Genomic DNA, 71,537 nt, shown 5'->3' on the forward strand with positions numbered 1-71,537 from the left:
AATCTGTCACTGCTTCCACTTGTTCCCCATCTATTTGCCACGAAATGATGGGACTGGTTGCCATGATCTTAGTTGTTTCGATGCTGAGTTTCAAGCCAGCTTTTTCATTCTCCTCTTTCACCTTCATGAAGAGGCTCTTTAGTTACCTCCAGCTTTATTCTGTTGCCATCAGAGTCCTCCCAACCCCCCATCTCCAACCTGTAACGAGGACCACAGCACCTGTGCAGAGTAGACTGGCAGGGGTGTAGGAGGTTTGTTTCCAAGTCTGCCTTTTTTTTTTTTCCAGTTTTACAAAAGTGAATCATTTGTTGAGTTTTAAAGCACACCAATGGCACAAAGTTCAGAAAGTTCGAGAAAATACACAATAAACTATCTCCTCCCTCTCTGTCCTCTAGCCATTCTGTCCTAGGACAGGGCCAGCAGCAGTCTCTCTATCCTTCCAGATTCACCAGTGTGTTTACAATTAGATATATGTACTGTATTTCATACAAATGCAGTCATACTATATATACTGTGCTGAACTCTCCTTTCTTCTTCAGTAACTAGGTTTATGTCCTAACTCATTCCGTATCAATGCATGCAGAGCTGCTTGGTTCTTCTCAATAGCTACAGAGTGTTCCTGGAGTGGAAGGGTCATTTATTTAACCAGTCTCCATGCTGGACATTTAGGGTTGTTTCCTATGTTTTGTTATTACAAGTTTCACAGTAAATAATCTTAAAAATTTTTTTTAATCATTTATTTTGTTGTGGCTCATGGGCTTCTCTAGTTAGTGGCACACAGGTACCAGTTCCCTGACCAGGGATCGAACCTACATCCCCTGCACTGCAAGGCAGATTCGTAACCACTGGACCACCAGGGAAGTCTCCTCTTTTATTAAAACTTTTTTTTTTTTTTTGGCACTCCATGTAGCATGTGAGATCTTAGTTCTCTGACTAGAGATGGAACCCGTGCCCTCTGCACAAAGTCATAATCACTGGATCACCAAGGAAGTCCAATAAACCTTTCTACATACTTCATTTTGCACATGTGCAAATTACACTTGTAGAATACTTAATTGTAGAACAGTTGGATCAAAGGAGACGGCCTTTCGTATTTTGATAGATGCTTTCTTAAATGCTGCCTTTGGCTGGTTTTTTGGGCTTCCTTGGTAGCTCAGATGGTAAAGTGTCTGCCTGCAATGTGGGAGACCTGGGTTCAATCCCTGGGTCAGGAAGATCCCTGAGTCAGGAAGATCCCTGAGTCAGGAAGATCCCTGAGTCAGGAAGATCCTCTGAAGGAACTGGCAACCGACTCCAGTATTCTTGCCTGGAAAATCGCACAGACGGAAGAGCCTGGTGGGTTACAGTCAATGGGGTCGCAAAGAGCTGGACACAACTGAGTGACTAACACTTTCACTTTCACTTTGGCTGGGTTTTTTTGGTGGCAGTTCCACCTGAGAGTGATCCCACCTGTCCTGGCTGGCTGGGGTTATCTGCTGGCCCAGACCACTATACCCCTTGGTAGAGGAGGGACTGGGTAGGGAGAGGTGGGAGGCTACCATAACCCCTAGAGGCATCACTCTAGTTCTTTTCCCTGAATTTTCACACTGGAGGCTTTGACCAGCTTCTGACACCAGCCCAGAGCCCCAGAGGTACTTGAGTAGCTGTGGGCCGCCTCTTCTGCTTGTGGCCTGGCACAGCCGCACTGCCGTGGCCTGGCCAGCTCCCAGTACCCACTGCCTCTGTCTGCCCTGAGGCTCCCACTCTGGGCACCCGTGGGCAGTTCTGGACCCTTCTGACCCACCCAACCACAATGGGCTTCATGTGAATGTGAGGGTCTCCCAGGCCCCTGGAGGAAGTCTGCTGATTTTCAGAAGGGTTAATGCCAGTTCCCAGTTCCTGGCCTCCAGGAGCCAAAGGCCTCCATTAGGCTCCAAACATCAAAGAAAAATCACATCAGATATTTACCTATTTTAAAATATTTATCTGGCTGCTTTAGCTGTGGCACACGGGATCTTCCTTGCATCATGTGGGCTCTAGAGCACTTGGGATTAGTTGTCCCACAGCATATGGGGTCTTAGTTCCCCAAACAGGGATCAAACCCCCATCTTCTGCATTGCATGGCATATTCTTCACCACTGGATCACCACAAAAGTCCACATCAGGTATTTAAAGCAGAAGGAGTTTGGGAATTCCCTGGCAGTCTAGTGATTAGGACTACGCTTTAACTGCCAAGGGCCTGGGTTCCGTCCCTGGTCTGGGAACTAAGATCCTGCAAGCAAGCTGTGAGGCGCAGCCAAAAATGAAAACAGGAGTTTAATGCAAGGAACTGGTTACCAGGTTGATAGGATTACTGAGAGGCCAAACGGAATGTCATGTGCACACTGATCCCCGGAAGGCTTGTCCACTGAAGGTAGGTCCGTAGTGGGAGGACCAGAGCTGCACCCAAGGAAGCTGCCCAGGGGACCAGTGGGCACCCCTCTTTGCCAGGAGAACAGTTCACAGCCTGAAGTCCAGTGCTCAAGCCAGCCGGAGCCCAGAGGCCTGGGGTGTCTGCTGTGAGGCTGTAAAGATGATCAGGTTCCCTTGATCAACCCATCCTGCTTCTGTCTTCTGGGACATCCCTGAGGCCTTGAGATGCTTTCCAGAACTTTCAGCCAGATTTCTGAAGAGGGATCCTAAGCGCTTCCTCCCCTACCAGGCCTTGCTTGGTTGTTTAGGCCAATGTTTTCATGCTCAAGGCAACTTGTGCCTCTACTGCCTGTGGGCTCAGATATCCGAGTCAAAAGACCCAGCATTTGTCTTCCCAAGAGCCTGAGAAGCTTCATCCGCCAACTCGGGGGTCAGCCCTCAGCTCCCCAACCACACAGTGCCCAGGAGGTCTCTGATGGAGAAGGGCTGGCAGTTCAGGCCCTCGGTCAGCTCTCCCGTCTCCTACATCCCGGAGGTTGACCACACTGGGGAGAAATCTTGTGATGACACAGGTCGGGAATCTCCAACTGTTCCGCCCTCGGCAGCTGCCTAGGAAGTCCCCCAGGAGCTCGCGTTCCCACCTCGCCAGCATCTGTTCCGAGTCTCTTCTCCCAGGAGGCTCCTCACCTCTCCCCCCTCCTCCCTCCCCTCCCTCTCCACAGTTACCCCACCTTCTTCCAGAAGAAAAACAGACCCTCCCCCAGGGCATTCCACTTTCTCATTTATAACAGCCTTAGGCCCTGGCTCTCCACCCTCAAGGCCCAAGGGAAGCTGGAATCCTTCCCTAAAACAACACCTTTCCTTGGGGCCAGGAGCCCCATCCCCATGCCTCCTGGGGCCTACTCCATAATTGGCCTACTCCTACTCATCAGCCACACCTTTCATTTCAGTATCCTTCCCTTCCTTGGTCCTTTATAGGAACTAGCTTCCGGCAAGAGTGGAGAAGGGTTGCTGCCAGACCCTACAGGGCCTCTAACGCTCTTCCCTGGGAGGACCAGGCACCCTCTTGGTGGCCAGCCCAAAGGACACCTTCTGACCTTAGCTTCCTGGACCCCTCTCTCTTGAATGCATCTTCCCTGGGACTTCTCGGCTGCCTCCTTCCTCTTTGCCTACCTTCTGTCTGCTCCCTCTGTGCTCTCCCCCTGGATGAGCTCTTTGGCCGGGTGACCTCAACTGTCTTCTGTCTATACCCCCACCTCCTGCCCTCTGCTTGGGGCACCCTCTCTGGTTTAGGCTCCACCTTTCAGGGACAACTGCCCCCGTGATGGCACCCAAACAGGGTCTCTGCAGGAGCCACCTTCCTCCTCGGCTCCAGGCAGCTCCCTTTGGTGTCCTATACATCTTCAAATTCCAAGGGTTACAAAGTCAGTTTCTTCCTCCACTCTGAACTGCCACCTTACATACCTCCATAAATAAGACACAGCAACCAGTCCTCCCAGGTCAGAGGTGGGTGTCTTAGACTGCTCTTTCCCCAAGGCAGGGGCTTTCCGCAGCCTGGGCCTCAGGGGTCTTTGGAGTCCTCCCCCTACTTTTCCCTCTGCTTCTCTCTTACTTCAGGCTTCATCATCCTGCCTGGATTAAGGCAGCAATTCTGAACTGGCCTCCCTGACACCAGTCTCTCCCCTGTAATTTACTCTATCTGTAGCCACATCAATATTTTTTTTTAATCAATGGACACAAGCGTGTTCTAATAATTAAAAGATTTCAATGACTTCTAGCCACCAGGGTGACCCTCCAGTACCTCAACCTGAAACCGTTTACCACAGATTGGGACTTGAACCCACATGGTTTGACTCAAACCCAGCCAAAACCCAGTTTGGGACTCGAACTCACATGACTGGGACTCAAACCCAGCCAAAAAACTCTGCTTGGGACTTGAACCCCACGTGGCTGGGACACAAATCCAGCCAAAACCTTGCTTGGGACTCAAACCCAGCCAAAACTCTGCTTGGGACTTCAACCTGAAGGAGAAAACAGACAGAGCTGGACTCCATCTTAGGCTGGCTGCGAACATTAGGCTACACACACGGTCACCCTCCCAATGGACTCTGAACTTTGTGCCCGCTGTCTATAGAAATGGCATACCAATGGGAAACCAGATTCCCCAGATAAAAGAGCCTCAGGACTTGGACTTGGACTCTCCATTGCCTAAAAGAATATGCTAATTATCTCTGTAACAGAACAAAGTGGTAAATTCCATTATGTTTATTGGGAATAAACATAACGGCAGGCCTCTTAATATATGTCCACTGTTTAACTATCTAGGCTTATGACACGTGAATCATGGGTTAATTTTGATCGTATCTCTCTTTTACCTTGTCCAGACTAGTTCCAAGGAATTTGGGGAGGTGGGTTTGAGCAAGTACACTTAGGGTATATAAGGTTTTCACAAAAACTGGTTGGGGTCCTTGGCTAAGAGGAGACTCTGCCTTGGACCCGCTGGTGTAATAAACTGCACTCCACTATCTGCATTGTCTTTCTGAGTGAGCTTGTTTCCCAGAACGCGTGGCTACAACAAACCCATGTGGCTGGGACTCAAACCCAGCCAAAACCTTGCTTGGGACTTGAACCCACGTGGCTGGGACTCATACCCAGCCTGGTTTCCTGACCTCATGAAGCTCAGTTTCTTGATGTCTCATCACAGAAAGAATTCAGTGAGAGAAAAAGTGATGGGGAAGAAGTAGATTTATTCAGATTCAGAGAGAACCACACTCCCCAGATAGAGTGTGAGCCACCACAGAGGGCTAGCGCGGCAGCTGCGAAATGTGGCTTGGTTAGTTTTTATAGGCTGGGTAATTTGATATGCTAATGAGTGGGAGGAGAGGGGGCGGAGATTTCCAGGACTGGGGCCACCACCCACTCCTAGGTCTTTTAACAGTGCCTTGGAACTGTCGTGGCACCCCTGGGTGTGTCATTTCACTTGCTGATTGAGGAGCAAGGTCTGGTCTTGTCTGCCATCGTGGTCCTATTTGATTCTGATCAGTTTATGTTGTGTCCATGGGTTATGTCATTCTTCCAAAAGTTGTGTGCCCTGCCCCTTTCCCTCCTGTTACAATCCCACCACTGAAAGCCCACTTCCTGCGGCAGAGAGGGGATTAAAGTGTGCCACCCAGTCCTGGTCCTATACTCAACAGTGATCTCCAGGCTTCTGCCAGCTGGACCACTGACCTTCCCCGAGTGGGCCCTCTGGGCTGTCCCACCTGCATCCTTTCTTGCATGCCTTCCCCTGAGACCACCTCTCCTCAGCCCTGCCTCCTGGGCAACCTTCCACACTCAGCCACCTCTTCCTGGAGAGACCCCTGTTATCTGCAGACTGGCTCGGAAACTTCTCAGCACCATCTGTCACAGTGCCTGTGGAAGCACATTTTGCTTCCACATCTGTTTCCCTACTCAGTAGTGAGCTTTTGGAGGTCATATGGAATTTATTCTTTGAACCCTGGGCTCTGCAATGTCAGCAAACAGTTGGTGTTCAATAAATGGTGATTCTGTGAATGATGTCCACATAGGTTAGAGCTGTTGGAGGAACTTGGGATTAGCCAGAGAGTACTCAGGAGTTCTCATGGATATTTCTGAGTGTGGAGATCGCAGATACTCCAGAGAACAAGGCAGCTGCCTCCAGGCCCGTCAGTCTGTGGCCATCGTATCTAAGCCCTGCCTTTCCTGAATCCCCACTCTCCCCTACTGGGTCACCACCTCTATTCCTATCCATTCCTCCAGTTGTCCTCCTGGATCTGGGAGAGTCAAACCTAGACCTAGGGCCCTACCTTGTGTGGAGGATTGAAAGACGGTGAGATTGAAAGTAGTTGAGGGTCTGGATCTCAGTTTTGTAGATTCAGAAACCTGAAATTTTTAAAAGATAATTCATACTTCATGTCTATTAGGATGAGCTATTACAAAAAAAAAAAAAAAGAAAGAAAACAACAAGTATAAGTAAAGAGGTGGAGAAATCTAGAACCCTGTGCACTGTTGCTATCAATGTAAAATAGTGCAGGCATCATGGAAAACAATGGCCCTCAAAAAATTAGAAACAGAACAACCTTATGATCCAGCAATAACCCTGCTGGGTATATATCCAAAAGAATTGAAAGCAGGGTCTGAAAGACTTTTACACACTCTGTTCAACAGCCACGTTTAGCTATTACAATAGCCTAAGGTCCCAAATGTCCATCAGTGAGTGAATAGATAAACAAAATGAAAGGAAATTTTAATGCATGCTATGACATGGATTTCTTTGGAAGGAATGATGCTAAGCTGAAACTCCAGTACTTTGGCAACCTCATTCGAAGAGTTGACTCATTGGAAAAGACTCTGATGCTAGGAGGGATTGGGGGCAGGAGGAGAAGGGGATGACAGAGGATGAGATGGCTGGATGGCATCACTGACTCGATGGATGTGAGTCTGAGTGAACTCCGGGAGTTGGTGATGGACAGGGAGGCCTGGCGTGCTGCGATTCATGGGGTCACAAAAGAGTCGGACATGACTGAGCAACATTACTGAACTGAACTGATGACATGGATAAACTTTAAAGATATTATGCTAATAAGTGAGTGACAAAAAGCAAATACTGTATGATTTCACTATATGAGGTATCTTGAGTAATCAAGGGCTTATTCCCTGGTGGTTAAGACAGTAAAGAATCTGACTGCAATGCGGCAGACCTGGGTTTGATCCCTGGGTTGGGAAGATCCCCTGGAGGAGGGCATGGCAACCCACTCCAGTATTCTTGTCTGGAGAATCCCATGGACAGAGAAGCATGGCGGGCTACAGTCCATGGGATCCCCAAAAGGTCAGACACAACTGAGTGACTAAGCAGAGCAGAGCAGAGCACAGAGCAGAGGAGTCAAACTCATAGATAACAGGAAGTAGAAAGGTGGTTGCCGGGGGCTGGGAGGAGGGGCAGCTGGGAGCTGTTGTTAATGGGTATAGAGTTTCAGTTTTGCAAGATGAAAAGGTTCTGGAGTTTGCACAACAATGAGAACACACCCGCCGCTACTGAACTGTAGGCTTAAACGTGTTCAAGATGGTGGACTTCACAGCGGGCTTATGTTGCCATAATTTCCTAAAAGAGAATTTCATTTTTGAATAAAAAATACATGCAGGAAACCAAAAAAAGAGAAAAGAATACACAGTAAGAAGTCTCCCTGTCTCCTGTCTCCCATTCTCCTGGTTCCTATTCCTCTACCTGCTTTTAAAAATGTATTAACCATAAAGGACAGAAACCATATACTGGGCTCACTTCAAATAGCACAGGAAAAGCATTTCACAAAGTCCAAAACCCTTTCACGATAAAAACACTCAGCAAAGAAACAGCAGGGTACTTCCTCAATCTGATAATGGGCATCTACACAAAACCCACAGCTAACATCATACTCCATGCTGAAAGACTGAAAGTTTTTTCCCTTAAGATTAGGGACAAAACAAAGATGTCTGCTCTCACCGCTTCTATACAGCATTGTACTGGAGGTTATATCCAGGGTGACTTTGGGGGAAAAAAAAGTCATCCAGTTTGAAAAGGAAGAAGTAAAACTATCTCTGTGTTCAGATGACATGAACTTATGTATGTAAAATCCAACGGAATTCATAAAACAACTAACAGAGCTAATGAAAATTTCAGCAAGATTGCAGGATACAAGATCAATGTGCAAAAATCAATTATATTTCCTATACAATAACAATGAACAATCAAAAATGGAATTAATTCTGTTTACACTAGCATCAGAAGGAATAAAGCACTTAGGAATAAGCTTAACGAGGATTTTCCTGGCAGTCCAGTGGTTAAGACTCCTTGCTTCCAGTGTAGGGGGTCTGTGTTTGATCCCTGGTTAGGGAACTAAATTCCACATGCCACATGGCCAAATTAATAAAAAATAAAAAATCTGTAGGAATAAGTTTAACAAGAGTAAAAGACTTGTACACTGAAAACTATACTGAAAGAAATCCTGTGTTCATGGATTGGAAATCTTAATTTTGTGAAGATGGCAATACTCTCCAAATTCAACACAGTTCAGTTCAGTCGCTCAGTCATGTCCGACTCTTTACCGCCCCATGAATCGCAGCACGCCAGGCCTCCCTGTCCATCACCATCTCCTGGAGTTCACTCAGACTCACGTCCATCGAGTCCGTGATGCCATCCAGCCATCTCATCCTCGGTCGTCCCCTTCTCCTCCTGCCCCCAATCCCAGCATCAGAGTCTTTTCCAATGAGTCAACTCTTCACATGAGGTGGCCAAAGTACTGGAGCTTCAGCTTTAGCATCATTCCTTCCAAAGAAATCCCAGGACTGATCTCCTTCAGAATGGACTGGTTGGATCTCCTTGCAGTCCAAGGGACTCTCAAGAGTCTTCTCCAACACCACAGTTCAAAAGCATCAATTCTTCGGTGCTCAGTCTTCTTCACAGTCCAACTCTCACATCCATACATGACTACTGGAAAGACCATAGCCTTGACTAGACGGACCTTAGTCAGCAAAGTAATGTCTCTGCTTTTGAATATGCTATCTAGGTTGGTCATAACTTTTCTTCCAAGGAGTAAGTGTCTTTTAATTTCATGGCTGCAGTCACCATCTGCAGTGATTTTGGAGCCCCCAAAAATAAAGTCTGACACTGTTTCTACTGTTTCCCCATCTATTTCCCATGAAGTGATGGGACTGGATGCCATGATCTTCGTTTTCTGAATGTTGAGCTTTAAGCCAACTCTTTCACTCTCCTCTTTCACTTTTGTCAAGAGGCTTTTTAGCTCCTCTTCACTTTCTGCCGTAAGGGTGGTGTCATCTGCATATCTGAGGTTATTGATATTTCTCCCGGCAATCTTGATTCCAGCTTGTGTTTCTTCCAGCCCAGCGTTTCTCATGATGTACTCTGCATAGAAGTTAAATAAGCAGGGTGACAATATACAGCCTTGACATACTCCTTTTCCCATTTGAAACCAGTCTGTGTTCCATGTCCAGTTCTAACTGTTGCCTCCTGACCTGCATACAGGTTTCTCAAGAGGCAGGTCAGGTGGTCTGGTATTCCCACCTCTTTCAGGATTTTCCACAGTTTATTGTGATCCACACAGTCAAAGGCTTTGGCATAGTCAATAAAGCAGAAAAAGAGGTTTTTCTGGAACTCTCTTGCTTTTTCCATGATCCAGCGGATGTTGGCAATTTGATCTCTGGTTCCTCTGCCTTTTCTAAAACCAGCTTGAACATCAGGGAGTTCACGGTTCATGTATTGCTGAAGCCTGGCTTGGAGAATTTTGAGCATTATTTTACTAGCATGTGAGATGAGTGCAAGTGTGTGGTAGTTTGAGCATTCTTTGGCATTGCCTTTATTTGGGATTGGAATGAAAACTGACCTTTTCCAGTCTGTGGCCACTGCTGAGTTTTCCAAATTTGCTGGCATATTGAGTGCAACACTTTCACAGCATCATCTTTCAGGATTTGAAACAGCTCGACTGGAATTCCATCACCTCCACTAGCTTTGTTCGTAGTGATGCTTTCTAAGGCCCACTTGACTTCAATCCTTATCAAAATACCACCTGCCTGTTCTGTAGAAGTTGACAAGCTGATCCTAAAATTAATATAAAACTTCAAGAGACCCAGAATAGTCAAAACAATCTTAGAAAAGAACAAAGATGGTAGACACACTTTTTCAGCTCAAAACTTACTACCAATCTACAATAGTCAAGACTATGTGATATTGGCATTAGGAACAGACACATAAATCAGAGGGATAAATCTGAAAGTCCAGAAATAAATCCATGCTTTTACGGTCAACTGATTTTGACAAAGGTGCCAGGATAAATCAATGGGGAAACAATGTCTTCAACAAATGGTGCTGGGACAATTGGATATCCACGTGCAAAAGAATGAAATTGGATGCCTGTCTCCTACCACTAACAAAGATTAACTCAAAATGGATCAACAAATGTAAGAGTTACGACTGTAAACTCGAAGAAGACAATGTAGGCAGAAATCTTCCTGATCTTACAGGAGGCAAGGGTTTCCTAGATACAACACCAAAGGCATAAGTTACAAAAGAAAAAAGAGACACTCTGGACTTCAGCAAAATCAAAAAAATTTAAAAAAAAAAACTTTCGTGTTGCAAAGGACACCATCAAGAAAGTGAAAAGATAATAATATATACTGCGAGAAAATATTTGCTAATCATACATCTGATAAGGGATTAACATCAAGAATGCACAAAGAATTCCAATAACTCAAAAACAAAGATGAAAACAAAACACCCAGTTGAAAAACGAGCAGAGACATGGAGAAGGAAATGGCACCCCACTCCAGTACTCTTGCCTGGAAAATCCCATGGTTGGAGGAGCCTGGTAGGCTGCAGTCCATGGGATCTCAGAGAGTCGGACACGACTGAGCGACTTCACTTTCACTTTTCACTTTCATGCATTGGAGAAGGAAATGGCAACCCACTCCAGTGTTCTTGCCTGGAGAATCCCGGGGACAGGGGAGCCTGGTGGGCTGCTGTCTATGGGGTCGCACAGAGTCGGACAGGACTGAAGCGACTTAGCAGCGGTATATCTCATTATATACCTATACTAGAGATTTCTGTTTGTTTCTATTTATTATTAGCATTAGTAGTAGATAAAATGTTTTATTTTGCTTGATAAGACTTTTTTTTTTCCTGTCCACTCCATGACTTGTGAGATCTTATTTTCCCCACCAGGGATGAATGAACCTGGGCCCTTGGTAATGAAAGCACCAAGTCCTAACCACTGCACGCCAGGGAATTCTCTACTGGGGTAAGATCGTTAGCACGAGTATATCCCATCTAATTGGAGACATGAATGGCAACCCACTCCAATATTCTTGCTTGCAAAACTCCATGGACAGAGGAGCCTGGAGGTCTATACTCCATGGGATTGCAAAGAGTTGGACACAGCTGAGTGACTAACACATTTACTTATCCCATGTAATATTTGGGATATACTGAAAATAGCATTGGGGGCTTCCCAGGTGGTGCTAGTGGTAAAGAATCCACCTGCCAATATGGGAGAGGTGGATTCAACCTCTGGATTGGGACCCTGGACAAAGAAATGGCAATGCACTCCAGTATTCTTGCCTGAGAAATCCCATGGACAGAGGAGCACATAGACTGTAGCCCACCAGGCTCCTCTGTCCATGGGGTCCCAGGGTCAGACACAACTAAGTGACTAAGCACACACACACAAAGATAGTATTAAAGGTAAATAGAAATCTAAGTATTATTTCTTAATGTTTTAACTGATAAAATCTTTAGCACAGGTATATCCTATACAATATTTGGGATATACTGAGATGCATACTTTTTTAAAGTTATGTACTTTCATACATCTCATCAGAAGCATTACTTTTTAGTAATATTAATAAGTGATATTAATAAAGAACAAGTTTTTATTACTGTTATTTAGAAAATGATGCATTTTTATTTTAATAAATTCATTTAAAATTCAGTATAAGCATGCAATATGTTACATAGTAGGAAATATGTTAATGAAGAATAGGTATTGTTTTACTTAACATTAATGAATATTTTAATAAAGAACAAGTATTATTAATGTTATTTAGAAAATTATGTATATTTTTACTGAGTTAATTTAAAATTTAGTACAAGTATATCACATGCAGAGTTTGGGATATACTTTTAAAAGTTATGTCTGTTCACATATTGAAGTATTGTTTATTGTTAATGTTACCTGGTAAGTTACTTATTACATAGTCAATAACATTTTAATAAATAACAAATATTATTAATGTTAAAAAAAAAGAAAAACGAGCAGAGGGTTTGAATAAACATTCTCCAAAGAGATATGACAAATACTGAGTAATGAAGAGATGTTCAACATCATTAGCCATCAAGGAAATGCACATCGAAACCACAAGATACATCTTCACACCCACTGGGATGGCAATAATCAAAAAGTCAGATAATAAAATGAATTGGTGAGGATACAGAGAAACTGGAGGACAAGTATACTACTGATGGGATTGTAAAATGGTGAGCTGCTTTGAAAAATGGTCTGGTAGTTCCTCAAATTGTTAAACACAGAGTTACCATATAACCCAGCCAGTGCACTCCTAGGTGCATATAGCCTAGAGAAATGACAGTGGATGTCAGGAGTTCCCTGGTGGCCTAGTGGTTAGGATTCCAGGCTTTCATTGCATTGCTTGAGTTCAATCCTTGGTTGAAGAACTGAGAGCCTGGCAAGCCACACAGCATAACCAAAATGAAAAGAAGGAAGGAAAGGTGAAAAAAAGAAAGAAAGAAAATGTTCATACAAAAACTCACACATGAGGAACTTCCCTGGTGGTCCAGGGGTTGAGAATTCGCTTTGCAGTGCAGGAGATGCGGGTTCAATCCCTGGTCAGGGAACTAAGATCCCACAATGCCACAAAAGACCCCACTTGATGCAATTAGACCCGATGAAGCCAAATAAATATTAAAAAAAGAAAACCTTACACCAGACTGTTCATAGTAGCATTATTCCTACCAAAAAAAAAAAAAATGAAAACAGACTAAATGCCTAACAGCTAATGAATGGATGAATGAAATGTGTTCTCTCCAGACATGGCATGTAATTCAGCAATAAAGAGAAAGTACTTATCTATGCTACAATATGGATGAATTTTGAAAATATGTTAAGTAAAAGAAGATGCAAAATACCATGTGCTTTATGTTTCCATTCATATGAAATATCCAACATCAGCAAATCTTTAGAGACAGGAAATAAGTAGTTTGTTTCCAGGGACTAAGGGAAGAGGGAAATGGGGAGGGAACTGATGATGGCATAGGGCCTCTTCTGAGGTCACAAAAATGTTCTAGAATTAGATAGTTGTGATGGTCACACAACTTTGTGAAGATACCAAAAAACCCAGCTCACTAAATTGTACACTTTAAAAGAGTATGTATTATGGTTTGTGAATAATATCACAATTTAACAGTCCATATACAAATATGTTAACCTGTAAATATAAGCTGGGAAGAAATACAGCTCTCACTGGGTCAGGACCAGCTTATCTGCAGATCTACTATGGAAGCTAAATCAGCAGGTTGCTTGGGACTTCCCTCGTGGCCCAGAGGCTAAGACATCACACTCCCAGGGCAGGGGGGCCCAGGGTTCCGTCTCTGGTTAGAGAACTAGATCCTGCCTGCCGCAACTAAGAGTTCAATTGCCACCACTGGTGGCTCAGATGGTAAAGGATCTGCCTGCAACACGGAAGACCCGAGTTTGATCCTGGGTTGAGAAGATCCCCTTGGAGAAGGAACTGGCAACCCACTCCAATATTCTTGCCTGGAAAATCTCATGGACAGAGGAGATGGGGTTGAAAAGAGTTGGACACAACTGAGCGACTAACACACACACACACACACACACACACACACAGATCCCACGTGCTGCAACCAAGAGCCGGCACAACCAGATAAATAAAGAAAGGAGCTTGGCAAGCACAGAAAGTCAGTTGACATCCCAATATATCTAGAACTCCCTGACCCAGCTTTGCAGTCTTACTGGAGATTCACCCAGTCACACTCCCCCTTCCAGGTCCAGGTCTCTTCCTCTGAGGACATATGCATGACCCTCTGATTCACACTGCAGCACCTCCGGTGTCCCTCATGTGGCTGGGGGGTGATGGTGTGGGGGCAGGGCGGGGAGAGGGGCCTAACCTGGTACCTGGCAGAGCGGAAACTCAGCACGTGTTTCTAGAGTGAATCAGAGTTAGGAAGAGCCTCGCTGAGGAGATGCCTTCTGGGCTGGGACCTTAAGTGCCCAAGGAGTCTGTCAGCTAGATGGGGAAGGGAGAGTGCCCTGGGCAGGCATAGTAGCCTGTGCAAAGGCCCTGGGGAGAGGAGCCCTGAAAGAGGGGCCTGGTGCCTTTGAACACTCAGGAGACTGAGGGGCTTAAGGTCTTCTGATCATCACAGACGGGGCTAGACACAGATGGAGGTTAGAAGGACTTATGCATTAGACACGTTTCCTCGTAAGTAGCTGCTCAGAATTGTTTAAATATGCAAGGAGATTCACTGGCTCTCAGCACTACGGAGTGCTGGCTACCCTGACTCTCAGCTCTTCAGGGCTGGCTTGACCCAGCAGCTCATCCTATACTTGCTTCTTGCTCTTTCTTTCCCCATTTCTCCATGTCAGTTTCATTCTCAGAACAGCTTTCATCCTGGTGGCAAAACCTCTTCTTGCAGTTCAAACAGTGATCCCCATGTCTACACATCTTAGTCCAGAGGGAGCGAGGAAACATCTTTTCCAGCAGCTGCAGCCAAAAAGAAGTCCTCTCCACCGTCCTTGGGTTCGAGGCCCACTCCTGGGCTGACGCTGCTCTATGAGGGGCTGGGCCGCCCTTCCCAGCCCCAGGTGCATTTCATACCCAAAGAACTGTTAGGGAAGTGCCCAGACAAGAGAAGGGTCATAGGAGACAACCACAGTAGCCAAGAAAGTCAAATTCTCTTCTTCTTTTTATTATTTATTTGACTGTGCTGGCTCTCAGTTGCGGCATGCAGGATCCCTGATCTTCATTGCAGCAGGAGGGATCTCTTAGTTGTGGGACCTTTTTTGTTGTTGTTCCACATTCCCACTCTCGGTTGCAGCATTTGGCATCTAGTTCCCTGACCAGATGTAAGTGATGTAGGTTCGATCCCTGGGTCAGGAAGATCCCCTGGAGGAGGGAATGACAACCCACTCCAGTATTCGTGACTGGACAACCCCATGGACAGAGGAGCCTGGTAGGCTACAGGCCCTAAGGTCACAAAGAGTCAGACACAACTGAGCGACTCAGCACAAGATCATCCCTGACCAGAGGGCTTCCCAGGTGGCGCCAGTGATAAAGAATCCACCTGCCAATGCAGGAGGGATGCGAGACTCTGGTTTGATCCCTGGGTTGGAAGATCCCCTAGAGGAGGAAATGACAACCCACTCCCAAGCCCCCTGCATTAAGAGTGCAGAGTTTTAGCCACGGAACTACCAGGAAGTCCCTCAAATTCTTAATTTCCTTTCCTCGTCTGCATGGGGGTATATCAGCTCTATGTTACAGGTTCAAGCACGACAGTTCTGTGCTGTGGCCAATGCGACCTGGGGCAGAATATCCCCTCCGAGGCTGTTTTCTTTTCAGTGAAAGTAAGGGCTGAGTCACCTGGTGATCAAGCCGCTTTTCCTGTTCCACCCAAGGTCCTTTTCTCTGAAAGAAGATGCAATGGCCAGATAAGACCAGCAGATGACAGTCCTGAGGCATGTCCTGGTTCTGTTAGAGCCTGGGAGCCGCAGCTACAGAGCCAAGCTGGGCCTCTCCAGCCAGAACCTGTGGTCTCCTGTGCCTTTTTGGGAACCCAGCTCTCAGGTGGCAGCAGGGCCAGCTTCATGAGCATGCCACCCACACTTAGAAGGGCCCTTGGACTGGTTTCATGCCCTGCCGCCTTGGAGTCTTACTAACTGTTGAACAGGAGCCCTCACTTTCACTTTGCGGTAAGCCCTAAATTATGGTGCTGGGTGGCAGGATTCACTGCTACTTCCCAGAGATGGGGTGGGCCTTTCCCCTTGCTGTGCCTTCCATCAGCCTTCCTGGGGCTCCTGATTGTGCTGGTCTCCTCAGCTCACTGTCTGATTGGAAGCCTAGAAAGCATAAGGGCCCAACGTGGGGAGGATGAAGATCCCAAGGGCAGAGGATGGGGACCCCAAGGGGAAAGGACAGAGACCCCATGTGGGGAGAGTGGGGACCCCATGTGGGGAGGGCGGGGACCCCAAGGGGAAAGACAGAGACCCCACGAGGGGAGGGAGGGGACCCCGCGAGGGGAGGATGGGGACCCCATGGGGGGAGGACATAGATTCCAAGGGGGAAGACAGGGACCCTATGTGGGGAGGACGGGGACTGCACTGGAGAGAGGATGAGGATCCCATGGGGGAATACAGAGACCCCATGTGGGGAGGGCAGGGACCCCATGTGGGGAGGGCGGGGACTCCACGGGGGAGGACGGAGACTCTAAGGGGAAGACAGGGATCCTATGTGGGGAGGACAGGGACCCCAGGAGGGAGGACGAGGACCCCAAGGGGGAAGGGCGGAGACCCCACATGGGGAGGGCAGAGACCCCATGTGGGGAGGGCTGGGACCCTACAGGAGGAGGATGGGGACCCCACATGGGGGAGGAGGATGGGGATACCAGGTATGGAAGATGGAGACCCACGTGGGGAGGACGGAACCCCACATGGGGAAAAAAAATCCTCTTTGGTCAAGGTCATCAATGGCCGGGTTGTGGGCCTCGTCTTACTTGTCCCCTCCGGTATCTGACACTCAATTCCTCTATTCCATAGTGTCTCAGGGCTCAGTTCAGGGGCCCCCTCCTCTGAACACTCCTCACTCACTGCCCCACAGCCATCAGAGTCCCCTAGGCTTCCTACCACTTTATTAGAAAGTCACTTATTGAGGTGTAATTTATACACAGTGAAACTCACCCTTTCGGATGCACAGTTCAATGAGTTTCAGTAAACACATGCAGTCACAATATAATCCAGAGTATTTCCACACCCCCAAGATTTCTCCCAGGCCCTCACTCCAGCCCCCGGCAACCACTGATCCATCTCCTGTCTCTCTTGTTTTACCTTTTCCAGAATGTCATATAAGTAGAATCATACAGCCGGTAGCCTTTTGGGTCTGCCTTCTTTCATTTAACATCATGCCACACTCTTTTGTTTTGTTTTTTGGCCACACTCACGGCATGGAGGATCTTAGTTCCCCAAGCAGGGATCGAACCTGAGCCCCCTGCATTGGAAACTTGGAGTCTTAATCACTGGACCACCAGAGAAGCTCCCACACCCGCTTCTGAATCTCATTTCTTGGTATTTCATGTGCAGCCATCGTTTAAGCACCACCCAGAATTCCCTGGCTTCCATGCTTTCACTGCCAAGGGCCTGGGTTCAGTCCTTGGTGAGGAAACTGGGATCCCACAAGCCAGATGGCGTGGCCAGAGAAATAAATAAAGATAAATAAAGCATCGTTTTCTGTGATGTCACACACCCTCTAACATGGCCCTCTAACAAGCTCTGCCTGAAACTCAATGAGGCTCTCAGGTTCCCTCAAACCAGATCCTCTGCCTTCACTCTCTCCCTTGGTCACCAAGCTGGAAATCCGGGAGGCATCCGTGCCTCTGTCTGCTGTCCCCACACCTCCAGATGTCGCCCTCCCCAGTTGGCCCCTTCCCTCCATCTTTTCTGCCTCGGTCCAGGCCGATGCCACTGCAGGGTCTCCTGGCTGGTCTCCTTGCCTCCTCACCCTGGCCCTGGCCCTGGCCTCATCCCAGTCCATCCTGTACCACTTCATGAGGGCAGCAAGCAACCTCCTTGGCCAGGATCTGACCCTGCCTGCCTCTCCAGCCTGACCTCTCTCCACAGCCCCTTCTAAGATGGGGACACTGTCGAAATGAACTGTTGGTGAGTAAGCAGGGTCATAACATAATAGCCCCAAATGTTTACTAATGGTTGCTAAGAAACTGCAAAGTGAAAAAAGCAAAATGCAAAAGTGATCTATTTCTTACCTATCATGTACAGAAGGGGAACTAGAAATTACACACATGTGCAAAAAGAAATACGGTAATAAATGCAGATAAACCAGAAACCAGTGAGATTGCTTACTTGCAGAAGGGGCAAGGTATGAAGAACCAGGGACCAGGGAGAAGGCGTAGGGGAAATGACACGTCTCTGTGTATCTCTGTGTAGTTCCGACTTTGTTGTTACTTTTGGGCCATGCTGTGTGGCCTGTGGGATTTTGGTTCCCTGACCATGGATGGAGCCCGCACTCCCTAAGATGGAAGTAAACTGCAACATCACCAGGGAAGTTCCAGTTCCAATTCTTAGAATCATTACTGTGTTGCAAAAATTAAACAAAATTTTAATCAACAGGCAATTGGGAATAGGGGAGTGGAGACAACCCAAAGTGGAATATAAACAGGAACAAAGGAGCCCAGCTGTACAACAGTGGAGGCCATCACGACACTGAGGACACTGGGGGACCCTCAGCTGAGCGACTGCAGAAAAGAGCATTTGACCATCTACTCTGGGGAAAAGCAGAACAGTATGCACGCTGAGTAGCAGGTTTGTTTTTCACAGAGGGGAGTTAAAAATTCAGAAACTGCTTATGTGTATTCTAGCACTAAGCAAGTAAGTAAATACATGGTGACTAATAAAAGTCAGATTTCTCACTGTCAAAAAAACAAGTTAGAAATAAGGAAGAAGGGGCTTTCCTGGTGGTACAATAGATAAAGAATCCACCTGCCAAGGTAGAGGATACAGGTTCGAACCCTGGTCCGGGAACTAAGATCTTGCATGCTTAGGAGCAGCTAAGCCCATGTGCCACAACCATTGTGCCCAAGCTCTAGAGCCCTCGAGCCACAACCTCCAAGCCCACACACTGCTACTGCTGAAGCCCACGTACCTGGAGCTGTGTGTGCTTCACAAGGGAAGCCACCACAGCAAGAAGCCCTCGCACCACAGTGGAGAGCCCCTGCTGAAAGCAACAAGAGGAAGCCAAGCAAAGCAATGAAGACCCAGCAGAGCCAAATAAAAAGAGGAAAGAAGGAATGAGGGTAGTCTACAGTGAACACCATGGTGGTGCCCTGGAACTGGGGGCACCAATGCGAACTCGTGGTTTTCAGAAATACATGTTGGTGAGATAGAGAAATAGCTTTGGATGAGAATGTGTGTGCATATGTGCTTCCTAACTCTGACCACTGAGATGGCTTGAAACTCATATTGCCCAACACCAGTGAACTCACCCAGCTCCTAGATCTTGGCGTCTATTCTCCAATAACAGGCACCAAGACTCCTTGGAGAAATGGCTACTTCCAGGGCTGTGGCAAGGAAAGTACAAGATGAGCCTTCAACATCTTATGGGGTCAGAAGGGAAGGAAGAGCTCAAAGAATAATGGGGGACATACTGGGACATGTCAATAGACACAAAGAGGCAACCCGAATGTCCTGTCCCCATGCCAAACCAGGGACAATGCAACAGATGAAATAATGATAGTAATGGGTGATAATCCATAGAATAAGAACCGACAGAAGAAAATAAGAATCTGTGAATCCATATCAATATAAATATTTGAATGAGTAAAGAAATAAATAAATAAAGGCAGCGGAATTCCCTGGCAGTCCAGTGGTTAGGACTCCATGCTTTCACTATGACGGCCCAGGTTCAATCCCTGGTCAGGGAACTAAGAGTCCCACAAGCCGAGTGGTGTGCCCAAAAAAAAGTAAATAAATAAATAAAGTAAAAAATAAAATAAAGGAGGGTGGAGGAAAAATCCTTTCTCATGATAGATTCTAACCCATAAATGTAAAATGAGGAAAACTGAAAACCACCACTTGGCAAATACCCTGGTAATAACGGTGTCAGCACAGCAAAAAGCAGAGACATCACTCTGCCAACAAAGGTCCGTCTCGTCAACGCTACGGTTTTTCCAGTGGTCATGTATGGATGTGAGAGTTGGACTATAAAGAAAGCTGAGTGCTGAAGAATTGATGCTTTTGAACCGTAGTGTTGGAGAAGACTCTTGAGAGTCCCTTGGACTGCAAGGAGATCCAACCAGTCCATCCTAAAGGAGATCAGTCCTGAGTGTTCATTGGAAGGACGGACACTGAAGCTGAAACTCCAATACTTTGGCCACCTCATGCGAAGAGCTGACTCATTGGAAAAGACCCTGATGCTGGGAGGGATTGGGGGCAGGAGGAGAAGGGGATGACAGAGGGTGAGATGGTTGAATGGCATCACCAACTCAATGGACATGAGTTTGAGTAAATTCTGGGAGTTGGTGATGGACAGGGAGGCCTGGCATGCTGCGGTCCATGGGGTCACAGAGAGTCAGATACAAGTGAGCGATTGAACTGAACTGAACTGTGTCAGGCAAGAGTTAGTGACAAATGCTAAGGTGAGTTGTGGGGGCGGGCGGCGGGGGGAGAAGTAGGATAAGAAATAGGATATTTAGAGAGTTGCAAAGTCTCTCTGTATAAGATAATTAAAAATGAGTAATTTAATTTTAAAATATCAATTTATTTATTCAGCCATGCCAGGTCTTAGTTGCGGTATGTGGGATCTAGTTCCCTGACCATGGGTCAAACTCAGGCCCCTGCATTGGGAACGTGGAGTCTTAACCACTAGACCATTAGGGAAGTCCCTAAGCAAGTGATTTATAATGAAGAAACCTGACAGAAATCATCTTAACCTAACGACCCATGTGAACATGGCCCGGAAAGGGGCAGATGGACGACACATGCCTCCTGATACGATGCGCTGAGAAGGACGGAACATCTGGGGGGTAAGAGCATCGCCTGAGTGAAGACAGAACAAGGAGTGACGAGGCAGACCAGGTGGAGGTGGTCACTCTATCGGTCAGGCGAGGCTTCTCTGAGGTGGCAACACTTAAGCTCTGATCCAAGTGTCAGAGCTGGAGAGAAGCACTCCAGGCAGCAGGAACAGCCATGTCAAAAGACTCAAGGCAGAGAAAGAGGGCAAATATCTGGCGTACCGTGGGGAGTGAAGTGGGGATCAGAGAGACAGGAGAGCCCCTATTACATGGGGCTCTGTGGTCCCATGTTAGGTGAGAAGTTTGGGGGATTCTTCCTTAGATTTTTTTTATTGTAAAATACACACAACAAAGTTTACTGTCTTAATTTTCTTCAGTGCACAGTTTGATGTTATGAAATGCGTTCATAAACTTATGCAATTATCACCACCATCTATCCCCAGAACTCTTTTCATCTTATAAAGCTGAAACTCTATACCCATGAAACAAGAACTCCCCAGCCTCCCTCCCCATAGACCTGGCAATAACTGTTCAACTTCCTGCTTCTATGATTGCTGACTACTCTAAGCATCTCGAACAAGTAAAATCATGCTGGGTTTTTTTTTTTCCAGTCTGGTTTATTTCACTTAGCATCATGTTCTCAGGTTTATCAATTTATAGCATGTGTCAGAATTTTCTTCCTAAGGATGACTAATATTCCATCATATGTATAAACCACATTTTGCTTATCCATCAATCCATTGAGAGACACTTGGATTTTAGTTATTGTGAACATGGGTGTACAAACAACTCTTAGAGACCATGCCTTCCCTGGAGGAGGAAACGGCAATCCACTCCAGTACTCCTGCTTGGGAAATCCCACGGACAGAGAAGCCCGACAGGCTAGAGCCCATGGGGTAACAAAAGAGTTGGGCACGACTTAGCAGCTAAACCACAACGAGCAGTGAATGAGCTTAGAAGATCCCACACCAGGGCCCCTGGCACTGGGAACGCAGAGTCTTAGCCACAGGACCACCAGGGACGTTCTCCATGGTCATGTCTAATTTCGGTGGAAGGAGCCAGTGCCAACAAAACTCCCAGAAATACAGAAAGGTAGAGGATGGAGGAAAGCCCTAAAGAGGCAGGGGATGGAGACTGGGGTGCAGTGAGGGGTGGAGATCAGTCAGGGGCAGGAGGAAGGCACCTTAGGAGGAGAGGAGGCTGCAGATCCACGAAGAGTGTACAGGTGACGGGAGGGGAGGGGTTCTAGCATGGCTTTATTTAGTAGGTGATGTTACCAAACAAGAGTGAGAGAACAGTCTGGCTTCGGGGGAGAAGAGGGGGTCACGAGGACAAGAGAAATGGAAGACTTCTGGAGAGCACTGATGGCCCAGCCAAGACTGGAGCCATGGGTTAGATCTGTCCTAAAGCCTCCACCCCCCTTTACTCCGCGGTGACTGTCCAGCTGAGTTTCTCCTCCTTAGTGGCCAGGACCTCCGCTGGGAGGCTGTCCTGAGGGTCACTGATGCCATCTGCCTCTCCTTCCCTGGACAACAGGGTGGTTCTCTGGCCTTCTCAGAGCCTAGCAGAATGGAAGAGGAATCCCACCCCTGGAAATCAACCTTGTGGCTCATGTGATGCCCAGAGAATTTACTCTGGTGAAGGCCCGTCAGTGCACATCTGGCCTGAGCCCCTCGGTCAGTTTGGTATGTCTGTCTTCCTATGGGACAGGGCTGCACAAGGTGTCTAAACATTCTATTCTTCCAGCTGACTCCCTGGTTCACATCCCTGGTTCACAAGCACCTTTAAGGAAAGTATGGCTGCCTTTAGGGCAGAGGTTTATAAATTTGAATAGTCTAAGTGCTAGAAAGGCAAAGTATAGAAGAAAATAAACCGCCAGGATATAATCAAATGTTATTTTTATATCTTATAAGGTACAAATACAGTGCCAGAGATTGCACTTTAACTTTGACATTGAAAAAAAATGTAATTTGGAAACAGAAATAGCTGTTCAAAGTTCCATAATTTATTACTCTTCAGCTTTGAAATTCAAAATCTGACATTCCTTTCTTATTCCACAAGATGTCAGTCAACATCAGGCTGTGGACCTTGCGTTGCAACACACAGCAGAGAATTCATCCTTGAATCTTTTAACTGGGAGCCACATTTAGGTTTTCTTTAGTTTCATAGCAGAGAATAGCTGCTTACAAACATAAATACTTCCAAACATGGACAGAATCTCTGCACAATGGTGTTTATATTTAGGGTAACCATTCCCAAGATGTCTGTAGAATTCAGGAATCTCAACATCGTGGTATTTGGCTTTCAGTGTAGTATTGCACTGCAGTTCACTAACTTACATTTGTAGCTCTTCATTCACATTATGAGTCCTAATTGAGAAAGGGGAACGGAACAGTATCAGTTCATTCTCATAAAGTGTGAAATCGGAGAACCTTTTTTGGAATTTAGTCTTCAACTCTTTAATTTGAGGGATGTAGTGCAGGCCATCATTTTCATTTTCGGAAACTAACTCCAGCATAGGAAAGTGGGCCAGGTTGTTCTGTGCCAAATGAGTCTCCCAAAGACACAATTTCACCCGGAATGAGTCAGCTGAATTATACAGTTGTGCCAGCACCTGTGCATGCCTTTCTAGAGAAATAGCCAGCATGGTTAGGTGTGTCACAATGACAACCAAAAAGGCAGAGTCTCTGACCCAATCTCTGCTCGTGAGCTGAGGCACAGATTCTCCTCCAGAGGACGTGAAAAACTCAACTTCTTCCACCAGTTCCAAAAACTGCCTTAGGACTACACCATGACTCAGCCACTTCAGTCCCGTGGAGCAGAACATGCTTCCATGTTGGGCACCCAACTCATCGAATAAAGCACGGAACTGTCTGTGGTCCGAGCCATGGGAGCGGGTCCAGGCTGTGGTATAATGCTGGGAAAGACTGAAAGCAGAAGAAGAGGGTGACAGAGGATGAGATGGTTAGACAGCATCACCGACTCAGCGGGCATGAATTTGAGCAAACTCTGGGAGATATGAAGAACAGGGAAGCCTGGTACGCTGCAGTCCATACCAGGATCTTCCCTCGTGGCTCAGCTGGTAAAGAATTCACCTGCAATGTGACCTTCCTCTTCCTCTCAGCCTTTGTCATCATCCTCATGAGCCTGATCATTTTCCTCCACCCCCAGCGAAAGGCTCATCTCCCCTTGGCCTGTGTAGGACACAAGGTTTCTTTTCTAGAATCTAAACGAAAACCCACCTAATCAATTACTACTGCACAGACTTGCTGAGAATGAAAATAACAAATTCATCTTTGGGAGTAACTGCTCGTAAGTCTGACTATATACACACATCTAAGACAAAAAAATTCACTGTCATTTCAAACTTTTATTTTGAAATAATTAAAAATGTACTGCCACTGTATTTTAATACCAATGCTGAGAATTACTGCTTTGGAAGCAATACCATTTAAAATGTTACACAGATGCCGTTAGGATAAAAGAATCACTGAGAGTCAAATCTAGGGGACAATTAACCTGCTTGGTTTACAAGCACGAAGAGAGAAACAAATAATATACACTATTCAAAGATAAAACTCTGAATCTGGTCATGTGGAGAGAAGAAGCCTAATGTCCACTGGGATCCCTCAAACCAAGTCTGGGGAATCAGCCAGGGGCGCCAAGGGTGGTATTTCCACAGAGGCCCTCCAAGAGCCATGTACCATGGCACTGTAGTCACCAGCAGGGACGCCCCAAGAAGGGTCTGTTTACCTCCCTCATACTGATCCAACTCACAGTTTTTACCTTCATCCTCCCCAGAGTTCTCTTCTCACGGTCCTCGAGCTTGGCAATCCTCCTGTCTTTTGGAAACTTGGCCCCTTCCTGCGTGGTGATATTAACTTCTCAGGAAATGGCTCCGAGAAACTTTTTTTTTCCTTATTTTATTTCCTGGAGCAGTAGTGATCTTCCTACTATTCTTCTGAAGGACAACAACCTGGAGGAGGAAAGTGAAAAAGTGAAAGTGAGAGTCGAGTCCGACTCTTTGCAACCCCATGGACTGTCTATGGAATTCTCCAGGCCAGAATACTGGAGTGGGTAGCCTTTTCCTTCTCCAGGGGATCTTCCTGACCCAGGAATCGAACCAGGGTCTCCTGCATTGCAGGTGGATTCTTTACTAATTGAGCTAGAGAAGAGCAACAATAAAGAGACATTCCCCCTGTGGCCAGGAGGTGGCAGTCACACTGCACAGTCAGCAAGTGCAAAGTCTGCTCAGGCCCACATGTTAGCGTCCACGCTGATTTCTCCAGGATGAATTTCTCAGTAAAAGAGCTCCCAGCCCCAGGATCACCTGGCATGCTTATCTAAGAAATAAAAAGGGGAAAAAAATTCTTGGGACTTCACTTAAAACTTTCAAATCAGAATCTCTACAGGAAAGGATCTAGGTTTCTAAAACCTATGCAAGATACCACCTAAGAAAACACACCAAATCAACAACTGTCTAAGTGGCTCCACGTGCCTATGGAGTCCCAAATCTCTGCACACTAGTAAAACACTAAAGGGGGGCTTCCTTGGTGGCTCAGCAGTGAAGAATCCACTTGCAATGCAGGAGATGCAGGTTCCATCTCTTAGTTGGGAAGATCCTCTGGAGTACTCCAGTATTCTTGCCTGGAGAAGCCCATGGACAGAGAAGCCTGGAGGCATACAGTCCAACCATAGGGTTGCAAAGAGTCAGACACGCTGAGCTCTGCAAAACACCACAAGAGAGGGCCCCACACTGGCACCTGAAACATACACAAGAATGAGAGCCAGGCCCCCGAAGTTCGACCTCGTGCTTCCCAATTACACCATCAATCCCCATCCAGAGCCACTAAAAATTGGGCATGGTATTACAAAACTCAATGACTAAAGATGAAAATTTTAGCAGAACACTCACTGAAGACTCACCATATACAAAAATGAAGAACTATGGGCAGTAGATGACCTTGTGAAAACACAGCCATAGGGCAGATATCTGCATGCCAAGGAGAGGTGCGGCAGAAGCAACCAACCTGCCAGCAACTTGATCTTTGCTGTCTGGCCTCCTGAATTGTAAGAAATTAAATTTCGGGTTTTTTTTCAGCTATCCATACATCTGTGATATCATGGCAGACCCAGCAAAACATAAAACATAACTGATTACACATACAGATCTCAACCCACATCACAGGAAGAGATGAGTAACTACAATATGATGTGATTAGCATTACTGGTTATGAACAAAATTTATAGGCATAAGATGAAGGACCAGTTCACTGGCCATAGGAATGACATGGGATCAGGGAAAGCATGTGAAAGAGACCTTTTGCTGCACCAATCAAAGGAAACTGTTACAGGCAACACATTTTAAAGAGGAACAACCAAGGGTTGCCAGTGTCAACAGTCTACAATCATACCACATGCATTTCAGTTTAAGAAAAGTATAATGTGACTACTCCTATTTTCCTCTGAGCTAATACAGTCTGGGTTTCAAAACAAAAAACACTCATCAGGAAATGTTTTGGCTCTGACTGGTATAGAGAGTTAATGCACCACATTGTGGACACCACAGAACAGTAGTTGCTCTCCTATCTTTGTCCACTTAACTACGTCACACCAAGCTCCGTCTGTGAAAGGATTAAATGACCATCTCAATTCCAAACAAGAGTTACTAACTTGATACCTGGGAGATGCAAAGCATGTATGGCTAATGGGCTACTACATGGTACTCAGAACACCTGGGCATTTCTGTCCCCCATGAGCAGAAATAATCTTTAATAAGCTTCAGCTATCTTTGCTTGAAAGCTTGTATATGACCAGTGTATTACAGTTTTAATTACATAAATTTCATATAAACCAATAAAATTAATCCAAAAAGTTATTGAATCTATGAAAACAAATTTGAACGCTTTGGACACACTTGATAATGCTTAAAAACTGCAGTCATATTAGGTGTGGGTGAGCAACCATAAAAGAATGGAAAAAACTGTAAAAATGTAGATGTAGGAGTCGGTATTCAAATTGCTTTCTTGGGTTGTTTTGTCAGTTTTTTTTTGCCTTAAAGAAACAAATTTTAAAGACAAGGCCTTGCAGAAGATACACTCTGTGTATACTTTACACAAAGATAAGCTCCTGCAACAGTGAGTCAAAGACAAGGCCTTAGTCCCACATCAAAAGACTAACAAATAAATACACATTTTTTTAAAAGACTTTTTTATGTGGACCATTTAAAAGTCTTTATTGAACTTGTTAAAACATTGTTTCTTTTTTTTTTAGTGTTTTGGTTTTTTGGGGCATAAGGCATATGGGATCATCTCACCAACCAGGGCTCAAACCTGCACCCCCTGTATTAACTACTGGACTGCCAGAGAAATCTCCTGAGTACACATTTAATGTGTTTTCAATTACAATCAAAGGTGTGTATGGATAATTTACCTTTTTTTTCTGAAGTATTGATATTACCATACAATATCATGTTAGTTTCAGGTGTACAACACAGTGCGTGCTGTGTTTACTTGCTCAGTCATGTCCGACTCTTTGCAGCTCCATAGACTGTAGCCCACTAGGCAAGAATATTGGAGTAGGTTGCCATGCCCTCCTCCAGGGGATATTTCCAAGCCAGGGATCGAACCCAGATCTCCTGCATTGTAGGCTGATTCTTTACCATCTGAGTACAATGCAGTGATTTCATATTTTTACAGATTACACACCATATGAAGTTATTACAATATTATTAACTATATTCCCTGTACTGTACCCCTGTGACTTTCTTATTTTATAACTATTAGTTTCTACCTCTTAATCCCATTCACCTATTTCAACCATTCCCCTGCCCCCTGGATAATTTACTTTCCATTCACTAACCCCATTCAGTCTACCTAACAAGCACTGTGAGGATGAAATGAGATAGTGTATCAAGTCCTAATACAGTGGCTGCACAGAGGAGGCATTCAATATTCTTTAGTTGTGTACCCAGTCACCCACCTCAATTCTTCTAAACCCAACTTAATCTATGTTCAAATATTAATGAAGAGGCTCCCTTGTGGCTCAACTAGTAAAGATTTCACCTGCAATGCAGGAGACCTGGGTTCAATCCTTGGGTTGGGAAGATCCCCTGGAGAAGGGAAAGGCGACCCACTTCAGTATTCTGGCCTGGAGAATTCCACGGACTGTATGGTCCATGGCGTCACAAGGAGTTGGACACAACTGAGCGACTTTCACCCAGCCAGAAGCAGAACATTCTAGGGATCTAAATACCTGCCAAAAGGATAAATATGGAAACATTATGTTTGGTGGGCATGCAAACTAATGAAATTTAAGGAAGCAATTTTAAGAATAAAGAAACTGTCTTTCAAACCAGTATCTCTAGGTAATCACTATCACTTTTCAAACAAAGAACACTTTTACCAAATAAACCACACTTAGTCACAATGCATCATCCATTTTACATAACACTGATGCTCAGTTTGCTAACATTTTGTTTAGAATTTTTGCATCTATGCTCCTAAGAGTGGTCTCCAATTTAAAAAAAAAAAAAGATTTTGTTAGATTTTGGTATGGAGTTTACAGTGGGCTTGTGAAACTAGTTGGAAGTGCTCATAAAACCACTTTTCAAATTAAATAGTGCAATTTAAGTGCTTTACTCTGGATTTTGACTGTTGAAATTAATGTTAGTTACTCTGCTCCACACTGTACATATAGATACCTCATCTCTACTGCCACTGTCCTTATCTTCTGACATCTCATCCTCCCCATCTTCTATCTCCTTTGGGGAAAGACTCATTTTCTTCAGTTTCACCTTCATCTGTGTTCCTGCTTAAAACGGACAAGACTATCAGGCATATCACAGGGCCTTCAACATTTCATGCTATGTACCTCTTGCCTCTAATATTTGCCTTGTTTCCATTTGGAATAAATCTGTTAGGCTTCACCCTAGTTATTTTCATTCGGAATCTTTTACTCACACCAGCTAATATCAAAATGGATTACAAGGATTACTTTTGGTATATGTTTGTAGGTTAGGTCTCCCAAACTTTCTCTCCTTCGCCACCATCTATAAACGGAAACTCCTCAAGATAAAAAAGGAATTCCTCCCCTTTCCTCTCATTCTGCTCCCTTCACCACACGTTTTCAGACAACTTGGATGTTCTTAAAAATTTGTAACTTCATTACCAACTGCTCAAACGGAAGCCCTCACAGCGGAACAAAATCAGTACCTACAATTCGAGTGCCTTTAACTCTCCAGACTGAGAACTCATTGTCCAGGACCCTTAACCATCACTTCCAAAATTAACCCGCACAGGGTAGTCACAGAAGCGTTCTCCTCGCCTTAAAACGACCGCCCGTGTGGGGCCGTGCCCACTGAGCTCAGAGGGCTTCCAGGCGCGGCCAGCTGGGACTGCACGCCCCCCGAAGAGGCTGCCGCACACCGCAGCTGCAGGCGAGCTGAGAAAACGCTCCCAGGCACCACTCCACACTCCAGACCCTGGCGGCACACAGACCGGAAGAGAATGGCGCCCTCGTGGCTAGGCCTTGCCCAATCAGAGCCCGTGCTACCTTTAGGCCCCTCCCCGGCCGCCCTGGGAGGGGCGGGCGGCTAGCAAGACTGGGGGTGGGGTCAGCAGCCGGGGGCAGCACGTAGTGCGCCTGCGCCCAGGGGGCTATTTGGTCTTGGCGGACCCCTTACACAGGTGAATGGTCCGTCGGTCACCCGGTGTGAGTTCGAAGTTGCCGCCGCCGCCGCCGTTGCGGGCGGCAGGGCGTGGGGTAAGCGGAGTAGAGTAGGCGAAGGTTCCCATACCTGCGGGGACCTGGCGGGCGGTCACAAGCTAGGCACTTACTATTGGTGGAGCTGTGGAAAGCAAACACGGGTCATAGAAACAGCCACTCTTTGCAGGCTGGTGAGCCAGGGGAGGTTCCAGGAGCTCACGTCCGTTAATCCGGTTAGGCAGCCACCTAGTCACTGCGGCGTGGTCGTATTATCCGCCATTTTCAAGCCTAGAAGGAGGCAGGGGCCTAACGCTAGGCGGAGTAGAGACCCCCAGACCGGCAGTTGGCCTCTTGACCCTGGAGAACTTCCCCTCGCTGCCCACCAGCGTCTGAAGCTGCCCTCAAAGCAGTTAGGGACAGTACTATAACCGAAAGAGGGGTTCTGCTTGCAGCCCAAAAGCCAATGAAGAGGCAAGGTTGGTGGAAAGAAAACCTTGCTTTATTTTGGATGCTGGCAAGCCGGGGAGGAAGAGGAGGAGGCAGATACCCATTCAAAGGCTGACCGCCGCCCCCCTCCAGCCCCCCAGCACAGCACCGCACCCCACCCCCTCCCACCTCTCCGGGCACCTGCCTCTCACCACCCCCACTAGCTCCGCAAGCAGTCAGGGGGCAATAGGTTTTATAGACAAAGAGAGGCTTACACATAGAAACAGAGACAGTCATCTTCGAGTTGGTTGTTGGTCTGACCGTGCTCATCTTCAGTGTTTTAAGTACTCTTTAGTTCCAGGGTCAGTCTGTTGCTGTTTCAGTGAAACCAGTTCTGGAAATTGTGGCAGCTTATATTCTCCTCGGAGAAGGCAATGGCACCCCACTCCAGTACTCCTGCCTGGAAAATCCCATGGACGGAGAAGCCTGGAAGGCTGCGGTCCATGGGGTCGCTGAGAGTCGGACACAACTGAGTGACTTCACTTTCACTTTTCACTTTCATGCATTGGAGAAGGAAATGGCAACCCACTCCAGTGTTCTTGCCTGGAGAATCCCAGGAACCGGGGAGCCTGGTGGGCTGCCGTCTATGGGGTCACACAGAGTCGGACACGACTGAAGTGACTTAGCAGCATATTCTCCTGGGTTCCCTTACCCTACTGCTCTCCACCGGGGTGCCCTCTCCCAATAAAATCTCTTGCTTTGTCAGCACATGTGTCTCCTCGGACAGTTCATTTCCAAGTGTTAGACAAGAGCCCAGTTTTGGGCCCTGGAAGGGGTCCTCCTTCCTGCAACAAATGGTGACACTGGTGGGATTCTTCTTCGCTGAGACTGACATCCTGACCACTCGGGGTACTCAGGGGCCAGCTTGCCTGTCAATAGACCAGACCCACCGGCCACAACTGGGACCCTTTTGTCCCTGGTCTCCTGACGTGGTCAGCTGGCCAGAGTGCCCCGACCGGTAAGAAACAAGAGACTTTATTGAGCTCTTTCCCCTTCCCTCTCTCTTTCCTCTCCTTAACCCTACCTATCCTTCCCTGTTTTTCTAGTCCCACGGTCCTGGATGCAGGAATCTGGTTGAAGGGCCCTCAGCCTGAGCTAAGGATTGGAGACTGATCACCTCCTCTTGGCAGAGAACTCGAATTCTGGTTCTGGTCTGGTCTGATTTCTGTAAGGGCTGAGTGCCAGTCCTCCCTTCTCTGGGGGCCCAGGGAAAAGTCCCATAACGCCTGGGCATCTGTAGGTGGCCGGAGACGTCTGTAAGGCCACCCCTTTTACCCGCCCCCCCACCTCCTCCCCCTTCTTCTTTCAACCTGGCTTCCTTTCCTCCCTTGAAATCTTTGATGTTAGTTCTTGGATTCTTGTTTTTAAGGGCTTCCCTCGTGGTGCAGAGGTTAAAACATTTGCCTGCAAAGTAGGAGACCTGGGTTTGATCCCTGGGTCGGGAAGATCCGCTGGAGAAGGAAATGGCAACCCACTCCAGAGAATCCCATGGACGGAGGAGCTTGGTGGGCTAGAGTCCACAGGTCGCAAAGAGTCGGACACGACTGAGCGACTTCACTTTCACTTTCTTTCACTTTCATATCATGGGCACCATGTAGTTAACTTCCTCCACCTGGTGGGCGGGTTTCAATATTTATAAGATGGCTCACAAGATGTGGCTCAAATATTAATCCCTTGAGAAGGAGCTAAAGGTCCCTGACTTTGATTAATGACTAAACTATTATTATTTGGTCTCTTTGACTGTTTTCCTTTGTTTCTGCATTTTCTGACTTTTCTGATTAAAATTATTCTTTGTCTAAAGTTTTTCCACAGATGAAAGGCAGGCAGAGGACATGGAGGGCAAGGACCATAGCGTTCTGCTCTGTTTCAGTAATGATCACAGCTAAAACATTAATACCTGTATGTGTGCCAGGCACTGTACTGGTTGCTTTTCATATAGTTTATCATGGGCTTTCCAAAACAAATCTGTGACTCAGAATCTTCAGTTCAGTCTCTCAGTCGTGTCCAGCTCTTTGCGACCCCATGAACCGCAGCACATCAGGCCTCCCTGTCCATCACCAACTCCCAGAGTCCACCCAGACCCATGTCCATTGAGTCAGTGATGCCATCCAACCATCTTATCGTCTGTCATCCCCTTCTCCTGCCATCAATCTTTCCCAGCATCAGGGTCTTTTCAAATGAATCAGCTCTTCACATCAGATGGCCAAAGTATTGGAGTTGGTTTCATTTTACATTTAGGGAAATTGAGGCACACAGAAGTTAAGGAACTCATCCAAGGCCATTGATTTACATCCTCAGTTGCTTAATATGATCTCCTAGTTTCTTTAAGCCATTTTAATATGTGCTTTGTCAATAGTCATTTGCACCATTAGGCCCTGTAGTTCAGTTCAGTTCAGTTGCTCAGTCGTGTCCGACTCTTTGCGACCCCATGAATCACAGCACGCCAGGCCTCCCTGTCCATCACCATCTCCCGGAGTTCACTCAGACTCAGGTCCATCGAGTCCGTGATGCCATCCAGCCATCTCATCCTCGGTCATCCCCTTCTCCTCCTGCCCCCAATCCCTCCCAGCATCAGAGTCTTTTCCAATGAGTCAACTCTTCTCATGAGGTGGCCAAAGTACTGGAGCTTCAGCTTTAGCATCATTCCCTCCAAAGAAATCCCAGGGCTGATCTCCTTCAGAGTGGACTGGTTGGATCTCCTTGCAGTCCAAGGAACTCTCAAGAGTCTTCTCCAACACCACAGTTCAAAAGCATCAGTTCTTCGGCGCTCAGCCTTCTTCACAGTCCAACTCTCACATCCATACATGACCACAGGAAAAACCATAGCCTTGACTAGACGGACCTTAGTTGGCAAAGTAATGTCTCTGCTTTTGAATATGCTATCTAGGTTGCTCATAACTTTCCTTCCAAGGAGTAAATGTCTTTTAATTTCATGGCTGCAGTCACTATCTGCAGTGATTTTGGAGCCCCCCAAAATAAAGTCCGACACTGTTTCCACTGTTTCCCCATCTATTTCCCATGAAGTGATGGGGCTGGATGCCATGATCTTCATTTTCTGAATGTTGAGCTTTAAGCCAACTTTTCACTCTCCTCTTTCACTTTCATCAAGAGGCTTTTTAGTTCCTCTTCACTTTCTGCCATAAGGGTGGTGTCATCTGCATATCTGAGGTTATTGATATTTCTCCCGGCAATCTTGATTCCAGCTTATGTTTCTTCCAGCCCAGCGTTTCTCATGATGTACTCTGCATATAAGTTAAATAAGCAGGGTGACAGTAGTAGTAACGGATCAAAATTTTAGGAATTATACCCACAGTGGGATTTAAAAAAGAGAATCTTGAGTCATGTGTGTGTTTTGGGGAGTGAGAAAGCATGGCCCTGGATAAGGGACCCTGCCCTTGTCCTAGCTTCAGAAAGTCCCAAATTAGGGGAAAAAGAAGAGTAAGAAAGACTTGCCTACATATTTTAGATTTGGTACGTGACTTAGTGACTAAACAACAACAACAACTTGACTGAAGATAGTAAAAGAATGTTGACCAATAGTATTTATCTCTGAAATGCAAGATGTTTCAAGTAAATCAAGGTCAAACTAACAGACTAAAGGAAGAAAATACCGTATTATTTTAGATAAACCATATGTGTGAAAATGTAAGACAAACATTTGGGAGCAAAAAATTAAGCATTCTTATTAAAATTCATGATCAGTTCAGTTCCGTTGCTCAGTCGTGTCCAACTCTTTGCGACCCCATAGACTGCAGCACAGCAGGCTTCCCTGTCCATCACCAACTCCCCAAGCTTACTCAGACTCATGTCCATCGAGTCAGTAATGCCATCCAACCATCTCATCCTCCGTCATCCCTTCTCCTCCCACCTTCAATCTTTCCCAGCATCAGGGTCTTTTCCAAGGAGTCAATTCTTCGCATCAGGTGGCCAAAGTATTGGAATTTCAACTTCAGCATCAGTCCTTCCAATTAATATTCAGGACTGATTTCCTTTAGGATGGACTGGTTGGATCCCCTTGCAGTACAAGGGACTCTCAAGAATCTTCTCCAACACCGCAGTTCAAAAGCATCAATTCTTCAGCGCTCAGCTTTCTTTATAGTACAACTCTTACATCCATACATGACCACTGGAAAAACCATGGCCTTGACTAGACGGACCTTGGTTGACAAAGTAATGTCTCTGCTTTTCAATATGCTGTCTAGGTTGGTTATAGCTTTTCTTCCAAGGAGCAAGTGTCTTTTGATTTCATGGCTTCGATCACCATCTGCAGTGATTTTGGAGCCCCGAAAAAACAGTCTCTCACTATTTTGTTTCCCCATTTATTTGCCATGAAGTGCTGGGACTGGATCCCATGATCTTAGGTTTCTGAATGTTGAGTTTTAAGCCAACTTTTTCACTCTCCTCTTTCACTTTCATCAAGAAGCTTTTTAGTTCCTCTTCACTTTCTGCCATAAGGGTGGTGTCATCTGCATAAGAACTTGGGATGTAGGTGTCACTCAAGACACAGCAAAATTATGACAGGGCAAAAAAATTATGACGAATTTGGTCACATTACAATTTAAAACTTTGGATGCAAGATAGCTTGCATAAAAAATTTTAAATATAAGGAACAAATTGGGAAACAAATACTTGTAACATAATAAAAATTGAGTATCAGAATATGACAAAACTATGGGCTTCCCAGGAGGCTCAGTGGTAAAGAATCTGCCTGCCAAGCAGGAGACGCTGGTTTGATACCTGGGTCAGGAAGATTCCCCTGGAGAAGGAAATGGCAAACCAATTCAGTATTTCTGCCTGGGAAGTCCCATGGACAGAGGATCCTGGCAGGTTACAGTCCATGGGGTCACAAAGAGTTGGATACAACTGAGCAACTAAACAACAACAGATGAAAAACTATAATAAGAAAAAGGCAAGGAAATAATGGGCAAAGGATATGAAAAGTAGCTTTCAGAAAAAAATGTAGGTGGCATAAAAAGAATGAAGAGGTACAACCACCAGGAAAACATCATTTAAAACAATTATACGCTACCATTTTATCCATCAAATTAACAGAAATTAAAATATCAACAAGTGTTTAAGGATTGTGGGAAAACTGGTGAGAAGGTAAGTTGTTACTGTAAGAGGAGGAAAAATATCTACCTATCAAAATTTTAGCTGGGACCCTGTAACAAAAGGCAGATTAACAAGATAAAAGAATACAGATTTATTGAAGTTTGATGTGGCCAGGAGCCTTCATAATGAAATGACCTGAAGAACTGGTTAAACCTGAGTGTTTTGCTTTGTTTGATGAAGAGTGGAGGGTGTGACCAAATGTGATAGGATGGAAAGGAGTGTAAGTGCGTCACTAGCGGAAACGGCAAGGCTTCTGTGTTCAGATTCTTCTTGGTGTTCCTCAGTCTTGGAGAAAACATACTCCTTCCCTCTGGGCAGAGGGAGGGCACCTCTCGCATGAGAGTTTTATGACCTGCTTCAGGGGACGGTCAGGGAGTCCTTTCTGCACCTGCTGATTTTCCAGTGCAGTTGGCTTAAAATATTCAGCATGCCAAGGTGCTTATTTTGGGGGTAGACTATCCTGAATCCCTTCATTACAAACACCTGGAGAAAATTTTGGTGATTTCCTGTTGAGGTAAAAATTCTCCCTCCTTAAATTTAGGAATTCCATTTTTCTCACCTAGAGATAAGGGATCACACTGAGGAAAACACAAAGTGTGTCTTTATTGCAAGTTTAAAATTTATTATGGGGAATTCCCTGGTGGTCCAGTGACTAAGACTCCGTCCTCCCAATGCAGATGGCCTAGGTTTGATTCCTGATCAGGGAACAAGATCCTACACGCCACAACTTAAGAGTCCATAAGCTGCAACTAAGACCAGGCGCAGCCAAATACATTTTTCAAACAAAGTCTTATGGACATTTTCAAACATACATTATAAAGTAGAATATATAATGAATCCCCTTTTACCCATCACCTCAACCACTTCAATACTTTTGCCACTCTTTTCAGCTGCTCCCTGTCGCACTTTTTTTCCTCTCCTTTTTTTATTTTTTTGGCTTGAGTATTTTAATATGGATTCCAGGCATCCTATTATTTCACCTATAAACACTTTATTAAATACTGCTACATGCTGTCAAGATTGCTCCAGTATTCTTGCCTGGGAAATCCCATGGACAGAGGAGCCTGGGGGTGCTGCAGTCTGAGGTCACAAAGAGTTGGACGCGACTAAGCAACTAAACAACAATAGCAATATCTAGTCTGTGTTCAGTTTTCTGTCTCAGGAGTGCCTTTCTACCATTAGCATGTTTGAATTAGGATTCAAACATTTCCACTCATTACATTTGGTTGATATGTCTTGTCTTACTCTGTAATAGAAACTCCCTTTCATTTTATCTTTAGGTCTTCGTTGCTGCACGTGGGGGCTACTCTTCATTGCCATGCACGGGCTTCTCCTTGAGGTGGTTTCTCCTGCTGTGGCGCACACGCTCTTGGCGTGTGGGCTTCAGTAGTTGTGCCCAGGCCTAGTTGCTCCATGGTATCTGCAATCCTCCTGGACCAGGGATCAAACCCATGTTTTCCTGCACTGGCAGGCAGATTCCTATCCACTATACCACCAGGGAAGTCCCAGAAACTCCCTTTTAAATCCCATTTATTTGTTGAAGAAACCAAGGCTTCTTCAAATTTTTACAGAATTTGTCCTTATACTGGATTTGGCCTGCATCGTTGAGGTGTCTTAAGCAGACTCCACCATCCTTAGCAGTCTTGTAGACTGCCAGTTAGATCTGCAGGCTTTCTTTCCACTTTGGTGGGGTGAGGGGGAGGAGTTGGTTTTGTGTTTTGTTTTGTTTTGTTTTGTTTTGCCAAGACTTAGGGTTGGTGCACTTCTTTTTCATCCCTCTAGGGGTCACACAGAGTCGGACACGACTGAAGCGACTTAGCAGTAGCAGCAGCAGGAGGCACTTAACATCTGGCTAAGTGACTACTTCTAGTGATGGTAACACTGTTTAGACAGTTTGGGCATTGTCAGCTTCATCCATCTATCATAACCATGGAGCTTCTACCAGATGGTTCTAGGCAGTTCTCTTATAAAGCAAATGATTGAAAACAATCTTTTGGGTTGGCCAAAATGTTCCTTAGGTTGCCAACCCAATATTATTCATTGACGAGGGAGAGTATATGTGCGGAAAATGACAGAGATCAAATTGCAAAATGTTAATAGTGATTAATTTAGGTGTAAGGAATAGAAGTAATTATTTGTGTAATTCATTTTTTCCCCTAATTTAATAAAATGGGAACAAAAAATAATCCTGCCTGTGCCTGAAGGCCAGACAGACAAGGAAACAGACTGGAGGGAAGGTTTCAAGTCCAAATTCCAGGAAGAGCAGCCAGGGAGAGTCCAGAGAATGAGAGCAAAGAACTTGGATTGCAGTCAGCTTTGCTATTGTTTCTGCCTGTCCAGTGTCCATTCCTCCCCCTGTTCCATTTAGGGTCCCCCCCCATGAATTCTGTTCTAGTGGAACTGTCACTATAGATGCTCCACCCTTTCCTGGTCACAGGTCAGGGGCCAGTCAGCCCCCTTCTCCCACAGCTTTTGAGCGTTGAGCAGCTTCGCCCCCTCCTGGAAGCCCTCCCTCCACTGGGGCAGCTGCCTGTCTTCTGTGCCCCAGAGGTCCAGCCATCAGAACCCTTGTATTCCAGTGCCTGTATGCCCACCCCACCCCCAGCCTCGTGCAGTGCCTGGCACATGGTACTCAGTGCTTAGCTGAATGAATGAGGCCCATGTTGCTTAGAGCTGATGAAGGTACTTGAATGTTAGATTAAAAGATCCCAGGTAGGGACTTCCCTCGGAGAAGGCGATGGCATCCCACTCCAGTACTCTTGCCTGGAAAATCCCATGCTCAGTCGGACACGACTGAGCAACCTCACTTTCACTTTTCACTTTCATGCATTGGAGAAGGAAATGGCAACCCACTCCAGTGTTCTTGCCTGGAGAATCCCAGGGACGGGGGAGCCTGGTGGGCTGCTGTCTATGGGGTCGCACAGAGTCAGACACAACTGCAGTGACTTAGCAGCAGTAGCAGGGACTTCCCTGACTCCGAGCTTCCAATGCAGGGGATGCAAGTTTGATTCCTGGTTGAGGAACTAAGTAAGATCTCACATGCTACAAGGCATGGCCATAAAAACCAAAAATTAAAAAAAAATGAAGATCTCAGGTGCTCTTGTAGATGTTCCAGAAAATCTGGCAGCAGCTTCCTGGCCCTCCAGTCTACTCCTAGCTTGTGACCACCTCTCCGGAGTCAGGGAACTCTTAGCCAGGTACGGCCTTCCCTGAATCCCCACTGTCCCCCAGTTGGGCCATGGCCTCTCTTCCTGAGCAGCCCCCTAGCTGTCCCCCTCTGCCTGTGCAGAAGCTGGAAAGAAGGTGAAGCTGAGCTGCTGCACTTAAAGAGGCCACACAAGGGGACATGGAGTAACTACCAGCCTCAAACTAAACCTCGTAGACTTATGGACCTGGACACTGGAAGGATACAGCAGTCAGTGTTGGCCTCTGAGTATCATATGTGTGCAGGCAGGTTGCACACCGTTTTTTTGAAATGTATCTTCCAATCCAGACTGACTGGCCTAACGCCGATTGACTTTTTAAAATTAATTAATTAGACTGCATTGGGTCTTAGTTGAGCTACATGGAATCTTTGATTGCGGCATGCAGGATCTTTAGATGTGGCATGTGGAACCTTGTTCCTTGACCAGGGATTGAACCCAGTCCTCCTGCCTGGGGGTCAAAGAGTCTTAGCCACTAGACCACCAACCACGGAAGTCCCCAGTCTGACTTTTGAGTCAGGATTCAAACCCAGGCAGCCTAACCAGAATCCTTGCTCACCACCTAAACCTTATTGCTTTGTCAGAAGAAGCATACTACAGTGCTTAGAAAATGTAAACGTGTTTCTAGGATCAAATTCCTTAAGCCTGTCCTTATCGTTATTGCCTCTTAAAAAAAAAAAAGTGTTTTAAAAATAGAGTGAGAAGGAGAATGATTAAGTATTACAGACTGCAGTTTGGGGTTTTAGAACAATCAACGATAATAATTGCTTAAGAATATGTAAAGACAACCACTAGTAGAACAGAGTCTGTACCCTTCACAGCAGGGGTGGATGGATCTGTTAAGGTTCTCGGTTACAAACAATGGCAAACAACTCTGACCAACTTAAGCAGAAAAGGAATTTATTGAAAGGCTCTTGGGAGCTCATAACAACAGCTCTTGGAAAACCTGGCAGAGCAAATGGGCAGAAGCCAAGGCAGGCTGGGCAGCTGGAGCCCCAGGGGCAGCTGGATGGGATGCTGCTATTAGCACTGCTGCCCTGTGCTGCCCTGCCGTGGGTCTTGCTCCCGACGTGGGACCCTCCAGCTGCCTGAGTGCAAGTCATGGGTCACAGTGATGCCGTGTCCAGAATGCTTTCAGTTTCTGCATTAATAGTAGGAGCCTGGGCTTGGTCTCCCACCAAGAGTCACACACTGAGGGATTACCCTCAAATGAGTTGATAATGCAAATACTAGGGAGCCCTCCAAGAAGGCAGCTCCTCTCTACAGGGAAGACTTGGGACAAAGAACGCCTGGTGGATCTGTTAGAAGACAAGAATGAGGAAGAAGGAGACACTGAGAAGTGTATGAAATGAGATGGGCTCCCAGACATCAGGACTCATCTGGAAATGCCATCTGTCTACAGAAGAATGGATGTGAAGTGCTGCACACTTTATATTTCCTGAGCAGATACTGTAACAAAAGGAAGGGTGGGCAAACGCAGCTTTGTTTGTTGATGACACCCATCTTGGTGAGTTCCCAAAGAAAATAAAACTTTTTTTCTGAGAAGGAAAGGGTGATCACCTCGGCCTTCAGAAATACTTTAAGAGAGGGATGTGTGTGATGAACCGTGGGATCTAGGACCCTCAGAAAGGAAGTGAAGAGCAGAGGCAACTGATGGACTGGGAGAAAGAAGAGCAGCTGAGAACCAGGAAGGTTAGATGTGTATAAAGAATAACTACCACTTATAGAGCAACAGAGCTGGAAGGAGGTAATCATGGTCAAGAGCTCCCACATCCAGACATGGAAACGCTCCTGGGGGTCCTGGGAGTGAGGAGGTGACCACGGGACCAAAAGGCCAGGGTGGAGCAGAGTGTCCAAAGCTGTAGGAAAGACCAGGAGCAGATGCCAGGGTCGCAGAGGACTGTCCACGTGGGCTTCAGCATCACCCAGTATCACAGCAGGAGAGGAGGAGACGGGAAGCAGAGAGGGCCCAGCCTCTTGAACAAGGAGGGGGAGGAATGTGTATGACTGTAGCCAGGACAGGAGGTGACTCGAGCCCCAGAGGAGCCAGCACTCCTGTCCTGGGAGTAGCACTGGGCACTTGGCAATGCTGCCGCGCACCCCACCTCCCCTACCAGCCTGACCATGCAGAAGAGCAGAGCAAGCTGCAGAAGACCCTGCATCCGGGAGAGACTGGGATCTTGCTGGCTGGCCTTTCCACCTCCACTCGTTTCTCAAGGGCTGAGCCCAGAGCGGCTGTTTCCACTTTCCATGGTAACCAGTGACTCATGACAAATGGGACCTACCCACTGACGTGTTATGGAGACACTCGAGAGACATACACCGAATTTACACTAAGAGCCCAGGTCTTCTGATAACTCACCTCCCCTACGTTCCCCCATCTGCCCAGGGCTTCTCTGCCCATAGTTGGCCCTTCACAAATACTGACCAAAGCCTCAGGAGCACGTCAGCTCTGACCATCACTTAAGAGAGGCTCCAGGGAGTCCAGTTAGTCTGTGGGAACAATAGCAGGCTCCAGCCTGAAGTCTGGCGTCTGCCGCCTCCCCCAGCGCCACCCCAAGGCCTCCGGGGAGCTCATTTCAGAGACGACATTGGGTCCTCGTGGCTCTGCACAGCCCCTTTACACAAGCTCCCTTCTCAAATTTGCCCATCCTGTCTTATATATGGTGGTTACCTCTGGAGAGTAAAGCTACAGGTGACTTTTTTTTTCTTTTCCTTTAGGCTTAATCCTTCCTTAAAAAAAAAAAAAAACTGTAGTAAAATACATATACAATTTACCGTCTTAACCATTTAAGTGTATAATTCAATATTATTCAAGTATATTCACATTGGTTTGCAACCAATCTCCAGAACTTTCAAACTGAAACCCTGTACCCATTAAACAACTATTTCCCCCTCCCTCTTATCCCCTAGCAAGGGTGGTTTTTAATTACTTTAAACTGCTTTCGTTTTCACTCATTTGTAATTTCCAATTTTCTAAAATGAGTATTGTTTTTACAATTGAATTTCAAAAACCCCAGAACATTTTGTACAGTCTCCTCCACTTTGCAGTCAGGGGGCCAGGGGCCTGAGCTGGGGAGAGTCTGCAGGGAGAGCCCCTGCAGCCCCTCGCCAGGGAGGCCAGGGTTCCTCCTGCTGCAGTTCCCCCTGGGGAGGAGAACGGGCTGGGCACTGTGGCAGGACAAGTTCTGGCCGTGAACTGAGTCCTGGCTGAGCACCCAGCGATCCACGGGGAGTCAGCATGAGCTTCATTTCAGGACTTAGCCCGTCTCTCTTCTCACCTCAGGGCTTTCCTAGTGGCTCGGCAGAAAAGAATCTGCCTGCAGTGCAGGAGATGCAGGAGACACCGGGTCGATCCCTGGGTCAGGAAGATCCCCTGGAGGAGGGCATGGCAACCCACTCCAGTATTCTTGCCTGGAGAATCCCATGGACAGAAGAGCCTGGTGGGCTACAGTCTGTGGGGTCTCCAACAGTCAGATACGACTGAGCACGCATGCACCCTCTTCTCACTTCACGGAGCCCCAAGCAGTCCTCACAGGGCACCCTTTGTCCTTGGGTGGCCCATGTCTCTTGTCCCCAGAGATTTTCTGGCCAGTCAGGCCCAACGCTCCGCTCATCTCAGGTCCCCAAGCCAGCACGTGAGGAGGTGAGAATGGAGGCAGGCAGGGGCCTCTGCTCACACACATGGTCCCTCAGTCGGTGCCAAGTCTCACTTTCTCTAGGACAATCAAAGAATGTTCTTTGGGTGGCTCTGGAGGAGGTGGGGTGGGGAGCTTGTAGGGGTCAGGGCAGGAGTAAAGGTTGAAGGTAGTGAGGATGTGAAGTGTAATTTCCACCTTGTTAATCTGAGGGTATCTGTTACCAACAGTGACTTCTGCACCCACACAGAAAACCAGCTGAAGTGCCAAAGTGCGATGCTCCAGAGTGTCAGGGTCTCTTTTGTTTTGCAAATAAGGGACCCAGGCATGTAAGGAGAGGCAATTTGCTTGATGCTGGGCAGCAGGGGCGGGGTGGGGGGGTGGGGGCGGTGGTGGTGGTGGTGTTTGCGCAGGAGGTGGCAGCACAGCTGAGATTGGAAGCAGGTCCCTTGGATCCCAGGCACACCTGCCACCTAGCGGCTCCACCAGGTGGAACTCCCAGAGCAGAATAAGTCAACTGGGGCTGGGGAGGGCTTGGGTCAGAGGAAGGGCACAAGTTCCCAGGTGCACCCAGAGCTAGAGGGGGCAAAGTGGACCAGAACCGGAAGCTCAGCAAGAAATGGAAAGGAAAGGAAGGACCACCCCGGAAACACTTCAGAAACTGGGGGTGGGTGGGGGAACCCCCAGATGGAGTCTTCCCGTGCCCAGTTAACCAGCCATGATGTTCCTACCAGGGCAGGGCTGTACCAGGAGGCCCAGGGGCCTGGAGAGCAGACAGCAACCTTATAATCGTTCCAATACATGGGTGGGGGCAGTAGTCAGGTGTCAGTCAGAGTTACTAGGCCGAAGTGGGGAAGAGGGACAGAGGATAGCCTGCAGAAGAGGCAGGTGTGGCCCCCTCAAAGCTGGGTGTGACCTTCTGGCCCCTTGGGGTGAAGCAGCATGAGGCTCCTCTCAGGAGGGGTGCGTCCCTTGCTGGCCCCCTGGGCCACTATTCTCAGCCAGAGGCTGGGCCTGGCTGCCCGGGGAGCCCATGTCACCCAGGGTGCTGCCCGTGGTCACCCTGCTGAGGCTGTAGGAGCTGTGGTGGGCTCTGCGGCTGCGGCACTGGGTCCCTGGGCACAGGGCCTCCCGGAAGGCGTCCCGGAAGCGGGTGGACATGAGACTGTAGAGCACAGGGTTGGCGGCCGAGCTGAGGTAGAAGAAGACTCCAGAGATGACGTGCACATACTGGAAGGCCAGGAGCAGGCCCTCGGTCCAGGGGGACACGCAGCTCCACATGAGTCGGTCAATGTGGAACGGGGCCCAGCAGATCCCGAACACCACGACCAGCACAACTGCGGGCAGAGAGGGCACCTGTTCTCACCTCCATGCTTCTCCCACAGGCCACCCATGCCCACGGTCCAGCTGGAAGCTTCTGGAAGTCTGCCCTGACCGCGCACCTTTAGGAGAGGCTGCTCTTGAGCCACTGCCACTGACTGACCAGTGGGCTGTGCCCTGGACCAGCCGTGGACACCCGAGCCAAGCCTGGCCTGGTCCGGTTCTCTCGCCGTGGAACTGGAACTGAGTGTGTGACACAGTGCGGCTAAGGACCCCTCTGGTGACACTCGGGAGCCCATGCGCGCTGATGCATAAGCAGGGAGAAGCAGGAGAATGGGGCCTGTGGTCAGAGGACAGTACAAACACACACACACACACACACGATGAACACCGGCCTCCATGCACGCACACACAGACACACACATACACGATAAACACTGGCCCCCATACACACACACAGACAGACACACACACACAATGAACACCGGCCCCCATACACGCACACACAGATACACACATACATGATAAACACTGGCCCCCATACACACACAGACACACAGACACACAGACACACACACAATGAACACTGGTCCTCATACACAGACACGATGGAACACTGACCCACATACACACACACACACGCACACACACACGCACACGATGAACACTGGCCCCCCCCACATACGCGATGAACACCGGCCCCATACACACACAGACACACACAATGAACACTGGCCCCCATACACACACACAATGAACACCAGACCCCATACATACACACACACACACGAACACTGGCCCCCATACATACACACACACACACATGATGAACACCGCCCCCCCATACACACACATGATGAACACTGGCCCCCATACATACATACACATGATGAACACTGGTCCCCATACATACACACAGACACATGATGAACACCGGCCCCCATACACACACACACACACACACACACACGATGAACACCGGCCCCCATACACACACACACGCACACACACACACACACGATGAACACCGGCCTCCATACATACAGACACACACACGATGAACACTGGCCGCCATACACACACACACAATGAACACTGGCCCCCATACACACACACAATGAACACCAGACCCCATACATACACACACACACACACGATGAACACTGGCCCCCATACATACACACACACACACGATGAACACCGCCCCCCCATACACACACATGATGAACACTGGTCCCCATACATACACACAGACACATGATGAACACCGGCCCCCATACACACACACACACACACACACACACACACGATGAATACCGGCCCCACACACACACACGATGAACACCAGTCCCCATACACACACACACACACACACGACGAACACCAGTCCCCATACACACACACACACACACACACGATGAACCCTGGCCCCCATACACACACACACACACCCACTTGCCTGCCTTGGCCCTAGAAGCCTTCGAAGCCCCAGCCCCCAGCTCTCCCGGGCTCAGCTCAGTATCCTTCCTGCACAAACTCCCTTTCTTTGAAAGGTCCCATCCCAACCCCAGAAAAAAGGCAGGACAGGCAGCCAAGCCTTCACTCTTTCTCCGGAGCATCCCTCCAGCCCTGGTCTTAACCCTGCCCTTCCTTGGGTCTCTGCCATCAGATCTGCCTTGATTTCTGTGCCTTGTTCCTCGTGTTTGCTTCTCCAATTCACGATCCTTCCCCCGCAGTGTCTCCCCCTCTTACAGCCGTCTGTGGCCTTCCTCATAATCTGGGATTTCAGTCAGAACAGGGCTTACAACATCCCCAGCACACGGCCTGGTGTGTAGTAGGTCCTCAGAAAGTGAAGACAGGAGGCAGAGAAGAAAGCCAGAGCCCCAGGCCAGCAAGCAAGGCAGCCTTAAGGAAACACCCTACTTTCCCAAGGCAAGAGCCACCCCAGAGGCAGAGACTTGGCCCCAGTGCGCAGGGAAGCAGGAGGCAGCAGGGGCAGGTGGTCTCTAGTGCAGGGGTGAGCACAGAGCTCCAGGTCGGGCCCACCTTAGGAGGCGGCACAAGTGACCGCGGGATCTGGGACACTGTTCTTGGGGGTGAGAGGAGTGAGTCCCTCTGTGGAAGCAGGGCAGTCCCCAGTTCGCTGGATAAAATCCCTTCGCTTTGACCAAGGTCTCACCAGCGCCATCCTGTCCTGGCTCATCCCACCTACCTGATTCAGACCCTGTGGAATAGGGCAGGGTGGGGAGAGAATCAATGACTGGGTTAGCATCAGTTTGCTTGTTTTCCCCAGGACCACTGTTTATGAGAAAGTGCTAGGCCTAGGGCCATCAAATCATTACACAACTGTCAGATCAATTGGCACCCACAACTTAGGGGGATGGTATTATTTGTTTAGGAGTCCTGTGTTATGTGCAGAAGGTGTCAGGTCCTGGAGGAGGGTATGGCAACCCACTCCAGTACTCTTGCCTGGAGAATCCCGTGGACAGAGGAGCCTGACAGGCGACAGTGCATAGGGTCACACAGAGTTGGACACGACTGAGGCGACTCAGCATGCATAGGGCCACAGTAAGATCCAGAGTCTCAAGCCAGCTGAGTGTGCCCTAGTCAGCCCCAGCCCCCACTTTTGTCCTGATCACATAGACCCTCACAAACATGCCTCTAATGACCTCTTTTTTCCTCTCACTATTTTTTTTTTTTTTTGGCTGTACTGTGCGGCATGTGGGATCTTGGTTCCCAGACCACGGGTCAAACTTGCGCTCCCAGCATTGGGAGTGCAGAGTCCTAACCACTGGGCCACAGGGAAGTTCCACAACCTCTTTCAGATCATGGCCACTCGTGTGGTCCCCATTGAGCTGCAGACATGGCATGCAGGAAATTCACCACCTTGCCTTTCCAGCACCCCATCCCCTTCTTTTGGGAATTTTGCTCCCCCTGATCCCACCATGTGGATCTGTGGGGGCTGCTCACTTCAGCATCCTGCCGCTCTGGCCCCGTGGCAGGCCATGACCTAAGCCCACCAATGAGAATCCTTCCCTGGGATTTTCAACTGCCACCAAGGGAAGAGGACAATTAGTTCTGCAGGAAAGGGGAACTCTGTGTCTGAGGTCATGCCCCCAGGCTGCTCAGGGAAGGACAGAACCAAGACATATTTGGGAGCAAAGATGAGAGACCTGGGGGATCCAGAGCCCATGAACAGCTCGGTCATCCTGGAGCCCAGCTTCTGCCCTGTCGGCCTTTGGTCCCATGAGCCGGCTTCATGGTGATAGACCTGTGCGTTTGCACCAAGCCCTGACCTTAAAACGGTCAAGACAGCAGCTCTACTCTTGCTGTCTTAAGGTTCTTAATCATTTTTTTAACAGGGGACCCTGAATTTTCATTTTGCATTGGGCTCCACAGATTATGCAGCCGATTCTGCTATGAACCATTCACATTTATCCTTCGTGTCAGTTTCTCACGAGTTAGTCTAAAAGAGTATGCACACATGCGCACGTGCACACGGGGGTGGGGGTGGGGTTACTCCCCTCATGCTAATCCCCCTTCATAAATCCAGACATTCAACCCCTTCCCCCAGGCCTGGAAAACCCCCAGCTCCATGCCTAGCGCCTGGCTCAGTCCCCCTTCCCAGCAGCAACACTTACACAGCATCTTGGTCACCTGTGTCCGACCTCCATCCTGCAGCCCCCGGAGCCTGCGGCTGTCACTTGTCCTGGCCCTGCCCTTGGCCTCCTGCCTGGGGATCAGCTGCCTCTCACGCCGCAGCCGCAGGCCGATGAGCAGGTAGAGCACGCTGATGGTGGCCATGGGCAGGCAGAAGAAGAGCAGCGCAGTGGCCAGCACCACCAGTTTGTAGATGGCTCTCGGGCGCACCACGGTGCACACGGCAGAGCCGGGCACCAGGCCCCGGCAGGGCACATCTAGCTGCTGGATGCCGTGCAGGCTGGTGTTGGGCAGAGAACAGAGCACGGCGAGGCCCCAGATGGCCGCGAGCACACGGCGCACGTGGGCGTGCGTCACCACCGACCTGGCCCGCAGCGGGTGCACCACGGCCACGTAGCGCTCGACGCTCAGGGCAGTGACGTTGAGCACTGAGGCCAGGCAGACGGTCTCAAAGAGCAGTGTGCGGAAGTAGCAGCCGCCGGCGCCCAGCAAGAACGGGTAGTTGTTCTGCATCTCGTAGAGCTCCAAGGGCAGGCCCACGAGCAGCACCAGCAGGTCCGAGACAGCCAGGCTGAAGAGGTAGTAGTTGGTGGGCGTGCGCATGGCCCTGTGGCGCAGGATGACGGTGCAGGTCAGCGCGTTGCCCACCGCGCCCACTGCGAAGATCAGCAGGTAGGTGACACAGATGGGCATGAATAGCTCCGTCTGCTGGGGCCCCAGGTACTTGAGCCTGAGCTCTTCGTCGGTCAGGTTCAAGTCCTGGGGGTCAAAGGGCCCCAGAGCCCTGCTGCCATTGCAGGACACCCGGCTCCTTGCACCCAGGGACCTGTCTCCAGGGATGATGGAGCAGTTGAAACAGAGAGGAACCTGAGAAACGGAAGAGAGAGACATCCAGAAAGTCACTCAGGGAACCTGGCTCTATCCTAGTTCCAGCTAAAGGTGCCATTGACACCAAGAGGGCCATTATTTTTTGTGCCACTGAGAAAGGAAAACTCTGCCATCCATTGTAAGACCCATCACAATTTCTTCTTTAAAATGTACATCTTAGGGACTTTCCTGATGATCCAATGGCTGACACTCTGTGCTCCCAGTACAGGGGGCCCAGGTTCCATTCCTGCTCAGGGGACTAGATTCTGTACGCAGCAACAAGAATCCTGAGCGCTGCAACTAAGAGCCAATGCAGCCAAATAAATAAAAAATGTTAAAGAATTCCCCCCAAAATATACATCTTAAAAATGCTTTTTTTTTAAAGTGGGACTTCAATTTTTTAAAGATTTATTTATTTATTTTCTTCTGGCCATGCTGGTCTTCCCTGCAGTGCAATGGGCTTTCTCTTAGTTTCAGGGGGCGGGGGCCACTTTGTTGCGGTGCTCAGGCTTCTCATTGCAATGGCTTCTCTTGTTGCCGAGCACAGGCTCTAGGCGAGTGGGCTTCAGAAATTGTGTCTGGTAGGCTCAGTAGTTGTGGTGCATGGACTTAGTTGCTCTGCAGCATGGGGGAACCTCCCAGCCCAGGGGTCAAACCTAGGTCCCTAGCATTGGCAAGCGGATTCTTAACCACTAGACAACCAGGGAAGCCTCGGAACTTCAATTTTTAATTTCACAAGCTACTGAAACCTTTGGTTAGTGATGGAAACTCTGAAGCGTGCGCTATGCCATCAGCAGTCCCTGTCAGTCTCTCCCCTTCCAAGCCATGGACTTTGGGAGAGACACTCAGTTTGGGCACCTGTAAAACGGGCACAGTGCACAGTATCACTTGGTCCTGATGAGCAAGGAAGGGTTCTGGAAACATCTGCTTGGATTCAAATCTAGCCTCACCGATTTCGAACTGTGGGGCCATTTGCATGGTAACCTCTCTGTGGCTGTTCCCTTATTACAAGGATCCAGAAATTTAATCCATGAACGGTATTAACACATCGTCTGCCTGACACACAAAAGGGCCTCATTACATGACCTTGCTGGAAGGACTGGGTCACTGGGGATCAAGCAAGGGAGTGAAAAGGCCCAAAACTATAATGCTGATCCAAAAGTTAGTGCTTACTTCTGTTTTCTATTCTCTGAACCGTTTGAAGTCGATTTGATACCTTTGATGCTGCCAGTTCTGAGGTTCACTCTCCTCCCTCTGGCTCCCCATCTCTTTGCCAGCCCACCAGAGAGAGTGGGGCTTCCCAGGTGGCGCTAGTGGTAAAGAACCCTCCTGCAACTGCAGGAGACATAAGAGACTCAGGTTCGATCCCTGGGTTGGGAAGATCCCCTGGAGAAGAAAATGGCAACCCAGTCCAGTATTCTTGCCTGGGAAATCCCCTGGACAGAGGAACCTGGCAGGCTACAATTCATATGGTCTCACAGAGTCGGACACGACTGAAGTGACATAGCATGCAGATAGAGTAGCTAAGGACCCTGGCTATGAAGCTAAACAGACTGGCCGGGGATCAAGTGCCAGGTCCGCCATCCTCTTCTGTGACAGGACCTCACTGTGCCTGTCTCCTCATCTGTAAAATGGGTAAGTAGATACAGCCTACCTCCTAGCTAGTTTCTGGGAAGAGTAAATGAGAGAATTAAGTTCTCAGGAATGTGCCTGATAAATTTCAGGTGCTCAACTCCAATGCATAGTGACATGATCCTTACTTCTCACCCAGCAAATGAAGGACAGTCTAAGGGACATGGGGTTGGACGGGATTCCTCTGGTCCTGAGGCTTGATGTGAAAGACTGGGAGCTGCCCACCTGAGCCTGTTCCTCAAACCGGCCACCACCACCTCCCCTCCCTTCTGAGCAACCTCAGATTTTCCAGCTTGTTTCCTGGATCCTTTCCCTAGATCCTCGCTCCAGCTCCACTTCCTCTCCTTAGATGCGGGTTCGGGGCTCCCCTTGCCCACGTACCTCTGTGTACCCACCGTTCAGCTTTCTTTTTCAGGTCCTTCTCTCCCCTAGATCCCAAGTATTCTTCATCCCGAGTATCTTCTCACCAAAGCCTCCACCCAGAAGCCTCCCCCAGCCTTCCTGCCTCTCTGACACCGAATCCCCGCATTTTGGGAAAGAGGGGCATCTTTATCCCCTCAAAAGTTCCTCCCGCCCCTGCCGCCCCCGCCCTCCCTACCGGTGTTGCTGCGAGAGCTAAGCTGGGACCGCAGCGATGAGCTGAGAACGCGCAGGCGCCGACCCGGGTTCGAGAGAAAGGCTCCTACGAACCCGGAGAAAGGTCGCCGCACCAGCGACCCCATGCCTCGCGGCGCGCAAGGCCGGCGAAAAGACAGATACACCCAAGGAGGCTGCGAGTCCTCCGGAGAGCGGGGTTGCGGGGGGCGCGTCTCAACTGGCCCTACGATCCCTACCGCTCAGGGGCGACCCTGCGGGCGCGCCCTCCCCGCCGCGCCCACATCCCGCGCACCTACCATGCCGCCTGCGCCCCGCGAGATCCCAGGGGCCGGGAGCCCACGCGGCGAGCGCGGGCCGGGCGTCCTCGCTCTTATCGACAGACGGACGCGGCGCCAGAGCGGGCCGACTGGCCGTCTGGAGGCAGCCAGCCCGCTAGCAGCCCGCCGGTCGCCCCGCCCGTCGGGGGCCAGGGGCGCTCTGGCTCGGACAGCCAACAGGGGGCAGTGGCGTCCCCTCAGCTCAGCTTAGCACCCCTCGACGGATGAACCCGGACACACTTATCTGGGGGACCCCGAACCCCCCAAACCGTAGCGATTGTGTTTCCACGGGTTTAGTGGGGGACGCTTTCAGGAACACCAGAACCCTCACAGCAACCCATTTTACATATGAGCAAACTGAGCCTCAGAGAGATGCCACTGGAGTGATCAGGGTCTCACATCTCTGTCCTCATGTTCCAGCATGCTGACTCTTCGCATAACCCTTCTTATGGTGTCCCTCCAGATCCCACCTTGTCCAGCCCTGCCTTTCAAACTTACTCCCAAGGACATCCCACCAGCCCCTCCAAATCAACAAGCCCGAAAGGGTCTCATCCCAGGCTCCTAGGCTTCACATGGGATTCCTCCCCTTCTGTCTATCTCAGTCCCTGGACAGCAGTCTCCACCCCCTCCCCCTTCACTCCTCTGCCTTTGGGTCCTCCAGCCCCTAAGTCCAGGGGGCTGTGCCTGCCCCTCCCCCAGGACTGCTGTAAGAACCTCCACTGTCCCTCTAGTGTGGCCTCCCACAGCCCAGCCATCTTCCTGAATCCCCCACAATGACATTCCACTCCTTGAAAACCTTCTGTAGGGCCCAACACTCCCTTCTGACTAAGAACACTGAAGTCTAGCCTGGTACTGGACTTCCCCACTCCCGCTTGGCTTCCTGGTCCCCCTACCCTGGCGCACCAGCCCACATCCCCATCAGCATATTCTCCCACCCCAGATACCCCAACTAGCTCCCAGCCATTCAGATGTTCTGCCTGCTCCTCTCACCCTACCGCAGGGTGTCCATAGGAGGGAGAAAACTGTAGAGTGGAAAGAGCCGTGGATCCTGGGGTCTCCTCCCGCTCCCTCAAACTGCCCACTGGTAAACCCAGCAGGGAGCACCTTCTGGGCTCAGCCCCCCTCCTCCAGCCAGCTCCTTAGCTGAAGGAACTCGCTCAGGAGTTTAGCAACATGGATCTCACAGTCAGAAATGCTGGCTCCTGGGCCTCTTCCCAGGGTCTGATTTCCTTAGTCTGGGTGAGATCCAGAAATCCTCAGATTTGACCCAGAGGAACCTCAGCCCCAGAACCACTCTGTTAGAAGCACCAGGAAGGGTTAAGCACAAGGCCCCAAACCCCAGGGAGGCTGTGAGCTGTATGAGGGGAAGAGACACAGACCCTCTGTACCATCCTTGCCATGATCCTGTGCCTGCTGTGAGACATGACGGTGAAGATTTCGCACAGGGCTGGCACACGGCCAGCACTCAAGAATGTCGGTGGGATTTGAGTGGGATTATCTCTGCCTAATGACAACTGGAGGCAAGACGTTCTACCCTTAGACTCTCTCTGCCCCCTCCTCCTCCCCATGAGTCACCTTCCCAGGAACTCCACACGTAAACACAGCCCCAGGCTCAAGGAGGTTGTGGGCAGTGAAGAGACACAGGGTCCCCGTGTCCCCCAGAGAAAAGATTCTGGCGTATCCCTGATAGCTACTCAGGCCCAGATGCGTGAGCCTGGCTGGTGCCTTCAAGATCAGGGCTGCGGTCATATCAGATGAGCAGTGAGGGGCAGAGGGCATCGCTGGGAACAGCCCACCATGGGGTCACAGACAGCACTTAACATGCAATGAGCTTCGTCGAGCCCTACCCCCCTTCCTGGAACACACTCGCACACACAACTACCACCACTTCACTCAGACTCTTGAGCAACCTGAAACCCACTGTGGACCCTCTGGAGGTGCTCAGAGCCCAGAAAAGGATGGGGAAGGACCTTATCTCTGCCTTGTGTGTGTGCATGCTAAGTCACTCGGTCATGTCTGACTCTGTGCAACCTCACGGACTATATAGCCTGCCAGGCTCCTCTGTCCATGAGATTCTTCAGGAAAGAATACTGGAGTGGGTTGCCACGCCCTCCTCCAGGGGACCTTCCTGATCCAGGAATTGAACACGTATCTCTCACGTCTACCTGCATTGGCAGGTGGTGCCACGTGGGAAGCCCTGTTTCTGCCTAAGAGAGGCAGAATGGCTCCCACCCACTAGGAATTCCTACAGCTGGCTGTGTCTTTCATATAGCATTGTTGTTGTTCAGTCGCCGCATCGTGTTTGTCTCTTTGCAACCCCATGGACTGCAGCAGGCCAGGCTCCTCTGTCCTCCACTATCTCCTGGAGTTTGCTCAAATTCATGCCCATTGAGTCAGTGATGCTATCTAACCATCTCATCATCCGCCACCCCACCATTCACAGCGTGAGCAGCCATCAAAGACCACGTGAGGCTAAAAGGATGCACTCCAAAAGGAGAGGCCCAGTGGCCATCACGGCTGTTGCATTGTCCAGAGGGCCCTGGGTGTCCTAGCCTCTGGGCCAGAGCTCGAGACCTCCGCGGCAGCATGTCCCATCAGAACCCCCTGACATCCACTGCCTCCCACCCCGTCCTGAGGTGGCTTCCCCAGGGCCTTGTCTGTCTGGGACTCCCGCAGAGCTGAGGCCTGGACTAAACGGACGTCAGGTTCTCTGGGTGTGTATCTCAGTCTCAGGAGCCTGGATGGTAGACATCTACCAAGGCTTGGGAGCTAAGGGTCCACCTCCACACAACAGCAGTTCTGCCAGAGGAGTGCTACTGGGACCTCCAGGAGCTGGTGGGCCCGCCTCCCAGGTTCTGACCCACCCGCAGGGCTCGCTGGGCCTGAGGCCTGTGATGAGTCCCGTAGCCTTCCTCACCCTGGGGACTCCTGGAAGGCCCAGAAACCCCCACTTCCACCCTGCTTTACTGCCCCCTGGGGATGAGACAAGGAGAGTGAGGTGAGCCTGGGGACGCTGAGGCACTGGACCGGACAGAGGGGCTGTTCGGAAGCCCAGGCAGTGAAGACAGCCCAGGAGCCGCCAGTAATCAGGCTCGGTAAACACGGAGAGCTGGAAAGAGCGAACGTTGCGACAAGACAGTCCAGGCTCAGCTGGGTGCCTCCGCGGTTAGAGCCTTTTCCACCTGGTTTGCTCAGCTGGGCCTGAGTAGGCCATGGCCGGGAGGGAGGAAAGGTCTGGGCCCCATGATGGAGTCTGAGATACATCTTAAGGAGCCGTGTGGCTTCAATAGTCACCCACACTCCACACGCCACCAGGCCTGACTCCTCTTACAGAAACTCGTTCACTCTCATGAAACAAGAGGGTAAAAGAAGGCAGGGGACAGTGGGGCCTGGATGAGAACCCCCAACCCACCCCCCAACCCTGTCCACCTGGGCTCTCTGCCTGAGTTGCTGTTTAGTCGCTCAGTCGTGTCCGACTCTTTTGCAACCCCATGGATGCTAGCCCACCAGGCTTCTCTGTCCATGGGATGCTCCAGGCAAGCATACTGGAGTGGGTTGGATCTTCCCTACCCAGGAATTGAACCCAGGTCTCCCACTCTGCAGGCAGATTCTTTACCGTCTCACCAGGGAAGCCCGTTAAGCTCAATAACATGGGTTAAAAGACTTAGGACTGAGCCACTCAGGAAATGACGTTCATAACTCTGCTCAGAATTCTCTGGGAGATACTGGAAAACTTCCAGGGGTCAGGGCTGGGGGTGCATCACTCTGCCGGTTGGGAGGGACAGGTCCCCAGACAGCTGTGGCCGGAGAGCTGGCCCCAGCGGGAGGGAAGGAGAAGACGAAACTAGGGGGAGCGTGACCACAGCTTGAGCAGGCTGGGCCCTGCAGCTGGGCCCCGGAGACCTCCGCCTCTCCTCCCCATGGAGAGGCCTGCTTGAGGCCATCTGGCCCTTGCCATCCAAGGGCCAGGCAGCTGGTTTCTGAGCTACCCCAGTCTGTCAGGTCTCCGAGGAGCTGAAACCCAGAGGGGTCACCCACCTCCTTCCCCAGTGCCTGACAGGTGCCCCAGGCTTCAACCTCCACTGGTGGCCACGGTCCCACAGCGAGAGGACCAGAAAAAAGCCTGGACCGCTCTCATCCTGAGCCTGTGTGTCCCTCATGCCTCCTCAGGGTGTGTGTGTACGTGCGTGCCGCACACCTTCCTAGCTAACACACCATGTTCAGAGGCAGTATAGAGACCACTCCTTAGACTGTCCCTTTTAGGAATGCCCACGGTTACTTCAGAACCAAAGCTCCGCCAGTGAATGAAGTCAGACTTGGGAATTCATTAGTTCACCATGGTTTACTGTGTCTACATTAGAGTTTTTGCCTTTCCTTTTAGTTTCTATTTATTTGTGTATGGCTGGGCTGGGTCTCCGTTGCTGTGCAGGCTTTCTCTAGCTGTGGCAGGTGGGGGCTCCTCTGTTGCGGAGCACAGGCTTCTCATTGCAGTGGCTTCTCTTGTTGCAGAGGAAGGGCCCTGGAGTGCTCAAGCTTTGGTAGCTGCCACTCTCAGGCTCTGCAGAATGTGGGAACTTTCCGGACGAGGGATTGAACACTTGTCCCCTCCATTGGCAGGTGGAGTCTTAACCACTGGACCACTAGGGAAGTCTCTCCCTTTTAGCTTTTAATATTGGCACAATTTCACACTTACAGACAAGTTGAAAGAATAGAATCAAGAATTCCTATATGTCCTCCACACAGATTCACCAAATGTTAAAATTTTACATTTCTTGAATCCTTTCCTCTGTGTGTGTGTGTGTGTCTGTGTGTGTGTGTGTGTCTGTGTGCTTAGTCGCTCAGTCCTGTCTGACTCTTTGTGACCCCATGGACTGTAGCCCAACAGGCTCCTCTGTCCATGGAATTCTCCAGACAAGAAAACTGGAATGGGTTGCCATGCCCTCTTTCAGGAGATCTTCCCAACCCAGGGACTGAACCCAGGTGTCCTGCATTGCAGGTGGATTCTTTACCGTCTGAGCCACCAGGGAAGCCCTGTGTGTGTATGTGTGTATGCAATTTTTCTGGACTGTGTGACAGTCAGTCGCAAATCTTTACCACTTAATACTTCAGTTCTGGTTCAGGTTCAGTGTGTCCCATGAATATCAGTTCCATGGGACTGTCTTCCCAGAGGCAGTGGCGTACCAAGCGGTGAGGGTAGAGGGAACAGTCAGCCTGGGAGGAGTAATAGCTTGCCACTCAGCATTGTGATGATAGAAAGTGGACCACTCCTAGCTGGTCTGATAACCACTTCACTTTTCTTCTCAGTTATTGCCATTCCCAAGGCAGACTGCCCCCACAGCCAGTAGACACAAAAGCAGTGAATAGTCAAGTGCCAACAACAACAAAAAATAGGCTCAGGACGACAGCGGAAATAGCATGAAGTTGGAGAAAATAAACGAAAGAACCCAGAAGTAGTGAAAGAATGACAATTGTTCGTGCATGTGGGTGAATCTTTCCAAGGTTATCACAAGGTGAGAAGTGCTGGGTGTGGCCCCCAGCAGTCTTTAGACCTGGGGAAAGGTACAAACACAGGACGCTGAGAGCGTGTGGTGGGGAGTTAGGCATCAGCGCGGGCACAACTGTCCCAAAGTTAAAGATAGCCAGGAGTCTGAGCACTTCAAGGCAGGATGCTAGAATATTCTGTGGCTGAAATTCTTTTTTTTTTAATGAAACAAAGCTTTAATTTTTATTTTACCTATTTATACATAAAACTTCTAAGGAACCCTCTGAATCCAACAAAATGTTAATAGCACATCTAAAAATAAACCTCAGATAGTCAGCATCCACAAAATGTCGAATACTGATTAAAATATATATATATATACATAACGGAGAGCTACAACTTCACTATGAGGCAAGCATGCACTTATTTGACTTGGATAGCACCGTCATTTACAGTTCTTCTTTAAAACTACAGTGAAGATTGACAGCACTCAATGGTAAACTACTGCTCCAAGTCAAAATCTCTAAACAAATAAAAATAAAGTTTAAACCCCTCTCTTGGATTAACCATGACTTGTGGTGGTGTAAGTACTGTACATTTTTTGGTAAAAATATAAATTCTTGTAGCAAGTGATGTGGGCTCCTGTGCCAGGTGAGGATCTTGGTTTGCAAATATCAAAATTGGCTCTGGCTTATTTAAGCATGATTTCCTGAAGACTAGGTAGCTGAAGACCTCCTGCAGCTGAAAGGGCTGGTGGTGTGGCAACATGAGCCCCAGGCTGGGACCCCATCCCTACTTCTTTGAGGCACCTGATGGACCCCTGCCCAGGGTGACACGCCGGATGCTGTGAAGTTGGATCCTAACTCAGCACTCTCACTATTTGGGAAGGGGAGCCTTCAGGCCCTCTGCAGTGGAAAAAGGAGGATTCCCCACGCAATGGGGCAGCTACAGCTCCTGGCAGACAGTACAGGTGCCAAGCAGCCAAACAAACCACACAAGTAAGGAAATGGCAACCCCCTCCAGTATTCCTGCCAGGGTAATCCCATGGACAGAGGAGCCTGGCAGGCTACAGTCCATGGGGTCACAAAGAGTCGGAGGCGACTTAGCAACTGAACAACAAATCTGCCAGCCAGGGCTTCCCAGGGAGCTCAAGAATCTGCCTGCCAATGCAGGAGACTCAGGAGACTTGGATTCAATCCCTGGGTTGGGAAGATTCCCTGGAGAAGGAATTGGCAATCCCCTCTAGTATTCTTGCCTGGAGAATCCCATGGACAGAGGAGCCTACATGGAGGGCTGGCTACAGTCCGTGGGGCTGCAAAGAGTCGCACACGACTGAGCAACTAACACTACTACTATCTGCCAGCCAGGGTTCGAGGGCTTTACAAATGCACCAGCTTGAGAGAGAGGGGCTGGCAACCCAGCAGAGCCTGCTGCTGGGCGTGAGTGGCTTGTCCCAGCTCACAAGTGTCGACGTAACCTTTTTGGAAAACAATACCAAGGAGAACATGTGTCTGCCAAGAAGAAAAGAAATTCCAGTTATTCAAATAGGAAGGCCCAGGTCACACTCCTATTCGAGGGAAGCACATCTGGGAACTGAAAGTTTAACCCTTTTTATTAGTTCATTTGGATTCAAAATAGCAGACTTATAAACAGCCTGCCCTCAGGAAGAGAATGTCAGTTCTCCTCCCAGCTGCCTTGAGGTGGAGATTATAATGAATTGACTTTTAACATGTGGAAGCAGGGAGCCCACAATTTTCAATAACTTGCCCAAGGTCCCCCAGCTCAGCGCTGGAGCTGGGATTTGACTCCATGTTTATCTGAGTGAAAACTTTCCCTTTTATTCTACATTTCTGAGCCTGGCTCTCCCATTTTTAAAGCAGGTCAAATTTCAAGAGTCTAGGCTTAAAACAAAAGTTCATATGTAAATTTACCTGCTCAGAGACTAGATTTGTATAAACACGTCTGCCATAGTTTCCCTCCTTTTTTACAAAAATATTTATTCATTTATTATTTATTTGGCCGTGTGTGTCAGGCCTTAGTTGCAGCTCACTGGCTTCTCTGGTTGTGGCATTAGTTGCCCCGCAGCATGTGGAATCTTCCAGGTGCGCCTGCTAAGTCGCTTCAGTCATGTCCGACTCTTGGCAACCCCATGGACTGTAGCCCACCAGGCTCCTCTGTCCATAGGATTCTCCAGGCAAGCATACTGGAGTGGGTAGCCATGCCCTCCTCCAGGGGATCTTCCCAATTCCAGGGATCGAACCCCCATCTCTTACATCTCCCGCATTGGCAGGCAGGTTCTTTACCACCAGCGCCACCCACAAAGTCCTAGTGCCCCTTCTGAAGCCCATTTGCCTTTCCCTCACTGGGCTACGAGTTTTCTCCAAGAGCTACCTGGGTGCATCAGGGTTCTTTAAGGCTCTGAATTCCTTGGGGTGCCAGCTGCCATGGGCTAGCCTGTCACCATTTAGCCCAGGGATAGTTGTTCCGTGGGGATAAGCCAGGCCACTGAGTGCCTTTCTCCAGAGTGTTGGTACCCAGTTCACTCTGGAACTTTTGGTAAAAATTCAAACGTTCCCTAGTTAGGGCTTGATGCCTTCCAAGGGGTTATAATGTGTAGTCCCAGCTCAGAGAGGCTGTTAGATGCATTTCCAGGGATACAAGTTGTATTATCTTCATCCTTTGGCTGTTGGAGATATGATGCTTAGGCTCTCTATGCCTCAGTTTCTTCATCTGTAAAATGGGAATGACAACAGACCTGCTTCATAAGGTTATTATGGAGATTAAATGAAATAAAGGATGCGGAGTTTCCGGGAAGGCACTCAGCCAGCTTTTGATAACTGTTTTTCTAAATAAATCTGGGTAGGTGCATGTCTCAGAAACTTCGTACATTTTCTGAACACAAAGGAAGTGATTTTTAATATTTTTTTTCCAAGGCACTGAGAGAAAATAATAAAGAGGTTTCTCTCTTTGTTCCCTGGCAAGAGGGGCTCGTGGAGAGTGAAAGGGAGGGAGACAGAAGCTACGGACTGGAGGCAGGCCCCATCGAGAGGCACTCCCCACCCTCAGGTGGTCTCTCTGGGATCCTGCCTTCCTGTGAAAGCTCTCAAGTTCCCAGAAATCTCTCAAGTGTGTTTGTGTGCAGCCACTGTAAACAAGGTCGGGAAGAGTGGGCTGCAACCAGCAGGGCTTTATTAGGGCATAACCACTTCAGTCAGGCTGAACCCCTGCCACGGGAAAGGTTTCCAACCTCACTGGGCCCCAAAGGACCCAGGAGGACCCCAGCCCCCACTGCACCAGGCCCCCAGCAGGAAGGGGGCAGGGCCTCGTCTGTAATGAGGAAGGGCGGCTGCAGCGAGGGCAAGGAGAAGCTATGGACCAGCTCGGTGGCCTTGGGTAAGTCCGTTCTCTCCACCAACTTCAGTCTCCTCGTCTGTAGAATGGGGACATGTATGCCCCTGGGGAACGAAGCAGACGGGATCCATCCCAGGCGCTGAGCAGTACTCAATTCTGAAGCTGACTGTGGTTATCTCCAAGGAGCAGATTAGGGTAATTGTTTGTTTTCCAATCAAAAGACTCTTTTTCAGCAGTCAACATTCATCCATCCTATAATAATATATATATAGATGTATTTTTCATTTTACTTTATTTTTTTTAATATTTATTTATTTATTCAGCTACATTGGGTCTTATTTTTGTTGTTCAGTTGCTACGGCGTATCTGACTCTTTTTGACCCCAGTGAACTGCAGCACACCAGACTTCCCTATCCTCATCATCTCCTGGGGTTTGCTCAAACTCTTATCCATTGAGTCGGTGATGACATCCAACCATCCCATCCTCTGTCATCCCCTTCTCGTCTTGTCTTCAACCTTTCCCAGCATCAGGGTCTTTTACAGTGAGTCAGTTCTTTGAAGCAGGTGGCCAAAGTATTGGAGCTTCAGCTTCAGCACCAGTCCTTCCAATGAATATTCAGGGCTGATCTCCTTTAGGATGGGCTGGTTTGATCTCCTTGCAGTCCAAGGGACTCTCAAGAGTCTTCTCCAGTACCACAGTTTGAAAACGTCAATTCTTTGGTGCTCAGTCTTCTTTATGGTCCAACTTTCACATCCACACATGACTACTGGAAAAACCATAGCTTTGACTAGATAGACCTTTGTCAGCAAAGTAATGCCTCTGCTTTTTAATATGCTGTCTAGGTTTGTCATAGCTTTTCTACCCAGGAGTAAGCATCTTAGTTGTAGATTTTTTTTTTTTTCCATTTTAAAAGGCAGGTCCTTTCTTAAACTTGACAGCTTGTCTCTGCTCAAGCCCTTTGTTCAAGCCATCATCAGGGCCATGGCTAGTCTGGTGAGAAGTCTTCGAAGGACAGCTCAGGAAAACTTGGACACAGAAACGCCCTCCAGTTGGCCACATACCCTGTGCCCCCGAGGCCCCTCCATATCGCTGCCGTTTTGTCACCCCGACTGTCACGCCTCCCCTGTGTCGCCCCTGCTGCACACCCAAGTTTCCCAGGCCCTGTGTGAGAAGCCAGGAGCTATGCACCTGGTCTGCACGCCTCGCCTCCAGGTGTGGCGGCTTCTGCCCTCTGGTCCTGGTGCAGGGGCCAGGATGGAAGGGCACCCTCGGCCCAAAGCCCATGAGGGGCACACAGGAGCCTCCGACCAGGAGCCTGAACCAGATCCTGCCCCCTGTGTGGTCCCCAAGCAGGCACAGGACCCATCACGCCTGACAGCATGGTCCTCTGGGCGCTTAAAGGCTTCAGTATTATTTCTGTGAGGAGACATCACTGGCTCTCCCTCTCCCTGCTTCTCACTCCCCCTGCAAAGCCCTGATCCTGACGGACCACAACCACATTCCTCACCGAAAGACCTAAAAAGACAGCGCAGGCCTGGCTGAATCCCCCACTGCCCCAACTGCCTGTGTGAGTCCCAGGGCCTCATTCCTCTCATCCATCAAGTGGCTGCTGCGAGGATTAAGTGAGATAATTCTTATAGACTCTGGGGAACATGCAGCATTTTTAACAACAGAATACATTCCAGAAAAATTTTGCGAGCATAGTACATCCTGAACCTTTTGAGAATAAGCTGCTGGCCTGAAGCTCAGTCTCCCCAAATACTTTCTTACCTATTTCCTGCCAATGGAGACCCTCTCCTGTATCACCACAACCTTGCCATCAACATCAGGACCGGCACTGAGGCATTCCTGCTGGCCAGTGTTCAAACGCTTTCAAGTTCTGCCAGTTGTCCCTGGCGGCAGTAGTTCCTCAATCATCCCTTGACTCCATAACCTTGGCATTTTTAAAGATTCTAGGTGAGTTGGTTCGTGGACTTCCCAGGTGGTGCTAGTAGTAAAGAACTTGCCTGCAATGCAGGAGATGTAAGAGACTCACGTTCGATCCCTGGGTCAGGAAGATCCCCTGGAGAAGGGGATCCCACTCCAGTATTCTTGCCTAGAGAGAATTCCGTGTTCAGAGGAGCCTGGCAGGCTACAGTTCTTGGGGTCACAAAGAGTCAGACACGACTGAAGTGACTTAGCACGCAGGCCAGTTCTTTTGCAGGATTTCTTTCAATTAAGGCTTGATGCTTCCTTATGAGAGATTCAGGTTATACATTTTGGGTGGCAATATCATAGAAAGGGAGATTTGTTATTTTCATTGCATCCTATGAGGCAGCCACCAGTTTTAATTGGTCCTGTTACTGAAAATGATCATTTTATTCCCTTGATTAATGTGGTATCTGCCAAGGTTCTCCTCTGGAAAACTACTACTTTTTCTTTGGCAATTAATTTGTATTTCACGGAGGGTACTTTGTGATTGTGTAAACATTCCATTTCTCATCAAACACCCACTAATTTAGCATTTGTCTATGATTCTTAGATAAATTAATTATTGGTTGTCAAGTGGTAATTCTATCATTCCTTCATTGGTTAGTTTGCACTATACTGTAAGATAAAAATTTGTCCTCTCACTCTTTATTTATATCTGTGTGGAAGCAGAATTTCTAATAATCTGTTATCATTATTTATCATGTTTAAATTATCCCAGATTTGGCCAGTGGGAACCTCAGCAAGCTGCCTCTTATATCCTTTCCACATCTTCATCATAAACATTTCTGTGTTTTCTTGCACAATAAGATATTACAGGCTCATCATGTATTTCCCTGCACCAGTCTGAAATCAGCCATTTTCCAAGGAGATCTGGTTCCTTTTGGCAGAGACTGGGGTTTAGAAACAAAGATCTGGATGCCTTGTATGATCATTACTACTGGGATGTTGCTGCCCCCAGGCCCTGTCAGTGAGCCCAACAAGGAAATATAACTTTCTATTTTACAAAAGTAAATACAATACATATGCACAATCAATATTTATTTTTATATCTATCAATAAACATGGAAAAACATCAACTGACATCAGTACCTCTAATTCCAATCCAATGCCCCAGCATTCACCTTCCCTGAGAGTGAGAAATGTGTCTTCTATTTGCAGCATATTTACTTACTGGGTGGGCACCCCCTCTTCATTTTGTTTTTTTCATCTTGTTCTCCATGGCTAAACTTGCCTGTTACTCCAGGTTTATCCTGACTTCCTACTTTTGCATTTCAGTCCTGGATGATGAATAGAACATCTTTTTCAGGTGTTAGTTCTGGAAGGCCTTCTAGAACCTCAGCTTCTTCGACATCGGTGGTAGGGGCATAGACTTGGATTACTGTGATGTTGAATGGCTTGCCTTGGAAACAAAGCTAGTACTTTGGTCATCATCTGATGTGAACTGATGACTCGTTGGAAAAGTCCCTTATGCTGGGAAAGATTGAGGGCAGAAGGAGAAGAGAGTGATGAGGATGAGAAGGCTGGATGGCATCACCGATGCAATGAACATGAACTTGGACAAACTCTGGGAGATGATGAGGGACAAGGAAGCCTGGCATGCTGCAGTCCATGGGGTCACAGAGTCGGGCACGACTGGGCGACTGACAGCAACAACAAGGACCCCCCTCAGTATGTAACCAATCTTGTCGACCCCTCCTAACCCACACAAGCCTGACTCTGAGCTGTCCCTGCCCCCTCCCCACCTCTATCCGGGAGGCAGGCAGGACACCCTACTCACTTCACTCAGCCTCCCAGAGACAGGGAAACAGTCTTCCTCACCCACCATAGATGGGAATCATAGCATTTCTGGAGGACAAATTGGCCATAGCCACCACATAGTGAGGTTTATCCCTTCGGCCCTGCAACTTTACCTCCAAAAATTAATGGAAAAGAATAGTAGCTCAAATACAGAGATAAGTGTAAGAGGCTACTTGTTATAACTTTGTTTGTAATGATGAAAAATTGGAGACAACCTAAATTATCTTAGCTCCTGCAAGCAGAGTATCCTAGGTAAAGTATCCTTTACCCAGAGCCATCCGCCTGAAGGACCAGACAACTGGTTTCTAACTGACTTTCTCTGGAGCTCTTGGCTCCCCCTGCACTTCCTGACTGTGTTTGTACAAGAGTCCTGAGGACTCCTGTGTGTCAGAGGTCTTGGAGCAGAAAGGGGACAAGGTAAAGCCTGTGCCTGAGCGGGGACCCCCCCTCCCTCCCCAGTGAGGCTGAAATCAGAGTCACGTTAGGGGAAAAGACAGAGGGCCCCGAAGGCACCTGCTATCTCCGTCAATCAGTTCAGTTCAGTTCAGTCCCTCAGTCGTGTCCGACTCTTTGTGACCCCATGGACTGCAACACTCCAGGCCTCCCTGTCCATCACTAACTCCCTAAGTTTATTCAAACTCATGTCCATTGAGTTGGTGATGCCATCCAACCATCTCATCCTCTGTCATCCCCTTCTCCTCCTGCCTTCAATCTTTCCCAGCATCAGGGTCTTTTCAAATGAGTCAGTCCTTCGCATCAGGTGGCCAAAGTATTGGAGTTTCAGCTTCAACATCAGTCCTTCCAATGAATATTCAGGACTGATTTTCTTTAGGATGGACTGGTTGGATCTCCTACAGTCCAAGGGACTCTCAAGAGTCTTCTCCAGCACCACATTCAAAAGCATCAATTGTCCATCAATAGGGGATGGGAAAACAATTGGTGGGACATGCATATTAAGTAGCACTGTGCATGCATGTGAAAAATGGAGGCTAATCTACACGTGTTGTCCTAGAGGGGCACCCAGACAAGATATGTTGCCAAGAGAAACCTGTAAGGAACATAATAGCAGGGAGGGTTGATCCCAGCCATGCAAATGACTAGGTGTTTTTTGCTTTTTTTTTTAAGTAGGTGGGATTTAAAAAAAATTTTTTTTAATAATTTGATTTTTGCCTTCTGTTTAATTTCTTTTGGCTGTGTCAACTCTTAGCTGGAGAACACAAGCTCTCTAGTTTTGGCACGAGGGCTCAATAGACTTATAGTATACGGAATCTTATTTTCCCGACCAGGGATTGAACCCACATCCCCTGCATTGGAAGGCAGATTCTTAATCCCTGGACCACCAGGGAAGTCCCACTTAGGTGGGATTTTTATGCCCAGAAAATTATTGAAGAATATGTGTCAGTCAAGCAACCGTGATCATTTCTAGAGTGAGATTATAAGGGACTTCTACTTCCTAGCAATATATTTTTGTTTATTTGTATTTTCAGCAATGTTTATTGCTTATATAATCATAAAACCAAAAAAAATCAATTAAGTATTTAAAGAAGCCTGTGGAATCTGCTGAAATAGCTGTCGACCAACTAAGGGAGGAACAGATGAGAATGGTCGGGCAGGGGAGGGGAGGGATGTTCGAATGAGGGCAAGTGCTGGGTGGCAGTGGGCCTTTCAGCAAGGAAGGAGGATATGGGAGTCCTGATGTGGGATGGGTTTGATCACCATAACAGACCAAATCAGCACCCTGCTCTTATCTCTTGTAAACATCTGCAAATACAGCAACTACGCACTGACAGTTTCCTGAATCTCTGTCTGCCTGAGGGTGTTCTTCTGCATGAAAGTGTCTTCAGGATGTTCAGGTTTAGGGCAGAAGTGTCAGGGACTTAACTCCCCAGGAACAACTCTCCTACGGAAGGGTGGGAATGGATGAATAAATGCCCCATGTGATAGGCAGCCTCCAAGATGGCCCCAGTGAGCCTTGCTTCCTGGTATTCACATCCCAAATGGAGAAACAAATGGGTATATACGTACAATGGAATGTTATTCAGCCATGAAAAAGGACTGAAGTATAGATACATGCTATATATAGCTCAACTGACCCTTGAAAAGTGAAAGAAGCCAGGTACGAAAACCCACATACTGTATGATTCTATTCACATGAAATGGCCGGAACAGGCAAGTTCACATATACTGAAAGTACATTAACAGTTGCGTAGGCTGAGGTGGGGTGATGGTAGAAAGGGGTTAAATGGGTGCGATTCCTTTTTGAGGCTCTGAAAAGCTTTTAAAATGGACCATGGTGGTGGTTGCACATATCTGTAAAAAAATTTTTTAAAACACTGAGTTGTATACTTTTAATAGGTGAATTGCATGGTGTGGTTGTTATATCTTAATAAAACTTGAAAAAAATAAATAAATACAGCACAGCTTCTTTTCCCCCTGCTAAAATAAATCTGAGGCATGTTCCACAGAGCCCCTCAGAGGGCTCCCACTGGGACTGAACCCCAGTTTCCCAAAGCCAGAAGTGGCTTATTAATATACACCTGAGATTTTCTTTCCTCTCATTGTCTCATTCTTCCACCCCATGCTTTTGGGGATCACGTTGCAAACAAAGTACTTTACCCAATTCTCATCTCAAGGTTTGCTTTTGAGGGAACCCAAACGAAAGCAATCATGCTCTTCAGGTTGAAGGTCAAGGTCCCTCAGGGCAGTGCTGATTCTGCGCTCCATCCATAGGGAACTCAGCTGGGGAGTCTGCCCCCTGACTGACTGTCCGGGCAAAGGCTTGAACCAAAGTCCAGACTAATCACAGAGCTGGCCTTCAAATCCCAAGCATGCTTAGCGTGATTTGCACACATGCTAACACACGCACACACTTTAAGGCCTGGGAACAGTGGTGAGACCATTCAACAAGCAGGGCCTACCTCTGCCCTTTATTCGAGGCAGGATGTGTGGGAGTCTTTGTTTCCCCTTGGGCTTATTTTGCCTGTCTCTGTGGCTGGGTGTCATCTGACCACACAAACCACCAAGACAGAGAAGCAGGAGGTTATGAAGTGCTATGGGGTCAGAGTTCAGCAGACTCTGTGGGAAGAGTCAGACCCTTCACTGTGATCTTATAGTATCTGATTAAGAAAAAGCCAAGATTGCACAGCCAAGACTTGCAACTAGGGAGCCAGTAACTCCTCCAGAGGCTCCACAGCCAAAGGGACCAACATGGTACGGCATCTCCTGCCCCGTGAGGCCCAGGTCACTTCGGTCGTGAACCTCACTGATAGTCACTGAGCACAGACTGAGGGTCAGACAGCAGAAAGGAGAGGTCCAGGCTTCATCCGCCTTCTCACACCAGCCTCTAGGCCTGGATTGGGAAACAGGCGCCTGGAATTTTCTTCTTTCCCAAATTCAGACCTGCGCAGTGTCAAATGCCTTCATTTTCAAGCAAAAGATAGTTGGTACTCCCAAAACACACAGAGTTGCCTGGAGCAAGAGTCCAGGTTGGCTTAAAGGTTTCATTATCATTCTATTTCTCTCTCTCATCTATCTATCCATCCATCTAGCTACCTCCCTATCTATCACTTATTTCCTATTGGTTCTGTTTTCCTAGAGAGCCCTGATTGATGCATCTGTTAGTGGAAGGCACGTTTAGAGGTGCTGAATGGCGCAATGTCAAGGATGAAGGGTCTACCATTCATGGGGTAGGAGCGTCTCTCCTGGAAGATAGAACCCCCAAGGTCATAGAGAAGCAGGTAGGAAATTTGCTGAGACTTGCTTTGCTTCTCTACACGCATAAAATAAATCCCACTGTTGGTTTAACCAAGTTGGCCAGAAAACCAAAAATAACACTATCCCAAGACAACACTGCAAATGGAAAATTACAGAAACGACTCAAAGGACTCACAAAGTTCAGGTCCCATAGCCGGCTTCCTCATAAATCAAACCAGATCACGCCACTGTCCTGCTGAAAATCCTCCTAAGGCTCTTAGAATAAACCCCAGCTTAAGTCAGCGTGCAGCTCAGCTTCGCTCAGCTGTGTTCACCTTCTCCTTCCCTGTGCTTGGCTGGACCACTCTCAGACCTCAGGGCCTTTGCACAGGCATGCTGTTTGTTCTACTGGGACTTTCTCTCCCTGGCTCCTTCCCTGGCACCTTGTTATCTTTCGGGGCTCTGAGATGGCTTCCCTGACCACACATTCTGGCATGCCCTCCTCCACTCCCAAACCTTCTGCTACACCCCCTGTTTATGCCCTTCATGGAACTACAGCCTGGGATAATCTTATTGGTTCATTTTCTTGTTCATTGCCTATCTCCTCAATCTGGTCTGCAGGTTCCAGGAGAACATGACCATCTCATTCTCTTGTATCTTCCTGATACCAGGTCACAGGAGACAGCACCTGATACTGGTGTTTTTTGGTCATGCCTCCTGTCTTACAGGATTTTATTTCCCTGATCAGTGATCAAACTCATGCCCCTTGCAGCTTTGTTTTGTTTTTGGTTTTGTTCACTCGCTCAGTTGTGCCCGACTCTCTGCGACCCCATGGACTGGAGCATACCAGGCTTATCTGTCTTTCACTATCTCCCGGAGTTTGTTCAAATGCATGTTCACTGAATCAACGATGCTATCTAACCATCTTATCCTCTGCCACCCCTCTGTCCTTTTGCCTTCAATCTTTCCCAGCATCAGGGTCTTTTGCAATGAGTTGGCTCTTCACATCAGGTGGCCTTGTAGTAGAAGCGTCGCATCCTAACCACTGGACCATCAGGGAATTCCCTGATACATAGTCAAGAAACGAATGATCCCTTAGCTTCTAAGATCATCCATGTTCGGGCAGGAGCCCTTCCCACCTTCTGACAGGGGGCTGACCCCATCGGGTCCTTGGGGGTTGACAGTAGAGCGGTGGAATTCAGTGGTGCAGGGGTTTGGGTCCCTGACTGGAGGGTGGAGGGCTTGATGCTGTGAACAGGGTTGGACCTAAAAAGAAAGACTTGCTGCTGAACAAGATGGAACTGAACTGAGCCCTGAAGAATATTCCAGGCGGAGAGAACAGCAGGTGAAGGGCCGAGAAGCACTGCCCTCAGTGACTGAGTGGAAGCCAGAGAGGCGCCCCTATGAGACAGGAGGTCAGCAGGGTGAACTGAGGGCAGAAAGGAGGCCGGGGTCCAAGAGCAGACTCTGGGACCCAGGAAGCGTCTTCAGCAGGAAAACACTGCGGTGTGCTTCGCAGGTGGAAAGTCCAGAGATTATTTCTGGGCTGAGCGGGTGGGAAGTAGGAGTTAGAGGGAGACTTATTTTTCACTATATTATCAGCTGTACTGCTAGATTTTTTTCCCCACTCTGTAAAGGCAGTGCCTTAAAATTTAAGCAAACAATTACTCTGGCTGCTAGGTGGAGTCTGGACAGGAAGAGACAGAAGGGATTTGGGTTGGGACCTGCGACAGAGACTCGGACTGCCCACTTCATGTACTTTCTTCTTTTCCCCCTCTTTCCTCACTCGCAGATCCTGGATTCTTTGCTTTTCCAATGACCTTGTTTTTTAACTTTTTTTTTTTTTTTTTTGGCTACACCAGGTCTGAGTTGAGGCACGTGGGATCTTCGTTGCCATGTGCAGGACCTTCGATGTGGCAGGCCAGTTCTTAGTTGCAGCTTGTGTGATCTAATTCCCTAACTGGGGATCAAACCCAGGCCCCCTGCATAGGGAACACAGAGTCCTAACAACTAGACCACCAGGGAAGTCCCTCAAGTGACCATTTACATAGCATGTATCCAGCTAAATGATGACATTTCCCAAACAGGAGCTACTCTTGAGTAGAAGTTGTTGAGTGAGACTCATGAGAAAATCCCCCTCACCTTTTTTTTTTTTGGCTGCAATGCAAAGCATGTGGGATTTTAGTACTAGACCAGGGGATCAAACCCATGTCCCCTGCAGTAGACATGTAGGGTCCTACCCACTGGACCACCAGGGAATTTCACTTCGTTTTATTCAGCATCTCCAATGTGTAATCATTTCTTATATACAGTCTTACTTTCTTATTTCTCTCTAGCACACAATTTAACAATTAACTGTGCACCATTTCTTAAAATTACTTCAGTGTGTATATTTTATCTCCCCGTGCATACGTGCTAAGTTGCTTCAGTCGTGTCTGATTCTTTGAAACCCTATGGACTGCACCCTGCCAGGCTCTTCTATCCATGGGATTCTCCAGGCAAGAATACTGGAGTGGGTAGCCATTCCCTTCTCCAGGGGAATCTTCCCAACCCAAGGATGGAACCCACATCTCCTATTGTCTCCTGCACTGGCAGGCAGGTTCTTTACCACTAGCGCCACCTGGAAAGCCCCCAGCTCTATGTACTGTTCCCTGTTAGAGGCTGCATTGTGTCCCCACAAACTTCACCTGTTGAAATCCTAACCCCCAGTTAGCGTGACTAGACATGGAGATAGGATCTTTAAAGAAATGGTTAAGCTTAAATGAGGTCACTGGGAGGCCCTAATCCAATATGACTGGTGTTATGAGAAGATAAGATTAGCACACAGAGGGAGGACCACGCAAAGTCACAGTGAGAAGATGGCCATCTGCAAGCCCAGGGGGAAGGCCTCAGAAGCAACCAAGCATGATGACACCTTGATCTCGCTCTTCCAGCTTTCAGAACTGCAAGAAAATTAATTTCGTTTGTTTAAGCCACCCAGCCTGTGCTACTCTGCTATGGCAGCCACAGGAAACTAACACACTCCAGTCTTTCATGCGTTCCTCACAGTCAGAAACACACACACTGAGCACCTACTATGCACCAGGTTCCCTGGATACATGGATGCCTGATTCCCAGGGCTGCCTGCATCCCTTTCCAGCTGAGAGCCCTGCTCAGCCTGCATGGGGCTGTGGGCCAGCTGGTCCCCACTAGCTACTTATAAGCATTCTAGCCTCCCTGCCTGCTCCTCCTCGGCCTCAATCCCCTTTATTTAGGTGGGACCGTCTCCACCTTGTGATCTGAGCCTCTGCCTGCCCCCTGCAGGCTCATCCACTCATTCCCCAGGAGTGGTCCTCACCAGTGTTCCCTAATCCCTTCCATGAACAGCATCCAGGCTCAGCCCTTCCCAATGGCCTTCTGGACCTGTCCACTGGCTGGAGTCTTCCCATCACCTTGAATATGAACAAACTTTTCACATCTCTGGCTCCAGGCCTGTTCTCCCAGCTGCCTGGATTTTGACTTCTCCCTGTCTTCAACACCCATCAGCCACCAGGTCCTGTTGATTCAGGCTTCAAACTATCTCCCACATTTGCCTTCCACTCCAACCCCGGTGTCCCCACTCAGGCAGGGCCCTTTCTCCCCTGAAGTCCTTCTTAGAAGAACCTGGGAGGGTTTGCTGAGGAAGTGAAAAGGAAGAAGGGCAGAGTAATGGCTCCAAGGAGGGCAAGGTACCCCTCCACCATCAGAGGGCAAGAGGGGGAGACAGGCAGAGAGGGGAAGGGAGAGAGGAGACCCATGGGCCTGAGGGCAGAGGGACCCATCTCCTGTGTCCCAGCAATGCCCCTTGGGGAGCAAAGGACCAAGAGAGGGAGGGCACTAGCTGGGTGCCCCCAGGATGAGGGGCCCAGGGTGGCATTAGGGAGCAGCCCCAGCTCAAGCGTAGCCCCACGTGGTGGGAGCAGCCACCTTCTAGGGTTCCACAGAGACAGGAGGAGCCTTGCAGCCACAGGGTGGGTTCTTGACCCACGACCCTCAGCTCTCCATCCTGACCCCACCTCTAGCTCTGTGGCATGGGGTGGGGGTGAGGCGTGGAGTGGGAAGAGTGTGGGGCAGGGAAGGGCTGAGCTGAAACCCATCAGCGTGGGGGTGAGGAGCTGAAACCAGGCAAGCAAGCTGAGCTTTATACCCTCTGTAAAGCTCAGCCATGAGCTTGATTTGGAAATTTCTGACATTCCTAGGCTTTCCCCTCCCCACCCCACACACCCTTTACTTCCTAGATGCGAAGGGCTCCAGTTCCAGACCAGACTTCAGGCAACTCCGGGCCGGGTCAGGGCTGCAGAGACCTCCCAGGGCAACCAGCTAGGCCCCCAGCCCTGCTTGCACACGCTCGCCCCTCAACTGGGCAAGAGGAGCGGCCCTTTCGCTCAGATCCGCGGCAGATCGGCTGGAGATGGGGGCGTGGGGTACAGTGGGGAGGACCACGGGGGCCCAGGGGCGCCTATGTCCGGCTCCCAAGTCGTGTTTCTAATGGCCCCTACATCACTGAAGCCGGCATCGCGGGGGTGATCGGGGCACACGCCCCTTCCTGTGTCCATCTGAGTCACCGAACTGCCGATTGTAACCCCTGAATTTCTGAGTCCGCAGGGCTGGCGTGGGGCCCAAGGAACCAGTGTTTCTAGCAGGGTCCCAGGTGAGGCGGATGCTGCAGGCCAGGACCGCTCTTCAGGACCGCGGCTGCGGAAGTTCGGTAACCTGGGTTCCAATCGCAAATCTGCCCTCTGCTGGCAAATGGCCGCTCAGTCGAAAGAAATCACTTCTCAAGCTTAGATTTCTTCTCCACTAGGAAGATAAATAATAACATTCACCTCCTGAGGTGGTGGTAAGTTGAGATACCCTAGGTAAGTTGTCTAGCACAATTCCTGGCACGTGGTAAAACCGGGGGAAAGTTCTTTTTCAGTTGATTGAGGTGTGGGAATTTGGCTAAAGGAAGCTGCTTTTTG

At 48.6% G+C, this 71,537-nt stretch overlaps 1 protein-coding gene and 1 long non-coding RNA gene across 4 annotated transcripts; both read right to left on the reverse strand.

Annotated features, from left to right (window-relative positions):
* Nucleotides 1-22,606: 22,606 nt before the first annotated feature.
* LOC138434263 (uncharacterized) lies at nucleotides 22,607-29,241 on the reverse strand. 3 transcript variants are annotated; one of them, XR_011254697.1, is made up of 5 exons: nucleotides 28,943-29,241; nucleotides 28,428-28,534; nucleotides 25,652-25,788; nucleotides 24,512-24,701; nucleotides 22,607-23,652 (listed from the first exon to the last, which is right to left on the reverse strand). It is a non-coding gene; the product is annotated as an uncharacterized lncRNA (long non-coding RNA). The 3 variants fall into 3 exon arrangements; XR_011254698.1 differs by having other exon boundaries at nucleotides 28,428-28,537; nucleotides 28,943-29,234; XR_011254699.1 differs by having other exon boundaries at nucleotides 28,939-29,231.
* An 11,773-nt stretch (nucleotides 29,242-41,014) lies between these two features.
* Nucleotides 41,015-50,071, reverse strand: NMUR1 (neuromedin U receptor 1). Its single transcript, XM_069573778.1, has 4 exons — nucleotides 49,948-50,071; nucleotides 48,799-48,824; nucleotides 46,832-47,717; nucleotides 41,015-43,207 (listed from the first exon to the last, which is right to left on the reverse strand). The coding sequence occupies exons 1-4, from the start codon at nucleotides 50,069-50,071 to the stop codon at nucleotides 42,825-42,827; spliced, it is 1,419 nt and encodes a 472-aa protein (XP_069429879.1). The 3' UTR covers nucleotides 41,015-42,824.
* Between the last annotated feature and the right edge of the window lie 21,466 nt (nucleotides 50,072-71,537).

This window comes from Ovis canadensis, chromosome 2 (genome assembly GCF_042477335.2).
Source record: "Ovis canadensis isolate MfBH-ARS-UI-01 breed Bighorn chromosome 2, ARS-UI_OviCan_v2, whole genome shotgun sequence".
NCBI classification, from domain to species: Eukaryota; Metazoa; Chordata; class Mammalia; order Artiodactyla; family Bovidae; genus Ovis; species Ovis canadensis.

What these genes read in the sequence shown, in the direction of transcription:
- NMUR1 (XM_069573778.1), bottom strand. Translation starts at nt 50,071, where the DNA reads ATGGGGTCGCTGGTGCGGCGACCTTTCTCCGGGTTCGTAGGAGCCTTT. An exon ending in TAGCTCTCGCAGCAACACCG is followed by an intron (nt 48,825 to 49,947) that starts GTAGGGAGGGCG and finishes CTTGATCCCCAG; the next exon opens with TGACCCAGTCCTTCCAGCAA. An exon ending in AGTCCTTCCAGCAAGGTCAT is followed by an intron (nt 47,718 to 48,798) that starts GTAATGAGGCCC and finishes TCCGTTTCTCAG; the next exon opens with GTTCCTCTCTGTTTCAACTG.